This window comes from Guillardia theta (assembly GCF_000315625.1).
Source record: "Guillardia theta CCMP2712 unplaced genomic scaffold GUITHscaffold_88, whole genome shotgun sequence".
Classification (NCBI taxonomy): Eukaryota; class Cryptophyceae; order Pyrenomonadales; family Geminigeraceae; genus Guillardia; species Guillardia theta.
In genome coordinates this window covers 283,220-346,389 of record NW_005434586.1, presented here as the reverse complement: position 1 = coordinate 346,389, position 63,170 = coordinate 283,220, and the positions used below count along the sequence as shown (strand labels likewise).

General features: G+C 54.0%; 21 protein-coding genes across 21 annotated transcripts in view; 10 read left to right on the top strand and 11 right to left on the bottom strand.

Annotated features, from left to right (window-relative positions):
• Window positions 1–31: 31 nt before the first annotated feature.
• Window positions 32–219, bottom strand: GUITHDRAFT_154813 (hypothetical protein; the record flags this gene model as incomplete). Its single annotated transcript, XM_005825016.1, has 1 exon — window positions 32–219. A coding segment is annotated over one exon (187 nt), but the record flags the coding sequence as incomplete, so codon positions are not given.
• A 1,224-nt stretch (window positions 220–1,443) lies between these two features.
• On the top strand, window positions 1,444–2,668 carry GUITHDRAFT_154812 (hypothetical protein). The gene is made up of 4 exons (XM_005825015.1): window positions 1,444–1,541; window positions 1,882–2,002; window positions 2,052–2,299; window positions 2,352–2,668. The coding sequence occupies exons 1-4, from the start codon at window positions 1,477–1,479 to the stop codon at window positions 2,524–2,526; spliced, it is 609 nt and encodes a 202-aa protein (XP_005825072.1). The 5' UTR covers window positions 1,444–1,476; the 3' UTR covers window positions 2,527–2,668.
• Window positions 2,669–2,809: 141 nt separating this feature from the next.
• On the bottom strand, window positions 2,810–3,508 carry GUITHDRAFT_115853 (hypothetical protein; the record flags this gene model as incomplete). Its single annotated transcript, XM_005825014.1, has 1 exon — window positions 2,810–3,508. One exon carries the CDS (start codon window positions 3,506–3,508, stop codon window positions 2,810–2,812), a length of 699 nt encoding a protein of 232 aa, XP_005825071.1.
• Window positions 3,509–6,057: 2,549 nt separating this feature from the next.
• Window positions 6,058–8,738, bottom strand: GUITHDRAFT_165325 (hypothetical protein; the record flags this gene model as incomplete). Its single annotated transcript, XM_005825013.1, has 3 exons — window positions 7,293–8,738; window positions 7,067–7,241; window positions 6,058–6,923 (listed from the first exon to the last, which is right to left on the bottom strand). The coding sequence occupies exons 1-3, from the start codon at window positions 8,517–8,519 to the stop codon at window positions 6,058–6,060; spliced, it is 2,268 nt and encodes a 755-aa protein (XP_005825070.1). The 5' UTR covers window positions 8,520–8,738.
• A 2,083-nt stretch (window positions 8,739–10,821) lies between these two features.
• On the top strand, window positions 10,822–12,118 carry GUITHDRAFT_115851 (hypothetical protein; the record flags this gene model as incomplete). The annotated part of the gene is made up of 9 exons (XM_005825012.1): window positions 10,822–10,935; window positions 10,991–11,018; window positions 11,075–11,202; window positions 11,257–11,381; window positions 11,446–11,519; window positions 11,566–11,660; window positions 11,732–11,800; window positions 11,843–11,936; window positions 11,985–12,118. The coding sequence occupies 9 exons, from the start codon at window positions 10,822–10,824 to the stop codon at window positions 12,116–12,118; spliced, it is 861 nt and encodes a 286-aa protein (XP_005825069.1).
• Window positions 12,119–12,152: 34 nt separating this feature from the next.
• Window positions 12,153–12,563, bottom strand: GUITHDRAFT_115850 (hypothetical protein; the record flags this gene model as incomplete). The annotated part of the gene is made up of 1 exon (XM_005825011.1): window positions 12,153–12,563. One exon carries the CDS (start codon window positions 12,561–12,563, stop codon window positions 12,153–12,155), a length of 411 nt encoding a protein of 136 aa, XP_005825068.1.
• Window positions 12,564–15,127: 2,564 nt separating this feature from the next.
• Window positions 15,128–16,530, top strand: GUITHDRAFT_115849 (hypothetical protein; the record flags this gene model as incomplete). Its single annotated transcript, XM_005825010.1, has 7 exons — window positions 15,128–15,145; window positions 15,283–15,393; window positions 15,450–15,509; window positions 15,900–16,049; window positions 16,211–16,282; window positions 16,371–16,416; window positions 16,460–16,530. The coding sequence occupies 7 exons, from the start codon at window positions 15,128–15,130 to the stop codon at window positions 16,528–16,530; spliced, it is 528 nt and encodes a 175-aa protein (XP_005825067.1).
• A 2,417-nt stretch (window positions 16,531–18,947) lies between these two features.
• On the bottom strand, window positions 18,948–20,949 carry GUITHDRAFT_77568 (hypothetical protein; the record flags this gene model as incomplete). Its single annotated transcript, XM_005825009.1, has 4 exons — window positions 18,948–19,016; window positions 19,061–19,111; window positions 19,154–19,225; window positions 20,278–20,949. Coding segments are annotated over 4 exons (864 nt in total), but the record flags the coding sequence as incomplete, so codon positions are not given.
• Window positions 20,950–24,638: 3,689 nt separating this feature from the next.
• On the top strand, window positions 24,639–26,294 carry GUITHDRAFT_165324 (hypothetical protein; the record flags this gene model as incomplete). The annotated part of the gene is made up of 15 exons (XM_005825008.1): window positions 24,639–24,745; window positions 24,808–24,844; window positions 24,997–25,013; window positions 25,063–25,109; window positions 25,162–25,229; window positions 25,280–25,355; window positions 25,402–25,454; window positions 25,503–25,581; window positions 25,630–25,679; window positions 25,723–25,766; window positions 25,844–25,895; window positions 25,947–26,006; window positions 26,065–26,113; window positions 26,164–26,213; window positions 26,262–26,294. Coding segments are annotated over exons 1-15 (810 nt in total), but the record flags the coding sequence as incomplete, so codon positions are not given.
• A 739-nt stretch (window positions 26,295–27,033) lies between these two features.
• Window positions 27,034–28,422, bottom strand: GUITHDRAFT_144573 (hypothetical protein; the record flags this gene model as incomplete). The annotated part of the gene is made up of 1 exon (XM_005825007.1): window positions 27,034–28,422. The coding sequence occupies one exon, from the start codon at window positions 28,420–28,422 to the stop codon at window positions 27,034–27,036; it is 1,389 nt and encodes a 462-aa protein (XP_005825064.1).
• A 781-nt stretch (window positions 28,423–29,203) lies between these two features.
• GUITHDRAFT_165323 (hypothetical protein) lies at window positions 29,204–30,318 on the top strand. The gene is made up of 2 exons (XM_005825006.1): window positions 29,204–29,257; window positions 29,690–30,318. Exons 1-2 carry the CDS (start codon window positions 29,219–29,221, stop codon window positions 30,182–30,184), a joined length of 534 nt encoding a protein of 177 aa, XP_005825063.1. The 5' UTR covers window positions 29,204–29,218; the 3' UTR covers window positions 30,185–30,318.
• On the bottom strand, window positions 30,316–31,486 carry GUITHDRAFT_115844 (hypothetical protein; the record flags this gene model as incomplete). The annotated part of the gene is made up of 5 exons (XM_005825005.1): window positions 30,316–30,425; window positions 30,468–30,532; window positions 30,584–30,669; window positions 30,958–31,032; window positions 31,076–31,486. The coding sequence occupies 5 exons, from the start codon at window positions 31,484–31,486 to the stop codon at window positions 30,316–30,318; spliced, it is 747 nt and encodes a 248-aa protein (XP_005825062.1).
• Window positions 31,487–31,829: 343 nt separating this feature from the next.
• Window positions 31,830–32,850, top strand: GUITHDRAFT_165322 (hypothetical protein; the record flags this gene model as incomplete). The annotated part of the gene is made up of 6 exons (XM_005825004.1): window positions 31,830–31,907; window positions 32,022–32,222; window positions 32,274–32,444; window positions 32,487–32,553; window positions 32,603–32,705; window positions 32,767–32,850. 6 exons carry the CDS (start codon window positions 31,830–31,832, stop codon window positions 32,825–32,827), a joined length of 681 nt encoding a protein of 226 aa, XP_005825061.1. The 3' UTR covers window positions 32,828–32,850.
• A 324-nt stretch (window positions 32,851–33,174) lies between these two features.
• Window positions 33,175–33,714, bottom strand: GUITHDRAFT_115842 (hypothetical protein; the record flags this gene model as incomplete). Its single annotated transcript, XM_005825003.1, has 1 exon — window positions 33,175–33,714. One exon carries the CDS (start codon window positions 33,712–33,714, stop codon window positions 33,175–33,177), a length of 540 nt encoding a protein of 179 aa, XP_005825060.1.
• A 2,646-nt stretch (window positions 33,715–36,360) lies between these two features.
• On the bottom strand, window positions 36,361–38,427 carry GUITHDRAFT_154808 (hypothetical protein). Its single transcript, XM_005825002.1, has 12 exons — window positions 38,129–38,427; window positions 38,008–38,080; window positions 37,878–37,955; window positions 37,778–37,829; window positions 37,645–37,716; window positions 37,528–37,592; window positions 37,384–37,480; window positions 37,225–37,334; window positions 37,111–37,179; window positions 36,890–36,943; window positions 36,761–36,844; window positions 36,361–36,624 (listed from the first exon to the last, which is right to left on the bottom strand). Exons 1-12 carry the CDS (start codon window positions 38,179–38,181, stop codon window positions 36,604–36,606), a joined length of 828 nt encoding a protein of 275 aa, XP_005825059.1. The 5' UTR covers window positions 38,182–38,427; the 3' UTR covers window positions 36,361–36,603.
• Window positions 38,428–41,265: 2,838 nt separating this feature from the next.
• Window positions 41,266–42,097, top strand: GUITHDRAFT_154807 (hypothetical protein; the record flags this gene model as incomplete). Its single annotated transcript, XM_005825001.1, has 1 exon — window positions 41,266–42,097. A coding segment is annotated over exon 1 (383 nt), but the record flags the coding sequence as incomplete, so codon positions are not given.
• Window positions 42,098–42,794: 697 nt separating this feature from the next.
• GUITHDRAFT_115839 (hypothetical protein) lies at window positions 42,795–43,542 on the top strand (the record flags this gene model as incomplete). Its single annotated transcript, XM_005825000.1, has 2 exons — window positions 42,795–43,314; window positions 43,367–43,542. The coding sequence occupies 2 exons, from the start codon at window positions 42,795–42,797 to the stop codon at window positions 43,540–43,542; spliced, it is 696 nt and encodes a 231-aa protein (XP_005825057.1).
• An 84-nt stretch (window positions 43,543–43,626) lies between these two features.
• On the bottom strand, window positions 43,627–50,025 carry GUITHDRAFT_144566 (hypothetical protein; the record flags this gene model as incomplete). Its single annotated transcript, XM_005824999.1, has 24 exons — window positions 43,627–43,648; window positions 43,711–43,808; window positions 43,853–44,188; window positions 44,236–44,415; window positions 44,478–44,668; window positions 44,717–44,815; window positions 44,866–45,106; window positions 45,236–45,332; window positions 45,386–45,492; window positions 45,670–45,753; window positions 46,084–46,146; window positions 46,187–46,243; window positions 46,432–46,596; window positions 46,646–46,765; window positions 46,882–47,036; window positions 47,619–48,021; window positions 48,222–48,461; window positions 48,602–48,667; window positions 48,718–48,767; window positions 48,823–49,030; window positions 49,126–49,181; window positions 49,228–49,263; window positions 49,306–49,369; window positions 49,588–50,025. The coding sequence occupies 24 exons, from the start codon at window positions 50,023–50,025 to the stop codon at window positions 43,627–43,629; spliced, it is 3,576 nt and encodes a 1,191-aa protein (XP_005825056.1).
• A 1,747-nt stretch (window positions 50,026–51,772) lies between these two features.
• Window positions 51,773–53,767, top strand: GUITHDRAFT_144565 (hypothetical protein; the record flags this gene model as incomplete). Its single annotated transcript, XM_005824998.1, has 9 exons — window positions 51,773–51,808; window positions 51,877–51,903; window positions 51,955–51,977; window positions 52,046–52,116; window positions 52,169–52,338; window positions 52,465–52,509; window positions 52,583–52,690; window positions 52,744–53,082; window positions 53,384–53,767. 9 exons carry the CDS (start codon window positions 51,773–51,775, stop codon window positions 53,765–53,767), a joined length of 1,203 nt encoding a protein of 400 aa, XP_005825055.1.
• A 256-nt stretch (window positions 53,768–54,023) lies between these two features.
• Window positions 54,024–58,909, bottom strand: GUITHDRAFT_165320 (hypothetical protein; the record flags this gene model as incomplete). Its single annotated transcript, XM_005824997.1, has 7 exons — window positions 54,024–54,303; window positions 54,531–54,812; window positions 55,032–55,223; window positions 55,440–55,631; window positions 55,779–57,062; window positions 57,107–57,692; window positions 57,750–58,909. The coding sequence occupies 7 exons, from the start codon at window positions 58,907–58,909 to the stop codon at window positions 54,253–54,255; spliced, it is 3,747 nt and encodes a 1,248-aa protein (XP_005825054.1). The 3' UTR covers window positions 54,024–54,252.
• A 2,556-nt stretch (window positions 58,910–61,465) lies between these two features.
• Window positions 61,466–63,170, top strand: part of GUITHDRAFT_115833 (hypothetical protein) — a gene marked incomplete at both ends in the record, with an annotated part of 4,228 nt that continues 2,523 nt past the window's right edge. The window contains 10 exons of the mRNA XM_005824996.1: window positions 61,466–61,993; window positions 62,040–62,126; window positions 62,187–62,240; window positions 62,295–62,351; window positions 62,397–62,485; window positions 62,542–62,623; window positions 62,671–62,733; window positions 62,783–62,876; window positions 63,042–63,097; window positions 63,147–63,170. The exon at window positions 63,147–63,170 is cut by the window's right edge and continues 30 nt beyond it. Coding sequence (XP_005825053.1) covers window positions 61,466–61,993; window positions 62,040–62,126; window positions 62,187–62,240; window positions 62,295–62,351; window positions 62,397–62,485; window positions 62,542–62,623; window positions 62,671–62,733; window positions 62,783–62,876; window positions 63,042–63,097; window positions 63,147–63,170 — 1,134 coding nt within the window. The remainder of the gene's footprint in view (window positions 61,994–62,039; window positions 62,127–62,186; window positions 62,241–62,294; window positions 62,352–62,396; window positions 62,486–62,541; window positions 62,624–62,670; window positions 62,734–62,782; window positions 62,877–63,041; window positions 63,098–63,146) is intronic.

The following is a 63,170-nucleotide window of genomic DNA, read 5'->3' as shown; positions in this document are numbered from 1 at the left end:
AAATCTTATCCTCCTGCCCCCGCTCGAGCATCTTAATGACGGTTGTAGAAGTAGTCCCACTGGTGGCGAGCGCGGCGCCAGTCGTCGTAGGAGGCGGCATCGTTGGCGCGGTAGTAGGTATCCTCAGACTCCTGGTAGAGGGCGCGAGCCTGGGTGTTCTGAACGAACGCCTGGGTGTAGAGGTTGGCAGCCTTCTTTCCGTAGAGGATAGTGCGCATTGTACTGCAGGAATAACATCAGAATCAGTTGTGTGCAGACTAAACAAGATGGATCAACGCACGTTAAAAATACAAGACGTGAAGAAAAGGGAAAGCTTATAAACGATGATTACTACGGCATCGCGGCATATCGAGGGTTATCAATATACACAAACGATCACTTTCGGTCGGTGATCTCAAACAAAATCTTGTCTCATGCGACAAATCGTTTCTCAACATCTCAGTTCAACACTACTGGCTCTTTTGGGGAGGTGAAGAATTCAGATGAAAGGCTGGAGCAGAGGAAGAGGACCAAAAATCCAGTATGACATACGGAAGCCATCGAAAGGAATAGTTCGGTAATGCGAGAGATCACGAGGAGTAAAAAGTTTTCTGAGTGAGGGGAGCAATGGGAAGATGGAGCGGCAGAAGACCAACGAGGGAAAGCAGCAGAACAACGTCGAACGTCGAGGAGGAAGAGGGCAGAAAGAATCTCTCATCGCCGAGTGTAACAAACAGCGGATCACGATATGGGAGGTGAGAGGAAGGAAAACGATTGACGGATCGTGAACAAGCAGGGCGAGCGGGTGACGATGGATTCATGGAGCAGGAGTATGTACAGGGGAATGAGGTGAAGGTGAAGAGGAGAAAAAATTAGAACAGAAGAGCGGATAGCAGGAAGAGGAAGTGGAGGAGGGGGAAGAGAGCATGGCGGATGTCTCCCGCCGCTATCTGTGCATCGCCTCACCTTCAGTGACCGTCAGCCAAGGGGCGCGACCTTTCGAAGGCGGATGCGAGGGTGATTTGAAATATATTTCAAACTATGTTTTCTAGTTTGAAATTATATTGCAATAAACTTAAATATAAATTTTCATATAAGATTTCAAACTTAAGGCAAATGATTCAATATTCAGCATTTCAAATTTCTCTACCTGATGACCACATGTGTACCCCTGCTTAGAATGTTTTTTTTTGGTTCAGTACGGGTGTGTTTGAGTCCTTCAGAGTGATGATTGTAGGGGTGGGTCCATGTGAAAGTTCAGAAGGGGGTGCCTGTGAGCCACCCCACCCTCTGTTTTGATGTTACCACCGGTGTATTTGACTCTTTGATCACCGGTGGAATGTAATCTCGTACCCCACCCCTTAGTAGGACCCCCTGAACATGGCTGATAAGTCTCTATACCCTCAAGTTGACGTCCAAACCACCCCACCTCTGCCTAACGGGCTACATACCCCACCCACCCCGAGCCTGCGCACCTTGCCTCCGTCCTCTTCCACCATGTCCGCTTCGCTCGCGACTCTGGCACCCGCAGGGGCAGTGCTTGCCGCATTTTTTGCCCGTAGGTATGCGAACTTCATGCTCCGTGATACCGCCTCCTTCGTTCCCCGTTCTTCTCTCCTGATTCTGTGAAGTTCCCCCGCTCAAGGGTGAGATGGTCGATGTTTGTCTTGATATTCCGTCTGTGCTTGCTGCCCTGATCGCATTTGTTTTCCTAAGGAACAGATTGGTTGTTGTCCAATGTGTGTATTATCCTCATGATTAGAATCTTCCACTCTGATAAGCACTGAAACTCGTCCTGTGGTTCATCAATGGTTCGTTCTCACTGAGCTTGGAGTGTGTTGTTATAATGTAGATATGATTTTCTACTTGCACATGTACGTGGCTGATTTTTGGTTCATTCAGCTCCAAGTTCCCCTCGAGCCTCTTCTCGTGGCATCCCACATTGCTAGGCGTGGGTTGGCTGGCGCTGACCCCGTACGCCATCAAGTATCTGCGAGAGAGCAAGGAGACAACAGACGTGAAGGTTTGAAAACATTCATTCTCCAATCTTCCTGCCATGATTCTATCTGTAGGAGAAAGCGGCCAAGGTGCAGACCCACGGGATCTTGAATGGCTTGGCATACGCTGCGATCGCAGGAGGGTTGTGGGCCATCTGGCAGAACAAGGAGAACAATGCCGCAGCCAAGAAGCTTGTCGCAAAGCATCTTGTCTCCCTCCACGGAAAGCTCGGTGCTCTCACTACCGTGCTTGGTACGTCGTCGCTCCTGCTCGCTGCCTATCGCACTACCAGCCACAAGACTCAGTCCCTGTACTACCTTTGGTACATCCTGTTATCCTTTAGGTTTGAACAGCATGCGTGACTCTTCTTGCAGGAGAGATAAGGTACATCGCTACTTGGGCATCGCTGCTTACATCACCGCCGGTATGACGATTGTGAGCATCGTCAATGCGCCATGGGGCAAGCACAACTTGGGGCCCGCCGGGCAGAAGATCTTATCTGCCATTCTTGTGCTGTATCATGCTGCTGTCGTCCGTGTATGCCTCTAAGGAGACGTCTGGAGGGTTGCATTCGGAATGAAAATGAAGGGAGACTCTGATGTCATTCTTGACGGAAGGACGTGGTTGTAAGTGAAGTAATGCTTGACGTTCAGACAATCCTTCATTTCAAAAAATAAATTATAGTCTAGAGAAATTTGGTTATTGGGTCACTGTGAATGCTCGTCTGCACAAAATTAACAGCTCAAAAACTTCTTGCTTTCGGCAGTTCTGTGACAGCGGTTCTGTCTTGATAGAGTCCCCTGAACGAGATAGCCAGTGGGGTTCTGCCAGATCAGAAGAGAGAGTCTTTCCCCTTCGAGTAATAAAGTACGAGGTCTCCCCTGGATTCCGGCCAGAGGAACTGTCGGACGTATCTCAGCGAGTGGTCCTGCCCCAGCAACATTCCAGCCTTGGTTCGGACCTCAATCTTCGAAAGGTTCTCTCCCGGGTAAGCCTCGTCAATGATTAGCCGTTTGATGCTCATGACTGTGGAGTCTTCTTCTAGCCTCAGAGATTTGCTCTTGACTGCTGGCACTGCTTCATCAGATCCTGGCCAAGGCTCCAGACCAAATTGGACGAAGCCGTCATCCTGATGGCTGGAAGCAGTCTTCGACTTCTTCGAAGACGACCTTGCTTTGCTGGGCTGTGTCTTATTCGATGCTGACTTGGTTGCTGGTTTCGCTGCTTTCTTTCCTCCTGACGCTGTGCTCACCTTTTGCCGACTCTTTGCAGTGGTCTGCGGCTCGGGCTGTGAGGTCTTTGCCTTCTGAGTTGAGCCTGAAGAACTCTTCCGTGGACTACTAGATGGCTTCGATCTCTTCCTTGACGTCTGAAAGCCTCCTCTTGCAGCTCTGAGCTCTTGCTCCTGCAGTTGCAACGCAAGTCTAGCATCATCGGAGAGCAACCTGCTCCTACGGACTGGTCGTCCCGACGATTCTTCTGCATTGTTTGCGTCATGGTCGAAGGAATCGTTTGCCTTAGCGTCAGTCATTCTGGGTGTAGCAACCAGCAATTCTCAACAATCTCTTCTGAGTTTCAAGCCGATGTTCCTCCTGAAGCAAAAGTGCATACGACCCCCAAATGACAGTTGGTCAAGAAGTCGAGGGGTCTGTCGTTAATGCTGTTCACGATATTCAACCAATGCAGTCTCTAAATTTGTAATTCTCCTCTAATAATTTGGATAAGGAAAAAGGATCATTGCCCCATGATGGTAAACCAACCAGGAAACTGACCTGAAGAATTTCATCAGTGCTTGCACATGAATTTCACTCGGAATGTATGGATACGTGTTACGAGGGTGGCCCTCTCTGCTCTCATGAACATTACACTCTTCTAATTCTATTTCATCTGTTACGAGAATAGCAGCTGCAATTCATATTCAACGACATCACGGAGCAGCAGCCAAAAGGATCGAAGGGGCGGAAAGGATATGACTCAGCCAGAACCCTAATGCACGGCAACGAAGATTCAAACATCAACAACATCAATGTTAGAGGAAACAAGACAAAAATGGACAAGATCGTCTAGCTTGATACAGTGGAGAAGAGTCATGCGATCAAAAACCACATGCAAAAAGTCACAGCATATTGCCTTGACACGACAAGTATGCGGCCAGGAGAGATTCAAAAACATGGAGCAGGAGCACAGAGCCATGATGGAAACAACAACTAGAACTTGAATGGAGGATACTAGGTGTTGAGAAGAGATGGAGTGCGGAGGGAGGGGGGAGGGGAGGAGGCAGCGAAGATGTTGGCTGCATCAGAGGCGGGAAGGGAAGGGCAGTTGTAAAACTACTTTTTAGATAAGATTATAGACAAAAAGTTGTTGGTGTTTAAAACTGTTTTTGAGAGGCCCCTCGGTAGATGGATGGGGAGTTTTAGCAATTATAAAATAGTTATAATATTGGTTTACTAACATAATACCATCATATATGACTAATACTTTGTATGAATTATTGGAATACTACACAATGATTTGAGGAATGATGGTACACTCATTGTTTTTAAATTATTACACTTTGTACCGTACTTACCTCCTTTTACCGGTGATTTTTGATGTACAATGTTATATACCTCAAGTGGATACACCCGGGGAGCAGGAACATTTGCTCTGTCCTTGTCAAAAGAGGGGTGGGGGTACTGACAGACCCGTTTATATGCGGTGAGAAGAGGGGGTGAAAATAGACCCTTAGATCCCTTCCCCGGGGTGGTATATGTGGTAATCGTCCAGCTTTCTGACTGTCAGAACGCTATGAAGTTGCCTGAAACGGTGGCGGATCCGAGGCCCGCTCGGCCCATGATCCGGGCCCGGCCCCCGGGGGCGAACTTGGAACAGCGGCCGCCGGCCGCGGAGCCTCACTGAGTCAGGCTCTCGGAAACGGCAGCGCCGCTGATCCGACTTGCAAACGCGAGTCTCGGAAGTTCCGAAGTTCGCGGCGGCGCCGTGACAGCGGCGACCGTGATGACATCACTGAGTCACTCGGATCGCGGCTTCACTGAGTCAAGGTTTCCTACTGTCTTTTGAAGGCTCTTCTCGCCGCCGTATCAGATGATCTTGTCCGAGCCGCACCGGAGGGCCCGGCCGCACTGCCGCAGTGCGTCCGATCATTGGACTCCGGGATACCGTACGGTCAGGGGCAAGGGCTTCCGACGGTAGTCGCCCTCCTCTCTCTCGGTTGCTGCAGTGCCAGCCGGACTCCTTCTCGGAACCAGCCGCTCGCCCCCGGCCGCCCCGCCATTCAAGAGTCAAGCAAAGGACCCGGGCCCCCGGCATCAACTTTTTATTCGGAATCACAATGCGTGACAGGCTTTGAACTTAATGATCTCTTCGAGCCTCCTGCGCGGCCTGCCAGTGCCGCTGCCAGGAGTGCCGGGCCGCCGCCGCTAGTGACTCTGAGCGTGCTCAGTGCCGCAGGCCAGTGTCCGGTCCCCAATGCGGCCATCCGATCGCCTACAGTGCCGCGCTAAGCAGGGCGGCTGCAAGCCAAGTCACTGCCCTGCAGCCCGGCGATGCTCTGCCCCCGGACCCTCTAGTCACGGACTCCAACCGGTCGATTCGTCTGTCACACATGTGACACAGTGCAGTCACGAACTTCCAGCGACCCGGTCCGATCTGCAGCCTGTCAGTGCTACTGTGACATCCTGGTGAGTCACCGTGCAGCCTCCATGCTAGCCAGACAGGCTGAGACAACTTCAGGTGCCCTCGGACTCCCGGGAGAGGGGAGCTGAAATTTAGCCATGATGGGCGGCACCTGCGATAGGCGCCCAGGCTGCTCGGCAGACCATCCAGCTCATCTCCTAGCTGAGCTTCACCCCGTTGTTGATTGGCCTTGGACTCACGAATCTCTCCGAGCCCGCTATGACTCCATAGCCTGAGCATGACGTCGTTCGCAGCAGAGTCCACTGACTGCTTGCCAGGCGCCGGCAGCCAGCAAACTCCGAGTCGCACTCTACGGTCAAGTGACCGAGGGAGTCGCCGCGTCACTTGGCGCCTCTGCTCAGCGTCTCGCAAGGCATGCAGTGCCTGGCCGCCCAACGGGCCTTAGCGGGCGGGGCCGAGGGTCCTCTGGATGAAGCTGTGGATGCGCTGCTCCATGAAGACTCGGTCCTTGAGGCTCCTTGGGCTGTGACGCTCGTCAGGGAAGAGGAGCAGCTCGTAGTGCTTCTGAGCCCGGATCAGGGCGTTGATCAGCCTGGCTGTGTGACGGAAATGAACGTTCTCGTCGATGAGCCCGTGGACAAGGAGGAGGGAGCCTTCGATCTGATCAACGTGCGTCATGACGCTGCTCTGCGCGTAGCCCTCGGGGTTGTCTTGCGGCCTCCCCATGTAGCGCTCGGTGTAATGCGTGTCGTACCCATCCCAGTGCGTCACTGGAGCCCCGGCGATGCCAACATGGAAGGTCTCCGGGGCCCTAGCGAGCGCCATGGCGGACATGTATCCTCCGTAGCTCCATCCGTAGATGGCGACGCGATGCTTGTCTGCCAGCCCCCGTTCGACGAAGAAGTTCACCCCCGCCTTCTGGTCCTCTACCTCCAAGTACCCCATGTTCCACTTGACCTGCGACTCGAAGTGCAGCCCCCTCCTGCTGCTTCCCCTGTTGTCCACCTTGATGACCAGGTAGCCTTGGGAGCAGAGAAACTGCGAGCGCAGGTCTGCTGTGACGGTCCAGCTGTTGCTCACCGTCTGCACATGCGGGCCCCCGTAGACGGCCACCACGGTAGGATAAGGACCAGGACCGAACTTGTCTTGGTCGGGCCGGAGGTACGCGGCTTGCAGGGTGACTTTATCGTCGGAGGAAGGGAATTCAACGAAGGTAGGAGTGACGAGGGAGAGGCGATCGAGCCTCGGGTCCTTGTTCACGAAGATGGATCGAACAACGGTTCCATCCTTCAGGCTGCAAACATTGACTGCACGAAACAGGTGAGTCGAGGGCAGAACATGGAGGAGGTGAGCAATGTTTCATGACAGCAGGGGAGATGGAAATGGCGAATTACGGGGATAAGAAGGGGCAGGGAGACAGGAAGGGGCGGGAAGTCACAGCAAGAAATACCTCGGAATGGGAAGGTGCACGTGCTGTACTGGTCCACGAACAGTTGCTTGCTGTGATCCACGATGACATTGTGCATTCCGCCGTCCTGAGTTATCTTCACCACATCGCCGCCCTGGAGGGAGACAGAGTAGAGGTGGCGATCTTTCCATCCACTCTTGGTCCCAGTGAAGTAAACCTAACAGCCACAGGTCATCCCACTGGTATGAAGACAGGAGAAAGAAAGCACCAGTCCTCGAACTTCATCTACAGCCTTGATATCCTCCACCATCCAATCGCCGTCCGTCAGCTGTCTTAACATGTTCCCGTCATAGTCATAGAGGAACAAGTGTTGAAAGCCGCTCCGTTCTGACGCCCAAATAAACTTGTCGCTACCCCTCAGCGGAGTCAACATGTTGTGCAGGTTGATCCAGAATTCAGACTTCTCCACGAACACAGTCTTCATCTCCTTGCTGTCAGGGAAAATCCTCACAAGCTCCAGCTCTGTTTGATCTCGGTTTTGTATTTGTATGATAGCAGTGTTATCAGGAAGCCACTTCACACGGGCAAGGTAGATGTCTTCTCCGAACCTTGCCGTGAGGTCGTACCACTGCAAACTGCTCCCATCGCTGTTGACGACCCCAAACCTCACCCGCGGGTTGCTCGCACCAGCAAAGGGATAATGATGATCTTCCTGTGCAGCCTCCCCGACCTTGTCACTACCCTGGTGCATGATGCGATACTTGGGGATATGGCTCTCATCCACCTGTTGGAAGGCGACTTTAGTGCTGTCCTTGGAGATCCAGTACCCCTCGTAGCGATCCATCTCCTCCTGAGCGATGTAGTCTGCAAGCCCGTTGGTGTACTCAGTTCCTCTCGCGCCCGACGTGAGCTGCACGGGCTTCGATTTGCAGTCTGTAGATACGATGTAGAGTTCTCTGTCCCACACAAACCCTACAACTTTCCCATCGCTGCTGATTCTTGCATCTAGAATCGGAGGAATGTTGGCATCTTTGTCTGACAGACTGTGCTCCCCGTTCAACAACATAAGTGGATCAAACAATCGTTTCAATTCTCCATTCAACCCATCCTGAACAAACAGCTCATTGCCAATGGGAACGAGAATCTTCCCCGCTCCTTCTGCCCCTTCAGCCCATGCATATGAAGTTATGCCTGTGTGCAGCTGGCGAGCCCGTTCTCGCCTCAGCTTCTCTTCAAGGCTGAAGGATTCTTCCTCACCAGTACCTGAAGGAGGTTTGCACAGCTCACGGACTTGTCCCGTTGCAATGTCCATAGCATAGAGTTGACGGTTGAGCGATCCATCAGAGCTTGCCAGGTACGTTACCACTGAGTCATCAGGAGAGAAGGCGATGGAGTCAGGAGCAGAGCAGCCCGGCCTAGGAAAGATGGCGATGTCTTCATAGGTGATGGAGCTCTCGACGGGAACAGGAATGTATCTTGACTGCTTGTGCGACATGATGGAAACGTTCCGCCACGACTGCGGGGGGCGTCGAAGTTTCAGGCCTTCCTTGAGGATGGGGATGCAGTTCAGGAAGGAGAGGCCGGGGCGAGAGCAACTAGAACTCTGCAAACCAGCTGCCAACAAGATGCAGCGGAGCGCCAGGACCCAGGGAGACAGCGTGATTGACTCTTGAGAGGGATGCGAGGGGGCCGGTGGGTATGGAGGGAGAAATCACACCTGACAAAAGATCAGTGGGGTTACATGGGAGATACATCCAGGAGCAAAGGACTCCATCAGATTCCAGGGATCATCAGGGAGCTCGGTTGGACTCATCAATGCAAAGACGAAAGTATTCTGATTCCAACATCCCTGCAACACGCACATAATCGTCCCTGACCTCTTCATGCAGAGTGTCTCAGGGGACATGGATGGACTACATGTCCAAGAAACTTATACCATCGCTCTGAATGCCTCTTCATCGAACTTCCTGTCCTCTTCCAACCGGCTTCTACTCTACACCCCGTTGCCTCTGACTCGCTATCTCTGTTTCTAGCATCCATGCAGTTCAACAGCTCACTCATTCAACAAGCACGACATACGTCCGCACATCTTGATTCCGTAATTATGAAACCGGGTCTCATCACAATGCCCCATTCTCCCTCCTCCCTCCTCTCTCCTCCCTCCTCCCTTGCTGCAAGCCCCTGCATTGGATTGTGTGGCAACATGCCGCGTCAGTTGACTAATTATTTAGTTAACGCAGCCGGTTCTTTCAGGCGGCAGCCCGGGCCCGCCTGCCCTCCGAGCCGGGCTCCGACTCTGTGACTCAGTACTGGCAGTGAGAGGGGCAGCCGCTGAGCTCGGAGCCGGGCGAGGCCGCGGCTGAGTCACTCGGCGCCGGAGTCACTGAGCCCGGCCCTGTCAGCCTGTGTACCGCCGACCAAAAAGTTGCAGTGTGCCACGGTGAGTCGGCCCGGCCCGCCGCGGCCACTCCGGACCAGGCTGAGCGAGTGACGGGCCCGGCCCGGGGCCAAATCATTGTCTACTCTACCCGGCGTTAGTAGGCTGAGTCGCGGGGGCCCCCTGAGCAGCCTTCCCCCCGGGAGTCCGATCCGTTTCGGAACTTACTAACCGTAGTTCGGCCGCGGCCGCCCGGCCCGGCCCGGGGCGCAAGTAGGCTCACCGGTCGGACTCGCCGACCAGTGCGCCGCCGCCGCCGGCCGGGCCCGGGCCCCCGGGCGCCGCGCGGGCCGTCACCCCCCGGGCCCGGGCGGGGCCCGGACCGTGCGGGTGCCGCCGACCGTAACGGTGTGACGGCGGCCGCGCGGGCCCGGGCCGGGGCAGTCACCGGCCAGTGCACCGTCACGGTCCCGGCGGCGGCGGACGGTCGGGCCTACCGTCTTCCGACGCGAAGTGAAAGTTGAAAGTTGCCAGGCTCAGCATCAGTGCCATGATGATGGGCCCCCTGCCGGGCCGCGCCATGGCAGCGGCGGGCTTGACGACCGTCGCCGCGGCGAGGCTGAGCCGCTACGTGACCGGACTAGTGACAGAACCTTGTCAGAGAGACTCGTATGCGGCTACGCGTCTGTGACAGCACTGGCAAACTCAGTGGCATCATCATTATGACAACCACTGTAACACTGGCAGTAACTATCCTAGTAGTCTGTGCCGCACTCAGTCACCATGAGGCCCCCGTAACATCCGATTTGTCTTTCGAGTCAAGGAACATCCGCTTGAGGGATACTAAGTGGCATAAAATTATGAGGACAAGATGAGGAATGTCAGTGCAAGCTACAGCAGGTCAGGCAGGAAGGCTAGCCTCCGGAGGAAGGGAGGACCTGCAGAATTTTCACAGAGTCAGGTAGGAAGGGATGGGGGAGGATCAAAAAGAAAGTGAGAGCTGAGCTTGATAGGGAGGGGTCAATTTGAAGCAAACAGCTATTTCGAGCATCCAACATAGTGTTCGTATCAAGTGAAGGAACAATACTGTTAAATGGTTGATTGCGATCCACTGCAAGAGAAGTTTGGCATGTGGTAGGGTAACACTTCATAGCAGCAGCAGATGCATGATGCACATTATTTTGTTTTGCTGAACGCAATGATCCTTCATGGTATCATAGAGGTCATTCACAAGCGCAAGCTGATTGTGGCTTCTTGCCACATCTGTACGAATGTCCAACCTTTGAATGATGACAGACCTTGTTCGGCAGGACATTCCGCAACGGATCCGGGTTCTTGGAGCGGACACGAGCGCTCGAAGACTCGCTGCTGAGATGAATTCTCGTGAGCTGTAAAGACTCGGTCCAACCTCTGCCAAAGAATGTGGACGACTCCAAAGAAGTCTAGCCACTCGGAAGAAGATAATTTCCTGGAGAGCCCCATTCTGGGTGCCTTCAACTCTCCGGATAGTCAGATATCTATTGACCGGCAAATGGTATCGGGGATTCTTAAGAACTTTCTCTCTCTGACGAGAATGCTTTCATATGCAGGATGTGACCAACGTTTCGTTTCTTCTTGGTATGTACACGTCCGAACATTCTCTTCTACCTTGTTGACGTGGTTTCAAACATCAGATGAAGCACTCAACCTCGACTTCAGACTTGAAGCAGCTGAGACGGATAAAAGGGGCAATCAACATGTAGAATTGGACAAAGTGGCGGCCACAAAGAAAGTTGAAGAAATCCTGGATGTCAAATATCAAGTGGGAACAAGAATTCCAGTACAAATGAGACCTCGTCCTAATCCTATTGTGCAGGAGCTGCAGGCTGCCGAAGAAACGATGAGGCTCACGCTACAGTGCACCAAGTCCTCTCGGGACTGCGTGCGAATCCTGACGCAGAATTTTCAGTCGCAAGAATCCTTTGATGCCTTGATCACAAGGTCTCCTGCAGCTGCTCTCTGCTTGCCATTTGTCTGATTGTTGCAATGGATATGCGGTGACCAGGCTGGAGAAGCTCTACGATGACGAGTTGAAGCTTCAAGATGCAGTACAGAAAGAGGAGGATCTCATCAAACTCTGTGCTCCAGATGTTGAAGATGATGGCGGTTTCTCACTATGTGCCAGATAATGATAAGCTGAGGAAATTCCAACGACACTGGGATGAAGCCAGGGGCGATGCGACAAGCCCGGAGGCCTGCTACAACGATTGCGTGAAGCTCGTGCGGCAGATCTTCCATGTGCATTTGATGGATAGATCGTCGCAGTTGACTGATAGCGTGTCAATTGACAGGCGACTCGAGAAGAAGAGATCATCAAGCATAACCTCACCAAAGTCAAAAAAGTTCTACACGAGAATGAGGTAAATCGGATGGCCTCTGCGCACCTGGTTGATCTAGCGCAGGAACTCAAGAAACAACTGTTGGCGAGGAGGAACAGAATATCAAACGTTGTGAGTGGCCCAGGATCCGAGAATCTCCTCGACATTCAATCAAGATGTAAGGCCGAGCACTTCTGACTTGAACATGTGTTGACGTGTCTTTCAGACAACGAGCTGGTGCTCGAGCTCAACCGCTATCAGGTACAACTAAAAGACCTCGAAGCAGCCAACCAAGCTCTCGCTGGGACTGCAGAAGGAATGCAAGACAACTCGGATGGGATGCATAGGAAGTTCTTCTGATATCTTGATGATTTTTATTACACACACGTGCGAATTATATAGTTATCTCAGGGATATCATGGATGGGAGTGCTGTTCTTCACCATACTGGCACAGGAATCGCTGTTCTTCATGCATTTATCCACACAATTCTTGAGAACAGTGTTGGGGGTCTGTACAGGCCTTGGCTGGAGAGCAGGAGTGAGCTTGCAGTTAGAGGCGACATCGTTGGATTCATGCTCGGGTGTTCCAGGATGTGCTGGACTGTTGCTCTCACTTCCAGGGAAAGTAAGCGGATTTCTTTCAGCAATCTCCAATGAATGTTGCCTTTCCACCTGGTCTCGACGCTGAATTTCATGGATAGATTGCAACACCTCACTGCGCAACTGGCGAAAAAGTATGGAAGTCCTGGTGAAAGCGGAGAGCTTCATCTTCTTGGAGCGGTCTTCCTCTTCATTCAAGCCCATTTCCGGTCTCCAGGAGATCAGCTCATCTCTTTGACGTTTCGTATTGACAGGGTCGGACATGTTGGTTGCGGGATAAATCGATCAGAAATCGAGGATGCGAGAGGCTCGGCAAGGTGCAGTTGTTGTTCTGGCAGGGAGGGAGAGAGGGAGATAGAGAGAGTTTTTGCAGGAAAAGCTTGCGAGCGAGCAGGAAGAAGCGAGAACAAAGAGTCAGATGAACGACGGGGGAGCGCAGCAGAAGGGTTGACTGCGGGAGGCGGGAAGTTGCAGGAGGGAGGGACGGCAACGACTTTTAAACCCGGAAAGGGAAAGGATGAGCCCCTTGGTTGAAGGGCCTCGAGCACCCACCCCCACCCATGGGTCATCCATACACCCACCCTCCTTTCCATCTGTTTTTACAGGGGGTACTGTAATTTGACCCAATTCTGTTTCTAGAAGGTGGGACAGGAGTGGTCCAGTACGTTAGGGAGATGAAATATAGAGGGGGTGGGTACTCAAGAGGGTAATGGATGTCAGGAGGGGTAGGGTACTACCGGTAGACGGGCATAGAAGGAGATGTTGTGACGTATCTCATAAATGTGTCCGTCAACTAGGGGGGTGCTGAATGTGTATGGTGGGTTATGTTTCGGTTGAGTGGGGTGGGGGTCATCAGTGACCGTCAAACAGATTGAGAGTGTTGATAATGAAGAGTCAAGGTGAGGGGTGGTAAACATTACGACGGTACGTTTGGAGGTAGGGTTATTTTTTAAGGGGTAGGGGTTGTCGGAAGGGTGGAAGGGCGGATCTTTAAATTGGCTCATCTTCAGTTGGCGAGAACTTATCGAATAAAACATATCTAAAGCACGCCATTTCTGAGAAATGATCATGAGGTCCTTTACAACAGTCTTTCCTATTCCTGTCAGGAATTTATGGTGGTAAAGATTGACTTGGGAGACGAAAATAGAGGGTTTCGTCCACTTCCAGATATATGACGTCGTCATAGATCAAACAAGTGTCTTTTCGCAGTCGAATCGACTTAACTGATGTCCTCCGACAGCAATCGACGGATCGTGTCCCTACAGCTGGCAGTGGAGATCACGACCTTTCAGCACTAGTTTGGTACGAGACTGAATCTCTGGTACAAAAGACGTGGGGCGGGCCGGGCACTATATGCAAAAGGTGTTAAGGGTTTCCTAAATATAGCAAACTGCCATCGTCATTCGCCTTATAAAGCCGAGGAAAAGGGTACTTAATTAGGGTAGGGTATCAAAAGCTAAATATGGGGTGGGGTACAAGTCAGAAAGGTCGCAGGATTCCTTGTTTTACATAGACAAGCAATCGAACAAATCAACAAGTTCTGCATTTAAGATCCTTCCCTGGAAGTCAAACAGTATGGTGGGGTAGTCCGACCAATGATCATATATGGGTACTCATCCTAAGGTGGGGGTGGAGTCCGAGTCAAAGCGCTCGACGGGTTTGATTCTGTTTGGGGAGGACCGTCACAGATCTCAAGCTGAAACCCCAACGTTTCATCAGCAACCCGTCAGCAAAAAGTCCTTTTCCTCCATTTTACTTGGCTGACGTAGCTTCATCCACATCCCCCTACAGACACCCTTGTCGGGCTCTCACGCCGGGAACCCTGCCGGGAACCTGGCCGGGTCCGAGTCCCGCCGGGCTGCTCAGCCGGTCACGTGGTCCCGGATGTCGGGCCCGCCGGTTGGGCCCGGTCCCGGGTCACAGTTTCCTTTAGGGGAGACTAAAAAATAACGCTTTTATTATTACTCAAAGTAAAATCAGTTTACGCTCAGGACTGAGGCGAGCTTGATCCTAATTGGCCGCCATGCTGCTCAGCGCACTGCTGCTGTCCGCCGCTCTTCCGCATGCTCCCCCGCGTGAGGACCCCTCATACTAGCTTTTACAACCCCTTCCACTAGCTTATAGAACCCCTTCCACGAGCTTATAGAACCCCTTCCACGAGCTGTACAACCCCTTCCACTAGCTTATAGAACCTTTCCCACTAGCTGATAGAACCTCTCCCTGCGCGTAGAACCCCTTCTACTAGCGGATATAACCCCTCCTTGCTGATAGTGACACCTATGGACTCATTGGATTGAATGTGCTGCAACTCTCGTGAGGATAGAAACATCATCACACACCAAGGGGATTGAAGTGCTTTGTCTTTCCTACAGTAGTGAAGCAGTCAAGGAGGCTAGGCAACTTGCTGGCATGTGATATGAACCGCATGTGAGAATGTAAGGATATGAGACCACTGTTCGATGTAGTTACACAAGTCTAGACCAGTCACAACAGGTGCGGAGCTACATCAGACTTGAACAACCCAAATCACTTCGGATTTCAAGGAGGCGAGGGAGCAGAACAATTAGAAGGCTGAGATGCTTTAGGGGACCAAAACTGATGCTCCCACCGACAGCAGGAGCAGGAGCTGCGGCCACCGCAGGAGAAGGAGTCAGTTCCATGGCAGCGGTTCGACCCACAAGCGAGTGTCTTGCCATGCCAGCGCCTCTGAGTGCTGACTTTGGTCTCCAGGAATCCTTGCCCTTCCTGGATTCGGCCAATCATCGCAGATGTTTCGTTCAAAGACGGTGTGCGGAGAGGTTGGAGGTTGAGAGCGAGGCCGAGAAGAGGCAGAAAATGGAGCAGAACAGGGGCAGGGGCAGGTGCAGCTGCGGGAACGGGAGCAGGAGCGGGAGCAGCACAAGGCTTCTGATGTTTGATGCAGGGATCCTTGCGCAAACGGCTAAAGAACGTCCATTTCGAGTTTGTTGACCCTCCGTTCACAAGCAAGCATGAGAGCATCGGAGAGGGCCTGAGCTGGTACGAGTTCAGCACGGTGAGGACTAGACGAGCTGATCTGGCTGCCTCTGCTGTGAGGCTGACAGAAAGAAGGTAGGAGAAGATGAGGTGAAGTGGTCAAGGTTCGACGAATCCCTTCAATACATCAGCGAGGTATTTCCCTCCCTCCCTCATACCACCAACACCTCCCTCCCTCCCTCCCTCCCTCCTCCCTCCCTCCCTCCTCCCTCCCTTCCTCCTCCTTGCTCTGCTGTCCTCACCCGTTTCCATGTCTATCTCACTCCTCCCTGGCTTCATCTCCTCCCCCCATTCCTCAGGACTGTTCTGTGCTGCATGTCACTGCTTTGTTCCTCCTTTCACACCCTCCCTCCTCCATCACACTCAACCAGTCAACCATATTGCAACTGATTCACTGCTCCACTAGAGTTTGTCTTACAAGGAATTCAGGTCTTCACGTCTCGAGGTCCCTTCGACGGCGTCATGGGCTTCAGCCAGGCATCAGCCCCTCCTGTCCTTCTCCTGCTTACCCCCTTACGTTTCCAGGGTGCTTGCGTTGCTGCCCTCCTGTCTGTGCTCAGAGAGAGGGATAGTCTTCCTCCTCCCGTGCAGTTTCAGTTCGTCTGGCTGTTCAGCGGCTTCTGCCCGAAAGATCCAGAATGGAGAAAACTGTGCCTTGAGACGCAGGTAGCAAGGGTGTGGAGAATTGGAGGAGGAGGTCGTGATGGGGGAGGGAGAAGAGGGGAGGTCGTGATGGGGGAGGGAGGAGGAGAGGGGAGGGAGGAGGAGAGGGGAGGGAGGAGTAGAGAGGAGGGAGGAGGGGAGAGGGTGAGCAAGGCACTGAAAGAGGTTTACAGGTCCGCAAAATTTCCTCTGTGCATGTGATTGGCGAAACTGATCAGATCATTTCTCCTCAGCGAAGCACGGAGGTGCTTCTTCCTCCGTTCCAACTTGATGATTGACCAAACTCCTCCTCCTCCTCCTCCCTGTCTTGCATCTTCTGCTGCTGCTCCTCAGGCGGCAGGTATCTTTACAGACTCGGTCATCATCCGGCATGAGAAAGGTCCTCCTGGTCCCCCTGTCCTCGTGCTGATGATGTAACACAGGCCACCTCGTCCCTTCTGACAAGAAGATTTCTGACGGCCTCCTCTCTTTCCTCGAAGCGCACACAAGCTGATGCTCTAGATTCTCATCTCCACCTTCTTCTGCTTCTTGAGCTGCCGGGAAAAGCGGAAGCCTGGTCGGAGGAAGGAGGGCAGTGGGAGCTTGGACCCATCTGCGAGGACAAGCGCGCTCGGCTCTCCGTTGTCTCCTAGCTCCTCCTTGCACATGGCGAACTTTCTTGGGGCCCGAGGCTGAACCTCAACGAGCTGGGTGGAGGAAGAGGAGAAGGAGGTGTTGGAGAGGAGATGTGGGTAGGAGACCGCAGCCTCCTCCTCCTCCCCCGGTTCCATCACCCTGTCCATGTCGTCTGGATTGAATCCCATTACCACCCGCAGACCCTCGATCCTCATCTCTGTCCGACCGCTCTCGTTCATTCCCTGCCGCAAGAAGATCTCCAGCATCTCCCTGCTGCTCTCCAGCTGCTCCTGCCTGGAGGTGTTTGATAGTCGCAGAGGATTCTCAGCTCCTTCAGAGGAGAGCAGGCGCTCTACGGCCTTCGTCGCCTTCTTCTTCTCCCCCTGCAGCGTCAAGTCACACGGAAGTTGAGAGGTCGCAAGGACACACCATGATAGCATTGTGCGCCGCCAGGAGGGTCTTGAACTGGACTACCTTCTTCCGCTCCCTTGGGAGGAGGAACTCGGTGGGGCAGGAGGTTCTGCTCCGACAACCTTGGTGACCTCCTCGTCTCCGCCTCCCTCCCCTCTCACCTTCTCTCCATCAGCTTCACTCCCTTCTTCCTGAGTTCCTTGATGGTCCACCTGAGAGACCGTGCTCAGCTGTTAGCTGCCTCCTCCCCCTCCCCCCTCCCTCCCCTCCTCGATAGCGTTCTCATCATCATCATCTCTCTCCCCTCTCCTCTTTTCTCCCCCACTATCTTCTCTTCTCCTCTCCCCCCCTGTCTCCTGCTTGCCTGTAGCGGTTCAGCTCTGCGTCCATCATCATCGTCTCCCAGTCCAGCTCATGCTTCTCGAGCAGCAACGACATGACGCGGTCCCTCCTCTCCTGTTCAGGTCGAGTCGCCACCATCTTCCCAAACTTCGGATGTTTCGGATCGTCTGAGGAGATGATGAGCAACGAGGGAGAGAGCAGGGAGTGAGGAGAATGAGAAGCCGAACGAAGGAGAGGAGAGGAAAAAGACGGGGGGCAGAGGAGGGAGGGAGGGAGGTAGGTAGGGAGGAGTAGGAGGAGTAGAAAGAGGAGGAGGAGGAGGAGGAGGAGGAGGAGGAGGAGGAGGAGGAGGAGGAGGAGGAAAGGTGTGGAGAAGGAGGCAGTGAGGTGCATGAGCGAGAGGGTCATATGCGAGATACCAATGTAGACGAATCGGGGAAGTCTCTTGCCCTCTTGACGGATCACCAGACTGTCGGCCTTGCAGAAAAAGTTACAACGAAGCGATGGAAAAGCAGCGAGGATGGTGATTAGATGCCAGGGTGCGAGGAGGAGTAAGACAAAGAGGAGATGATGAACATGAAGGAGGAGGAGGAGGAGGACGAGGAGGAGGACGAGGAGGAGGAGGAGGAGGAAGGGTGTAGTTGGAGCAGGAAGTACCTTCTTCTGCACCACAGGCAGGGCATGCTTTTGGTTCCACTGGATCTTGAGGAACTCCGACAGCTTCATCATCTTCACCCACTGGGCCTTAGGCTTCCTGTTCAACCCCCTCGGATCGTCGATCATCCGCTGCGACATCTCCTCCTTGAGCGCATTTTTGCTGACCCCCTTCTTGACCTTGGCCACCTTCCCCAGCACGCCCTGTCCAGGTGCCATCAGGTGGAGTTCCAGTGGACGGTACACACCTGCTGGGCAGCCTGGGAGAACCAGTAGACGGCTGCGGTCGGGTCCTTGACGACCCCTGGCGGTGACGTCAGGCATCGAGCAAGCAGGAGCAGAAGGAGCGACCTATCCCGTCGAAGTATCTAAGAGCAAGGTTGTGCTGCGCCTTGCCATGGCCCTGCACGACGAGCAAGGAAGTGAAGAGAGGAAATGGGAAGAAGAAAGAGAGGATGAGCGAGGGAGGTCCATGAATAGGACGAGAAGAACGGGCTGCGAAGAGGTGGGTCGGTGGGAGGAGGATGAGAAAGACAAGGAGGAGGAACGAGCAGGGTGGAAAGGACATGTGCATAGAGGACACACCTGATGTGCTGCTGCGCTGTAAAACTTGGAGGCAAGCTCGTGATTCTTCTCAACTCCTACAGGGAGATGTGAAACGTCAGAGCGGGAGAGGAGAGAGAAGAGAATGAGAAGCAGAGGGAGGGAGAGACAAGAGGATGGGAGAGGGGAGGGATACGATGAAGTGGGGAAAAGGAGAGGAGGAGGAGGAGGAGGAGGGAGGGAGGGAGGGAGGCAGTACCATTCCCCTTTGAGAAGCACAGTCCAAGAGCGAACTGCTCGGAGAGTGAGTAGTCCATCCATCAAGACATTAGGAGGAACAAGGTTCTTGACCTGAGCGTCCGGATCCCCTTGTTCTGCCGCCTCCATGAACCACTCAGTCGCCATGAATTCATCCTGATCACCAGCTCAGCGAAGCATCCAGCTCGTCCCCACCTGACCTTGGGCATAGATCTTCCCTTGAGGTAGAAGAGGCCCAGCTTGAACTGAGCCTGCGCTGAGTTAGACCTCAGCTGATCCTCAGCTGTCGTTACCTTTGCGTGCCCCTCCTCGGACGCTCGCGCGTACCACTCGACAGCAGCGGAGTCGCTCTGATCCAGACCGTGCTTGCCACCACTGTAGGCCTGAAGGTACAGTGTTAGGAGGAGGGAGGAGTCTGAGCACTAGAGCTCTCTACCTCAGCAAGGAAGTACATGGCGTCAGCATGCCCTTCAGCAGCTGCTGCTTCAATCTCGTTGATCATCTGCATGCTGACCTCTGCCAACCTCTGCTCTTGTGCTCCCTTCCTCTTCAGGTTCCCGCTGACCTTAGGATCCCACTGCAGCAGCTTCGTCCCTTCGTTGGCCTCCTCGAGCTTCAGCCTCGCATACTTGAAACGGAACTCCGGGTCTCCCAGCTTCGCAAGTTCATGGCAGAGTCTCATCAGAGAGCTCAAGCTCTCGACCGTCGGGTCCTTCTCCAGCAGTTTCACAAGAGTGATCTTTGCCTGGATGCTTCCTCGTGCCGCTGCTCGCTCCAGCCATGTTGCCTGCACACTCGCTCCCTCATCTATCGCTCGTCCTATCCATATCGCAGCCTCATCTTCGTCCTTTTTCGTCCCAAGCCCATCCGCGTAGCACGAGGCCAACCACAGCATGCTCTCCGGGTCGGCCGCCTCTTCTGCTGTTCGGTTGAGGAGCGTAAACGCCTCGTGATCGTCGTACTCGGAGAGACCGTCTCGTCGCTCGAGGATCCACTGTGCAAGGATGAGGCTAGCTTCATGGTTACCCAAGGACGAGGCCTCACTAAGGTACTGCAGCGCCTCCTTCTTCCTGCTCCGTGCGCTCCCTCCGGGCATGTCCATAAGAAAATGGAAGAGCGACAAAGAAGCGTCTGCTGCTGTCTCGTTGTACGACTTCGCGTTTTGAAACCACTTCAGGGCTGACTCTCGGTTGATTTCGCCTCCCCATCCCTTTGCAAGGCACTCGGCATACCTCAACATGCTGCCCGGATCGTCATACAAGGTCCCCATCATGAAAGTCCTCCTCGCCCTGGCTTCATCCTGTTCGACCCCTACACCCTCCAGCAGCATCTTTCCGAACTCAGAAAATGCCTTCGAGTACCCCCGGTTGCAGCAAAACTCCAGCTGCCTCGCCCCGATCCTCTCGTCCCTGGGTACCCCGAGCCCCTTGATGTAGCACATTCCGAGCTCGTAGAAAGCTGGGGAGTAGCCTTTGATCGAGGCTCTCGAGTACCAATCGATCGCTTTCTCGTAATTCTGCTTCACTCCGCGGCCCTCAGCAAACCTCTGAGCCAGCTTGAACAGCGCCCGTGCCCCAGCTCGTATCTCCTTACCAACTTGAGATCCCTCCTTGTACTCTCGAGCAGAGCGCAGGAGGTACCACTCCGCCTTCTCGTCATCCTGCAGCATGCCATACCTCCCCTCCGCATACATCAACCCAACCCACGTCATGGCTCTCTTGCTGCCCCTATCGGCAGCCTTGATCAACAAGGGTACGGCAGCTGAGGCGTTCGGCTCCAGCCCTAATTTCCCCTTCAAGTGTGCCACGGCCAGGTCCTCTAACGCAGGGAGGCTCCCTTTGCGAGATGCCGACTGCAGCAGCCGACGGCACTTGGTGTAGCTCTTGGAAACTCCATCCCCGTACCTGTAGCACAGCGCTAGTTCGTACGTAGCCTTGACGTGGCCCTGCCTTGCCGACTTCGAAAACCATCCCGCAGCTCTCTTGTAGCTCTTCTCAACTCCCAGCCCCTCGGCGTAACAGATGCCAAGGTGGTACTGGGCCTTGTCGTTGCCTTTGAGCGCTCCTTCCAAAAACCACGAGGCGTCCATGCGCTTGCGGCCGGCGTAAGGCCGGGATCCTCCCCAGACTTCTCCGAACACAGGGTTCTGCACTCCCATGATTGCCTTATGTGGGCCCCATGCGCTGTTGGTCGCAAACGTCCCGTTCAAGACGCGCTCGACGGACTCTGGTGAGAAACCAAGCACGTACTGGTTCTTCCTTTGTGCCTTGGTCATCTTCTTCTTAGACTCCTTGAGGAGACGGAGGTGGTCTACAAGGGAAAGAGTCCTGTTTCCTTTACGAGCTACAACTCCTGTCTTCGTTCCTCCCTCCCCTCCCTCCCCTCCCACTCCACCTTGTGTGCCACCCTCGCCCTGCCCCATCCTGTCATGCATCAGACCGCGTTGCTCAGCAAAGATCCTATCGCGCTCCTCCATCAATCGTTTGAGCCTCGTGTTCTCGTACGGGTTTTCAACTGTCTCGGTGATGGGGTTGACGTACAGACCGTCTTCTGTCATCTCAGGCACTTCGATCGTCTTGTTTCCAAATTGCTGAAAGCGCAGGAATCACAACCATGCTAACAAGTGAGGGATGAAACTCTCCACCCACCTTCTCTATAAGTCGCCCCGTCGGCTTCAACCCCTTCTTTCGTCCTTCATGCAGAGTCAGTGCATACTCTGACATCTTTGGGACTCCAGAAAGCCCTTTGCGGGTCCCCTTCCAGATCCCTAGCTCCCCGAAGGGTAGCGAGTTGACATACACATTGTCCTCATCCATGGTTTTCTTGATAGCCATTTCCTGCCCATGGAGGTCTTTCAAGAGCTGAGAAAACATGTCAGAACATGTCAAACCGCCAAGAACATCGAGCTTGCCTTCTCTTCCATCTGCTTCTCCGTCATTTCACTCCAGTCCGATCGCACGGCCTTCCAAAATGCCTTCCTTCCCCTGTAGCCGTAAACCTTCTTGTAGATCTTCGGCCCTCCTAGCTCGTACGCCTCCAGGTGAGGATTCCTCAAATCATCAGAGGTGTTGCGAGGAGGGAAAGACAATCGTTTCTTCCTCCTCTTCTTCACAGGCTCCTTCGCACTGCTCCCTTTGTTACCAGCTTCTCTCTGCACCGTCTTTCTGCTAGTCCTTTCAGCCTTGTCGACGGCAGACTTGCGCTGACCACCACGAATATGCATGATTGGCTGCTCACAGTTTGCCCGAGCAACAAGAGCAGCGCAACTGAGCATCACGGGGTTGACACCTGGTAATACTCCTCGCGACCCCGCTGGGGGCAAATCGGCGGTTACTCCAGCCCATATGGCGAAGAGGACGAGATTCAAAAGGCGCCTGGACATGCTGTACCGTCGATCTGGATGTTTTGACCTGCTTCTCTTAGCATTCAAGGAACCACCGCTCATCTCTTGTCCTGCCAAGCGCTCGTCCCCGTGGCCTCGGAGCACAACCCATCTCTGCATCAACGCATGGCCCTCGGTCACAGACAAGCCTCTGACTTTCTCTCCGTCTTGAGCTCAACCAAGGGGATAGTTGTAGCAGGCAACTTGACCTCCTTCTCCTCTCCTCGCCCTTCCCTCCCCTCCCCTCCCCTCTTGCTTCACCGGCCGCATTGATATGATCCCTCGCTACCGACGTCAGGCCTGTCGCCCTCAGCCGGGCCCGGCGGCCATCATCGGCGCCCGGCCCCCGGCGCCTGCCACCGCCCCCCGGGCCCGCCGGGCGGCCGCGCGGGCGGCGGCCGCCGGGGCGCCGCCGAGTCACGTGACCGACACTGCGACTGAGATCTCAGCCGATGATCAGTGATGATCATCCTTTTACCGAGTCGAAGGTACGGCGGTCAATGGCGAGTCCGTGGCGGGGCAGCCTGCGCCACTCGAGTCACGGGTGCGCGCCGATCGGGAGTCATATGATCGGATGGGGGGGCTAGGCCGTGCCGGGCGCCGCCCGGCCGGACCCGCCGGTCATGGTGTTGCCTACTAGGCTCAGTCACAGCTGGTTCAAGGTTAATTTACTTACTGAATTAACTTGTGAGGCGTAAGAGGACCGGGACTCCGACTCCCGGCGGTGCCGGGCGCGGCGGCGGACCGCAGTGGTACCCGGGGCGCCGCCGGTGAGGAGTCCGGGCCGGGCGCGTACGGTATTATCCTGATCCGGCTGGCCGGGCATGGCGGGGCCGGGGGAATTGCCATTTGAGTAAAGAAGTCCTCAGGGGGCCTGCGAGGCGCGCAGCGGGCCAGTTTCACTGTCAAGTTTGAAGTTTGATTCAACGCCAATTGAACAGTCTAGAGGATCTGACCCCATCGAAAAGAGGTCTCATCATCGAGTTGACAGACATGGCGAGTGGACCCCATCGAAAAGAGATCTTATCGATACAATTATTTGCCAGATTCAATTGAAAAGAGCTTTCGGAGGGAGCCTTCATTCCCTGCCGTCTTCGTCCGGCACATCGCCGCCTCGCCGCCCCGCCGCCCCCTGCACGCAGTAATGAGCACTCCTGCAGTCGTTTTCGTCTCTCCCCGTCCTCGCGAGCATCTCGCTACAGCTGGACCCGCACCTCAAGTAGCTCTGAGCTCTTCAACCCTTGCGCCGCTATTTCACCTCCCGCAGGAGGCTGCTGCCAAGAATCTGGTAGGAGCTCTCGACCTGTTGTGCTCGTCGTCTCATCTTGTTGCAGGGGGTCTCTCTAACTACTCTGAAAGCTGCATGCCGAAAGATCGGAATCAATCGATGGCCGTACTCCCGATGGTCGCTGGAAGTACCGCCTTCGCCTGCAGCATCTCAGGAACCTTCCGACCGGGAAGTATTGCCCGAGAATGTGACAATGGCGATGGATACAGGAGTAGAAGATGAAAGAGATGGGTGGTTGATATCATTTAAGGAAGAGAAGGAATGGCTAGAATGGTATGGGAGGTGCGATCTTCATGATGAATGCTTGTGGAAGGGACCCCTGAAAGGTGCCTGCCCTTGAAAACCACACATTGCAATGTTGTTCAGAAGCTGGATACCTAATTTTAAGTCTCAGAAATTTGCTATACATTTTTTGTTTGATCATATCTTCAATGAAGCTTGACAAGTTACGGATGTTTGCTCACACTCGTTGAGTCCAGCAAAAACAAACCGGGTGAGTCATAAGACTACTTGAACTGAGTAGAAAGCTGAGCCAGAAAACAAAGTCTGAGTCATTTTCATCGATGGATTCATCCCTTTCACGGAACAAAGAAGCTAATTCCATCCATTTCTATCAGCAGGGTTTTCCATCAGCAGCCGCCCGTTGTCCATCAGCAGCCTGAGCGTTTTCAATCAGCAGGGGTTTCCACCGTGCTCATAGCAAAAATCTCAGTCTTTGGGTTGCCTTTAGTCAGGTGTTCAGGTGTTATATGAACGTGATAGACTGCGACCCGGCCGCTCGCAGACTGAGGCGAGTGCCGCCGCAGTGCGGCACCGTACAGACAGGGCCGGCGGCGAGCTCAACTTTCAGCAGTCCGATCTCTTTACACTGAGGCTCAAACCGTGACCGTACTGTTACTTGAAGCTCAGTGCAGTGGAAAAACGCCGGGCCCCCGCCGCTGGTGACGCCGCGGCCGGGCCCGGCGGGTGCCGTCGCCGGCGGCCTACTGCGGCCAAAGCCTTGAAGTTGGAAGACTGAGGGGCGGCGCGGCCCGCCACTGAGGCCCCGGGCCCCCGGGCCCGGCCCGGCTCAGCTGAGTCAGGGGCATCCCGTGTCCGCCTCAATTTCAACAGGTCGCTAATGCAGAGAGAGGCGCAACATGGAGAGGGAGGAAACCAACGGGAGGAGGGCGGGAAGGGGGAGAGACACTGCAACATTGTTACACAGGATCGAAGGTGCTCGCATCCTCTGCCACTAGTTCTGCTCCTGATGTTGTTCTTGTTGCTCCACACTCCAGAGAGGAGGATGCTCAGGGAGACGGTGACAACGATCAGGTATCTCATTCCGTATCATTGGTTCTGCATTTGTTTGCACTTGTCATTCGTGCTGGTCTAGTCTTTTATTTTGTCTTGGAGGATGTCAAATGTGACGACGCACGATCTGATTGTGCTGTGTTTCCCCTGGTGTCGTTGCTGTAACGACCTAGCCACAGAACAAGATCCGGTGTGGCCTTGCTTGCACTCAACGGGAAAGCCTTGTGAGATTTCTTCAGGTTTGGCGTGGCAGGAGAAGGAGAGGACGATATGCTGGACGAAGAATGTACTTTTGCTCCTCTTCTTCTCTTGGTCCATGCTGACGGGTCCTCGGAAAGGCTATCTTGACTTCACGTTCCACCCGCAAGGCGTGTTGACAGGACTACACGAGAGGCTGACGGATGTGGTGGGGAGCCATGATGGAGACGACATCTGCAGTCTGACATGCTGGGCAAGGATTTGACGGGAAACCGGCTGAAGGAGGTTCCGGACTTGTCGATCCTTTCTAGACTGAAGAAATTGGTCCTACGAGGTGAGTCGTTACCTGAGAGAGTGTCGATGATGTAACTCTTGCTCAGACAATGAGCTGTCGAGCCCTGGATGTGCGTCAATCTTGACGAGTCTTCAGCACGTAAGGCGCTTGTTTGAGGTGTTGCAGCTCTGTGATTGTGTGAAACAGCTCGATTTATACCAAAACAATCTCAAAGCCTCGACGTTTTTTGAATGTCTGACCAATCTCAAAGTGCTGGACTTGTCATGTAAGTCGAAAGTGTCTGAGAGGGAATGAGTCATGAGTTGTGGCGCAGTCAATGAGATTCGAAAGATTGAAAAGCTTGAGTCGCTTCAAAAGCTGGAGGCAAGGACACCTTCTCGCTCTCAGAAATTGACCTTGTGCTCAGGAGATTTACTTTGTGAACAACAAGATAGCGTCAATAGAAAATTTGTAAGTTCAATCGCTTTTTGATCCTTCTGCAATCAGGAAGCATATATTTCATTCTTGTCACAGTAACTGCTTATTAGGTCGACTTTAACAAACCTTACCAACTTGGAGCTGGGATCTAATCGCATTCGGGTGAAACCACCGATGTCTTACGTGAGTCCTGATGCAGTCGTATTCATCCAGGAAATTCAAGGGCTGGAGACTCTCGTGTCTCTGAAAACCTTGTGGCTGGGAAAAAACAAGGTAACGATGACGGAGGGATGATGAATGCAGAAGCAAAGTACTGAAACAGCCACTGTAGATTGCACAGCTGAGTGGATTAGACTCTCTGACAAGCTTGAATCTACTTGGTCTTGCAGCATGCAGGCTTCACACAGCTGCTCACTGACGTCGACTTCAGCTGTGTCCAGCAACAGGTTGACAGTCCTCGAAGGGCTTTCTACCCTCAAGGTCATAAACTCGAACCTGACATGAGCGATCCATGACGTGGGTGGCAAGGGGCTAAAAGAGCTTTACGTGAGCCACAATGGCGTCGAGCGCATCGAAGGTGTGGCAGCGGAGGGTACAGACAGCAGATTGATGATGAGCAGGATTGGACGAGCTAACACAGCTGGAGACATTCGATATCAGCTCAAATCGATTGTCAGTGACCTCTCCTCAGCTCATCTGCTATTTTCCTCTTCCTCCCTGCCCGACCCCGACCCCGACTCCCCTCCCATTCCCAACCCTTTGCTCTCAACAACCTCCCGAGCCCCCACCAGCTTCCCATCGATCATCCTATCGCATGTTTCCATCTCTCTCAACACCGGACAGGACTGAGATCAAGAACCTGAGTCACCTCGTTCACCTCGAGGAACTTTGGGTCTGCAGATTTCCTTGCAAGATGGCAAGTCCCTGACGTTGGTTTGTCATCAGTGTGGGGAGAATCTTATCGACGCGTTTGAGAAAGTGGAGGTGACCGTGTCTATTCTCTCCCTCCCCACCCCATCGTCTGTGCCCTTATCTCCACTCCAGGAGCTCAAAAGCTGCAAAAAGCTCAAGACGTTGTACCTCGAGCACAACCCGTATGGAACAGGCTGATCTGTGCGTAACGATGACTGGAGTATGGTGTAGGTTGCAGGAGAACCCCCTTTACACTGTCAAACTGCTCGAAGTGATCCCCAGCTTAACTCAGGTAACTTTACACGTGCTTTCCAACGGCTGACCTTCTTGACAGCTTGACGCTACGATTGTCACCAGGCAATAAAAGATTTTCGAGCGCCAAACGGTTTCAGGAGGTGTCCTCGACTGAACTTCCGCATCTTGCAAGTGCAAAGGTCATGTACAGAACATAATGTTTCCCATTGAACGATCTTGCTTGCTCGATGATGTCAAAGTCATTATCAAGTATGAGAGCTGATATGTCATCTCCTGATATCAGGCAGACGACCTGTTCTCCTGCTATCCTCCGGACCCCCCGCACAATCGCCCGCAACGCCTCCTCGTGTGTAACGAGGTTCTTTCCGAACGGAAGATCTGCTACGATTCCGATCGTGTTCCCCTTCTCATGCAAAATCTTACCAATCATGGCTTCCTTCTCCCCAAGGCCCTCAAGATCGCCGTGTATCAAGAATGCTTCTCCGCCATCTTTCACAGCTCGTACCCTCTCCTCGACGTTCTCCTGATCTAGCAGAGACGTTTGATACCCAAAGTACTCTAGGTTCTCTATTGCGCCCTCAACACATCTCAGATTCTTGTCAACGCCTAGAACCCAACTCGCGCCCCCTTTCAGCGCTGCAAACAACAATGTCCCCGACCCCGAGCAAGCATTCACAACCCCCCAGCCTCCTGCTGCTGCCTGCACTCTGCATCTTGACCTGAGCACGTTGATGACGGCGGTAGCTACGTCGGGCTCCAGCGCAGCGTTGAAGGTGAAGGGCTTGCTGCCGCGAAAGTCCAGGAAGCTCTCATCCTGCCGTGACCAGTACCCCAGCCCGAGGGAGAGGCCTGAAGCACACTCCAGCAGGATGAAGCGAAGGTGCACGTTGGAGTGAGGGAGAGCCTCTCCACCCTTGATCTTGCGAGCAAGCGAGCAGACGATCTCCGAGGTTCTTACCTTGGCTCCCGCATGCTGGCAGTCCGATATCCTCTCGTGGTGCATCGTCCAACTGGTCGTATCCCCGAGGCAGAGCGACGAGTCCCCAACTGCCTCGCAGATCTCATCAGCGTCTCTGCATGGTCCGACAAGCACACGCACAAGTGCTCGACTGCATGCAAGGGACCGAAGCTCATCTTGACCCGGCCTCGCTTTCAACGACCAGACTCCCCATTCCACCTCCACAGCGCCCAGGGTGCTTCTCAACTCGACATCGAAGATTTCTCTCAGAGTCGACCTCTTGTCTGTGAGCAGGACCCAGTCACTCGTACCTTGCTCTGTGTTCCCTGCAGAACATGTTCCCAATGGAACTCGTCGCTCAATCTCATTCCAGTCTTGCAGAGGAGTTATTGGGAACCCCCCTCCTCCCTGCACCCTTCGGGGAGGTTCCATGAGGAGGAGCATTGCCCTTCTGCAGGCAGACCCTGTCTTCCACATCATGCGAGCACTGAGGGGTGACATGAACGGCGATGATGTATGGAGCATCAGGAGGAGAAGCGACGCAAGGAGGGGGTTCCTCGCCATTTTCGCTGCCGCCTCTTAGTGCCTTCGGCCTCCTGTTTGAGGCGGACCCGACTTGTCCCGGGCCGGGTTCCCACCGGCGCCGGGTGACGGTTGGACTAGAGACTGAGGGCTAACGTCTACAACCTCCCCCAGGGGTTGTAGGCTCTAACATGTAGTACCCGTCATGTTCCCCAACAATTATGGACTTTGAGAGGTGGGGTACCTTTAGGCCCAGTCCCATTCGGTATGTCATATTTGGGGGTACATGGGTGACAAGACAGGGGTCATGGTAATACTCCGCATTAAAACGAGTAGGTGGGGTGGTGACATCATTGTAAATATGGGGTAGTTTTGATGGCGAATAGTGGGTAGTGGTTATCAAATACAGGGGTCATCTGACAGGGGTATGAGCAGATGGGGTCCTTATGACATACCGTTGATGGACAGGGTGGTACAAGAGACGGGCAGGGGGTGTAGGGGATGCAATTTGAGGGATGAGGTAGGGGTACTTTAGCGACCTGGGTGGAAGGAAAGTGGTAGGGTACTTCGGATCAAATGGTCACATTGGCAGGGTAGTGACACTTCAGGTGGTGGTTCTCAATACCAAATTGTCGTATTGTTGGAGTATAAGGTAGATAACTGAAGGTGGTGGGGGTCCAAGTCAAGGGGTAGGGGGTGAAACTTCATTTTCGCTCGTGATTGAGTCAAGGGTAGTGATATTAGAAGATAATTGGACCGGTCATTTGATCCGGTATGCAGGGGGTCACTGTACATATAGAGGGGTAGGCACGTGCTGTGACGTCAGGAGGCCAGAAATATGGCGGATTCGAAGAAGATGAAGGCGGCGGTAAAGGAGGTGAGACGATGAACGATGAACAATGAATGATGAGGCAGCATACCTTGCTGTCTAGCAGATATGTTGTCGACTGCCAAATGCCCTATTTGATGTGCAAATCCAAATCTTGTACAGTGAATGGGTGCAGCAAACTTTGCACTCGTATCATGCCATGGGGATGAGATTATGCAACCTCTGCGTGAAAGTGGAACGCATAATGTCCTGTGTTTTTTGACGATGGAAGTGATTTGGGTCGTGATATACCGAATGATATGTTTGTGAAGTTTGAACGATACACACCACCTGTTTGGTCCTGGATACTTTGTTTAATTTGTGATCGATATTTGTATTGATCTGGAGATCGAATCGGAAAACTTGGACGTGGATGCAATTTTTGATGCGTTGCAGCGACCATTTGTTTGCCTGCAAGCTCACTGAAACTTTCCCTCTCAGGGTGGCAAGAAGGGTGTTGAATTGGCTGGATGCGCCGACATGGGTGGATTGGAGTTCTTCACCACCCAGATCGAGTCTGCTGAGGGAGACTTGGAATTGCTCGTTGCTGCTATGGATGGAGCCAACAAGGAGCCCGATCCCAATGAGGAGGAGGCCAAGGGAGGTTCCGGAATGGTCGGCAAGATGTTCCTTTCCTCTGGCGACAAGCAGCTTGCCCTGCTTGCCTACGTCCCTGAGAGCAAGACCGACAAGTGCAACGCATCAGAGTGGATGAAGGCTGTGCTTGCCTCCTGTAACGGAGAGTTTGTGGAGGGAGATGCCAAGCTTGCCAAGGGCAAGATCGCTGGTGATGGCGAGACGCGCTTCCCCCTCAAGGACAAGGACACCTGCCAGGCGGCGTCCGTGAGCTGGCTCAAGGAGAAGGGTCTCTTCCCCCAGGCTGACGGTGATGACGATGACTGGGTTCCTGATGATGATGCTGGCATCGAGTGGTAAGCCACTGAAGAAAGCTCCCTGTATGACGAGAATGCCACTCGTCTGGTTATGTGAAGAGACTTTCTACGAAAGATATCTTTCTCTGTCCAAACATAAGAAGAGATATTTGCCATAAACACATCTATATTTTCCTACTCTGATCTTGACGATTTGAAAACAAAAAGGATGTTCTTGGACAGATTTGCTGTGCGTTGCATACGTAGAATTCGTTTGGACCATTTCAGGCGTGCTGTGACCAAACCTGCAGTAGATCAGCTGCAGTAAGGTATGAAACAAGTAACACCATGAGCAGAGGCAAGGTCCTCAATTGGCTCCCACAGTTTGAGACTGCTGTCAATGAAAACGAACCTTGCGAGTATTGTCAAGCTAATCGTTAAGATTCGTCTCACGGCAACTCACATGCAATCATCTGTCGCTCGTTCAAACATCTGAGGTAATATTCCAAAGTGGCCTGTCGTCAACTTGAGTGCATTTTCTACCAGAACCTTTGACGTTGTCAGAGCTCGTTCACTTGATCCTCGTTTCTACGTAGGAAAAAACGATGATGTCGACCTTCTGCCGACAGAATTGTTTGACTTCCCTATTCGCAACCTCCTTCGTCCGTCTCAGTCAACAACAACGGTTTAGAGACATGAGGTATCTACATCAAGGCCTTGGCAGACATCGCAAGTTGCGAACACAACTCGATCCGACTCATTCTGCTTCACACCAGCAACACTGAGAGAAGGTACAAGGCGATCCACAGCAGATTTCCATCCGGGCTGTTCGACTACCGTTAGACTCTTGACGTCCAAGAAGCAAGCCCTGACCTCGTAGTCCGATACCATCACATCCAAGATCATCTTGGACTGTAGCGACGTCAACACCGGCAACAGCATGCCATGGGAGCACCTTGAGATAGTCTCGCAGCAGATACATCGCCATGGCGTCTGACCCTCCGGCACCACCCAGCGAAATGACTCTGCAGACATCCTGTTCCATCTTTGCGCTTATCATTACACTTGTCTCGCGCTTCAAAAACAATGCAGCGAGGATCGAGCTCCGATGAATCATCCGCTTCAAGAGGTAGCCCGTCCTAGCTCCGGCATCGGAGAACGAAGGCATCACACCCACTTGAGTGACGAGGTTGAGTCGTGCGAGAAGTTCAGAGGCAACTGCGTGGTCTGAAGGGATCAGCGTCTCCGTGATGGCTTCCAGCGCTCGACTTGACTTCATGTCGTGGAACTCGAGAAACTCGAGGATTCTTTCCTTCTCCTCCTCATCCGAGCATGCACTACTATGCTCCACGTCCCCCTTGCTCATCACGGTCGTGAATCACGTCGACGTATCTTTGACCCTATCTTCATTGGGCGTCGAGGAGGCTGCGAGGGACTGTAGCAAAGACAAGAGGTAGCATCATCACTAGACAAGAATCAGTCAGGGATCATCACGTAGGATCAGTGGCACATCAGTCTCTAGAACAGTAGCTGGATCAGTAGCTGGATCAGCAGCTGGATCAGTAGCTGGATCAGTAGCTGGATCAGTAGCTGGATCAGTAGCTGGATCAGTAGCGGCAGGAGTAGCGGCCAACCATACTCGGCTCTTCCATCTTCACCGGTTCACGCCTCGCCTCAGCATGAGGGGGATGAGTTCTTGACCGGGCGAAATGGGCGCGGGGGGCTCAGTGCTGAGCGCCAATGTTCGCAGCCACATAGGACGAGAGTTCGAGCGACTGAAACAGCAGGTGCTATTGCCTGCTATGTTGAGCTTGTAGAACATGCACACCCTCCTGCTCGAGCTCCTCCTCCTTCCTCCTTGCCCTTGTCGTGTGAAGTGTGAACCTGGCTGGTGATGGCAGGGCAGGAACTATCTTGTGCTGGCAGAGCTGCGGAACATCCAGTCCATCGAGGATCTTCCCATTGACATGCAACATATCGGGACTGTGTTTGTTCTGGATAGCGATCGCAATGGCAGGGTTACCCTCTCAGAGCTCTACGAGTTTGCGGCCTTGTGTTCGCGAAAGCGCGAGGAATTCCGTCAGCACGACTATCCTATGCAGGTAAAGTATCATAATGGAGATGCACTCCAAAGTGAAGATGTCTGTTTGCAGCTGCAAGGATTCTGCACGCTGCGGATGTTGGATACGGTCCTGTCGGAAGGGATGGAACTGTTCGTGCGGTGGTTCCAAGCGCTGTTCACTGAGGGCTACGAGGAGTGCTTTCTCCCAGAGTATCCGAATGTCGCATTTGTGGGAAGAGACACTGCACATCTTATGCACGAGGTAGATGATGACGTGTTGCTCCTGGGCCATAACAAGCTCTAGGTTCTCCACGTTGACAATGTTTATGGGTATGACATGCAAAGTTTCTTTGATCTGTTGCAACGATCAGGTCACTGTCACTATCAGAGTCTCAACGCTGTGACGCAGACTGACTGTAGGAGAAGAGCTCGGAATTATGTCACTGGAAGACGAAAGACTGGATGAACTTGTGCCAAAACTGGTTGTAGAGAAATTCGCAAAATCATTCGGGGAAGGATTTATGTAATCGCAACTGTTCTTTGCCTCATTGAAACTAAGTTTGGACCTGCCCTGTTGTTGGCAGAAATCTTCTACACAACGAACTCAAGTTCAGATCACCAACAGAAGGCAGGTTGGGTTTGTAAATAGAATTATTGTTTCTGCTGTGCGCAATGTACAGATCGACGAGTGAGTGGAGAACTACCAATCATTGTCATAAATGAAAATCCATTGTAAATAAAGCGCAAGTTTATCAAGAACAAGGAATGAAAACCACGGATAAATCAACAAGGTCGAGATATGAACAGACAAGATGACGTGTGAAGTTAGAAAAGAAGGGAGTACCCTCAAGGGCATCATGATTGTATAATGCTCAGGATCGCAGATTGCAATGTACTCAAAACACTGCTATGCATGCTTGCACAAAATTAATAGATGAAAAACACAAGAGGGGAAAATACCACAGATGAAAGAAAAATAAACCAACTATCAATCAAAGAATGCCGCAATATGTATATCTCCCCTGCACGTGCTCGATCGCCTCGTCGAAAAGCTCATCCTGATACCCCGTAAACCTCTCCTCCACACCCTCGAGCTTGTTGCTGCTCGGACTGACCCCACATTGCTCCTCCTCGCAGATCCAGCGGCTGTGAGAATGGCTTGGGACGGAGAGGTTGGTTGGGCTTTGAGCTTGCAGTTTGGTCAGCGCGTCCACGCTGTAGTCGCTGCGGGTCTGCTTGCTGCGCGGCCATCGCTTGAGACCGATGCGGCGGCATGCGCACTTGAGGGCCGTGAGGGAGATGCCGAGGATGTCGGCGGCGTCGCTCTGGCGGAGGTCCATGAGGCGGGAGAGGGAGTCCATATCGAGGGAGACAGGACGGGGGAGGTGGGAGCTGTGTCCTTTTTTTCGTGGAAGGACAACGGACCTCTCGCTAGTAGCTATCTTTGAGTTCAAGTCCTGCATGTTGATGTCGCTGCTGGAACTTTCAGGAGCCCTTGGTGTTTGATCAGGTGCGCAATAAGAGCTGCACATGGATATCACAACAACAAGTGATGGAGAAGCTTTGGAAATCGTGCTCTTTGATGGTTGACGACGATGGAGTTGGTAGCAAAGGAAGACAAAGTAGGGTGGAGATGGGGGTAGTGAGGGGTCTGTACTTGGCTGTGCACGTAGCACGCAAAAACGGCCAGTCAGCTTCCAGTCAATCTGGCCAGGAGTCTGATGAAGAGATGTCTTTTCGAAAATCGACTCTTTTTCGAAATTTCATATCTCATCGCTCCGGTACAATTTGTTTAAAAGGCCAAAACCGCCGCAGGCGAGTTGGGCCGGCAGTGACGCACGGCACCGCCCGGCGCCGTCATCATGGCCGACTCTCAACTTCTGGCAATGACCTCCGATTCAAGTTCGGCCCGGGGCCGGCCGGGCCGGGCGGCCGGGCCGGCGGCCGCGTCCAATCACATGACCGTACCGGGTACTGATCGGGCCGGGCCGACTCGCCGAGATTTAGCCTCCGAGGCTCCTACCGTACCGCAGCACGGTCGAGTCGCCGGATCATCGGATGCCCGGCCGGGGCGGGGCGGCCCGGCCCCAGGCGGCAACCGTTCACGGTTTGAACCGTCACTGTGAAAGCGGCTGTGGCCCGGGCCGGTGTCAGTGACTGGCGGCGGCCGCGCCGGCCGCGGCGGTTCAATTCACGGTTAGCCACTGCCTGCCAGCAGCCGCCAGGCCCCCGTTGACTGAGTACGGTCCACGCCCCCGAGTCCGGGAGTCCCCCGGCCCGCGGGCCGGGCCGCCGGGGCCGCCGGGGCCCGGTAACTAGTAAGGTACTACGGTAAGCCGGGACTCGGGATGCGGCGTCACAGGCTAATGGCAGCACAGCACCCCGTGACCGTCGACGGTCACGTGGCTCTCAGCGGCGGCCCGCGCGGCGCCGGGGGCCCGGCGGCCTGGCAATGCATTATGGCCGCAGCCAGTGCCGCCGCCGAGTCACGGTCACGGTGGTACCATCCTGAGCCTGGCAGGCCCTACCGCCCCGGCCCGGGCCCGCGGCCGACCGTACGGTACAACTGAGTCATACCCGGTCGCAGCGCGGCGCACGGAGTCCTTCAAGTCAACTTCGTTCTCTTCTCACTGAGTCAGAGCCTCCCGGAGTCCGGCATCGTATCAGTGGCCCGGCCCGGGTGTGAGCGGGTGACAGTGACTGTCACGGTGTCACGGCTGAGTGACGGTCACTCAGCCGGTGACCCCGGCGGTCACCGTCGGGGCCCGGTCCCGGGTCCCGGGCCGGGCCGCCCGGCGATCGGACTCGACTCCGCCGGGCTCCGGCTCGGCGGCGCCCGGCCTGCCCGCCGGGCCGCCGGCGCGTGCAGTGCGGTGCGACGGCCCACGACCTCGACACGGCACAGCGGCACCTCCGACAGTCTTGCCACGGTCCGACTGGTATCAAGGTGTATCAAGGAGGAGTTAAAAAGGTGCGACTAGACATAGATGGTGAATGCATGGTTTCAACGGGAGAAAAGCTCTGCCCCCCATCGAAACCACGTGTTTTCAAAAACAAGTTGGGTAGCAGCCCATACGGGAAGCTTGCTTCTGTGCGATGGGACAGGTGAGAGAGGGAGAGAATCGACGCCAGCATTTGTGACGAGTTTTCCAGGTTCCCGCAAGCGCGGACACAGCTCCCACCTCCCCCGCCCTGTCTACGAGCTCGAACTAGATTCGACGTGAAGCCCTTCCCCGCTCTCGTGCCCTCTTACGTTACCATCAGCCCCAAGCCAAGGACGCTGATCCTTGGCCGTGATTGCTTCCCCCAGGTGCTGAGGAGGAGGAGGAGGAGGAGTTGGAGGTAGGTGGTGGTAGTGGTGCTGGTGATGGTGGTGAAGTTTTCTGATTCTGATTCTGATTCTGATTCTGATTCTGATTCATTACGCAGGTGGGTCACAGGGTTGAGATGCTGGATCCAAGCCAAGAGACAGGTAGGGCAGCACTGGACGCTCCTTGACGAGAGGTTGAGACAAAAATGCTTCAGATTTCGCTGCTAAGATACATACGCCATCGAAATCAGCCTTCAAGGATTCCGTCGGAGTCGTCAAGAAGGTTGTCAACCTTTTCTTCCACACCCGGCATGATTGTACTCGAGATCCTGAAATCGTCGGACAAATTATTCCCTGACGTCTTCGTCGTTTGGCTTCCAAGCTTAGAGACCGGCGTACGAGTTTTAGCACGCACTTCTGCCTTGCTGTCTCTGATCGGACATGCAGACGTACCTCTGCGGCAGGCATGACCTCTTCTTTCTCAAACTCTGTTCAGATCCCGCAAGAGATCCTTTCCATGTGCAACTCCCCTGAGGTCGCCGGACTGAAGTCGCTGACGAATGTCAGGAATATCTCACCCCCGCAGCTCTCCTTGACCGCAAGTTGCTGCACGTCCGCGACCCCCACAAGACGCAAGGGAACATGACGGCCAGCGACGTCGACTTCTTCATCCGCATCTACCTCGACGACCTCAAGACTTCTTTCCTGTATCCTGACAAGGTCCTCGAACCCTCACCACTGCGATCAACCTCACTTGACAGCACGAGCAGGAGGAGCAGGAGGAGCAGGAGGGCAGATCCCAGCAAGTGTCCAGGTGAGCATGCCATGGTCGCCACTCAGCTCACGCAGCACAGCCCCACCAGTCCTTCTCTTCCTCCTCTTCATTCCAGACCTCGCAACAATCTCGCCGCCTCTCAGGTGAAGCTTGGCCTCTTGCTCTCTCCTGACTCTCCGACAGCCGACGGGCGTTCGCTCCTGCATTGCTCTAGCGCGACAGCAGCTGAGACAGGCCAAGACCCAGCACAAGGAGAGCAAGGTGACGGGCAGCGCGCCATGCTGCAGGCATGACAAGCATCGCAGTTCGCCGCCTGGTCGACCAAGTGAAGGGCCTTCACATCTTTTGCAGCGCCGCCTTGAGGGCATCAAACTCAGGCAAGAGCAATGAGGTATACAGGAGAAAAGGAATCAGCAAGAAAGAAGGGTGTAGGCGAGCGGGAAGAGGAGGAGGAGGAGGAGGATAAGAGGAAGAAGAATGTCAGGTTTAGTACATGTATGTCAGCGAGCATGATGAAAGTTCGTTTCTCTTCGTCGAGCTTCTTGCGGATCTCGCAAGCTCCAATCGAAGATTCCGCCTTCATTTGTTGCATCAGACAATCACCATCCACCACCAGCCCCACCAGCGCCTTGAAGAAAGCTCGTCTGTCCGGGTACTTGTTCACACTCCCTTGGTACTGGGATCAAGTCAGATCTTCTTCCTCGTTCCTCCTCGATCCCCAGCCCTCTTGCCGTCTCTTCCTTCCCCTCCTTTCTCCTCCTGCCCATATCCTGCTTTCCTCTCCTCTCTCGTTCTTCCCTCCCTCCTCCCTCTCCTCCATGTCAACAACACTCGTTCGACCACCTTGTTCAGCAGAGCTACGAGGTCTTGAGAAGCTTCAGTTCCCGTAGCGACCTCAGCATGAAGTTTGTACTGATAGAACGTGTCACGGGCAGCATCATCACTTGCAACAAACACCTTTGAGCCTCTCACTGCGCATAGAAACCCTCCCTGAAGGCTCCCATCATCCTCTGCGCAGAAAGCTGCTCTTCTCTTCTCCTCGCTACTGAACTTTCCAACGGTGATCCCTGCCCGCCCTCCGTCACAGGAGGCGACAGGCACGGCAGAGAACGTTGCCTGCTGCTCTTATGGTAGTCGGCAGCACCCGCCACAGCAGGTGAAGCTTCCGATCGTTCTCGAGGTACATAGCTCCTCGTCGCTCCCCGATCCTCTGCTGCGAGGGAAGAGGTCAGCCCCAGTGAGGAGGACGAGTAAGGTTACCTCGCCGTTGCTCTTCGTCTTGCTGCGGAGCTTGCTCACGAACCCCTTCCTCGTCTTCCGAGCGGCTGAAACAAACCATTACACCGCATGAGCGACATCTGTCTGTCATGACGCTACCAGCAGTACGAGGCTTGTCGGCATGTTGACTCGGCAGAAACTCTTCGACGTACATCTCTGCTCTTGCGCTGGCTGTGGTTCCATGCAAACTCGGTGGTGAGGAGTGGCGGGCACAGAGCAAGAGACGATTCACTTAGTTTCTCCGTTAGATCCTGAACAAAGTGCGTCCTTTTTGGCACTGGAATCTTCAGCACACAAGGTCAATCACGTCGCACGCTCTCAAGAAGAGCTACATGCTTCTCCAAGATTCGATCGAGATAATCGTCGTGGATGCAAAGGAATGAGAACAGAGATCCTACCGTATCCTGAACCTACAGCACTATCACCTCTCCCCCACTTCCTCATCATACTCTGCCGCTGTACCCCGAGATCATGTTGGAGGGTTCGCGAGACGCTGGCCGACACTCCTTGCAGCTTGTCGAGTTTCTGATCGAAGCTGGGAGATCAAAGATCAGCTCCTGACGTCAGGGACGCTGCGACTCACGAGAAGGCATGCAGCGACTCGAAGCTCTCGAAGCTCTCTTCCTGCAGCTCCATGTCCCCTGCTGAGTCCCGCTAGCCCTCTGTCAGGTTTTCACGCAGATCAATGAAACCGATGAAGCTCTGTGTCCCTGAGGTCCTCCAGTCAACTGGCAACGGCTGGCAGCACGCACACATCAACCACGCATGCCAGTGAGCATGCAGCCCGGGCTAGGGTTCAAGGGAGACTGTGAGATGCTAGCAGAGGCTCGGAGGACGCGAGTTGGCAGCAAGCCAAGGGAGCGCCATGACCAGATCAGGAACTCGGAAGAGGGCAGGTGGAGCCGTTGGGACGTCTTCGGCTAGGCGGGCCTACTGTACCAGTACCGTACGGACACAGGATTAGGTTTGGTTCTCGCTGTCTTTCTCTTCTCGCCGGTTGGCCTGTGCGACAGTGTCAGGGTCAAGCCTCCTCGACTCTCATTATTGTCCTCGTACTGATTTTTAATTTAACTTTGAGTAAAGGTCACGCATGAACTTGACTCTAGTCGGACTCGCTGCTCAGTCCGAGACTCGGAGGCCGGGCCCGCGGCCGCATCGACCCGGCGGCGGCCCGCACTGAGTGGCGGAGTCCGAGGCTCGGGGGCCGCGGGCCGGCCGCTGAGCATTCGGAAGTTCCATGCCTCTGAATTCCGACGGCGCCCGGTGAGCGAAAATTCGAATTTTAAAATTTTCCCGCGCACCATCATGGCAGAGGGCGATGGTGCGGGGGCGGACACTTTATCTCACGCACCACAGGTTGCACAAGTGAGTAATCAGGCATCTGCCGCCTGTAATGCCACCCGGTTGAGTTTCAAAGGGTTGCCTGGACAAGACGGATACCAGAGACGTGTTTTGCGCAACAGGGACGGAGAATCATTTGAGGTTGGCTCAAAATGGAGGGAATGAGTTGACCAGAATGGACGAATTGTATCTGACATTGGCGGATATGAAGGCAAAGTACAACCAGCAGTGTGATAAACACAGAGCTACCATCGCCGCCGAGGAACAATCTGATATGCTGGATTATTCTGAAATGCTGGATTATTTCAAGAGAAGTGATGATAGATTTTATTCTTTGGTTCAGCAGGATGCTTCTATGCGCAATGAGACCAAAAGGATCAAGTTTGAGGCTCAAAGAGCAGAATCACTACATAAAGTCATTCAATCATTTATGGAATGCAAATCCAAAGGCATCGAACTTCCCGCCAGCCTTCTGGCAAGTATTACAGGAGCAGATGTCAACTCATGCTGAGAAGTAATTCTTCTGTCTCCAGATATGCACTGGTCTGATTGCCATAAAATATTCCGCGAATGTTGTAGAACAAAGTTGCCAATGGAGAAAGATTCCCAACCTGTTGCGACCCCAATCGCAAGTTCTGGGGATGCTTCAGTATAGCAAAATAGTTGGATATCTCCCCATACATGTTCTCGATTACAATACGAAACCTAGACATCAGTGCGTTGTACCTGCGTTCAAATTGCGTAAGTTGTCCACCATGTTCAGGCTTCTCAACCCGCTGCATGTAGGGTCCACATGGATACGCACCATCTGCAAAGGCAGAATAGACCAAACCGGTTTCGTCATGTACACGATCCAAATCCTGTACGATTCTTGTCTCGTGAAACTTTCATAGTTGCGTCATGATTGGTGCCTCTCCATGGTCCCCAACATAACCCTATGCCATTGGGCAAAATTGCCCCCTGGAATTTGAGTGCATGTTTGCGTTCTTTGCCAGCGAAAATTTGACAATCGAAAGTAACTGACTTAGAGCGGCTGCCGCAGTCCGCACTGATTCAACCAAGCATGAATCTTCCAGGATTTTCTTGTGAATGTTGAAATCGCATGCAGTTACCAAGGTTTTCTTGTAAATGATGATTTTGCATGCAACTGCTGCGGATTGCTTACAATAGGGCAAGGAATAGATAGGTTTGTGATAGTAGCCAACATCATGTTTAGAGTTTCCAGATCTCTCTCCAATGATTGCGATACCTTTGCATGGACTGAGTTGGTACGAAGCGAAGTACTAGGACATTTCTTTGTGAAGGGGGTACAAAAAGATAATTGAACGGTAGAGATGAAGGCAGTGCTAGGAAGTTTATTTTACTTTATCAAGCCATGCATGAAGATGAAATAAATTTGCAATCCAGCTATACTCATTTAACTTTCCTCCGATCGTTCGTTCATCCTACGGATCCACACAAACTGCTGTTTGACGAAGTTGAAGGAACTAAAGTGATGCATCCACCCCATTTCAGACAACGCAGGCAAAAATCCAAACTAGAGTAGTTAGGAATAGTTCTTCTAGTCATCGTTGACCGAAGTCTTGCCGGTGTCTCTGATAATTTATCCTCTGCATCTCTAGTCTCCGCCGATAGCAAACTTGTAATATCATGGATGACGCACGCAAAGACAAGAAAATCTCCTCAATCACATGACAACCATCAAACGGCAGTAGTCTTGTCACGTCATCTCCTAGTGTTACCTAGCCTTTAAGTTGCCGCGCACTCCCTTCACCGATCCCCATTCCACAGGCGCCGCGCCATCTTCGCACACTTGTTTGCCGCCTGTGTCACCCACTCCCTAAAGGAATATCATTGTGAACGGGTGGTCGAACAGAAGTCTGTACCCCCTTTACAATCCTCTCTGTACACCACAAACAGGGGGTAGTCACCACCCCTTGATGGTCGAGACAGATTTCACCCCTGTATATCTTATCAATTCGATGGGTGGGGTGCAGGTTGGTTTTTTTTTGGGAGTACCCCTACCCCCTCCTTTGACCCATCCAGCAGAAACGCTCCAAGGACACCGGTGATGGGAAAGCTCTTCATTGCAGGGGTAGAAGATGGAGAGAAGGGGGTACACTCTGAGGGGGTAAGGTGGCATGAGTTTATAACTCCCTTTTTTAACTTCACACGAACGCATCGTTTCGTCGGGCCGGTGTTTTAGACCTGTTGATACACCCCATCGGGAGGTGGGGGGTACCCACCCCACCCCCTGAGAGATGTGAATTCGCAAACAGGAGCAAATCTTAAAATATTATATATGTAGTAAACTGAGCCTTTGCACGTGTTACCACCCCTCCGAGGGCTATAAAAGGAAAAGAGGAGCTCCAAACCATCACCTCCGCCCACTCCCATGCCACCCCCCTAAAACCCTTAGTTTTTTCAAGTCTAGCCCTGCACATACCCTTGACCCCACGACCTCGTGCTCCAATCCACATACCAACTCCTCCACGTCCTCGTTCTCTATCGCCCTTGAACCCACCACCCCACGACATCGTACCTGCGCAGTGCAGTGATTTCGTGATTTGATCTCGTGGTTCTGCTGATTTCGTGGTGCTCACTTCATTTCTGTACCACCCCCTTCCCCATCCGCGGGTGTTGATCGCAAAGGCTGCGCTGCCTCTCGGGTATTGACCGGTGGTCTCTCGGGTATTGACCGGTGGTACCCAGTAGAATCGAACAAGCACTTGAAAGGTATCGAGATGCCGGAGAAGCGTCGCAGGCAATCCAAGAAGGGAGGCAACAAGAGGAGGAGGGGTACCGTCAACGGCAACGGTAACCAGAGGGGCGATACGAGTGAGGGGGTGGTGGTGGTACCCCAGCAAACGACTCCGGTCGAGACGGAGCCGACGGCGCCGGCGGTAGGGACCCTGAGGGTGGGTGCGAGGAGCAACGAGGTGAGACGAACCCTAGAGGAGGTGGAGACGGCTGAGCAGATCATCAACGACCACCTGGACTATCTTATGGACCTAGCCTGGGGGGTGATCGATGCCTCAACGAGGGCAGAAGACCGGTGGGTAGATGAGATGCTCGCATCCATGGACAGCAAGGGGTTCCTCCATTGGTACACCCAAGAAGGGAATGACTAGGAGGGTGGGGGTACTACTACCTCGAATGGAAAAAACTTCAACCGACAAAAAAACGGTTTTTGGCTTCTTTTGGACCCTGGTCGTACAAAGCATTTTCAAGGGCCCAGGGTGGGTACAAGGGCAGACCGGTGGTGGTCAGGAAGAACCCCAGTTCAACGATTGGGGGTCTCCATTTGTGTTTTAATTTGTGGTGTGTTAGTTGAAACATCTCGATGTAATTTGAAACGTTCGCTACTAACAAGAATCAATTTGAACGGCTATCATGAACCTGTCTTCAAGTTCTCCTCCTCCCACCACCCAGCACCTCAACCATCCAAGTTCGAATACCCTACTACCCTCTCAGAGATGCCCATGGCCGTAGCCTCGGTAGGAATGTGATACATATCACGTCCCTCAATTGAAAACTCGATACCTCGTACCATCGAGTCAAAATGCAAGAGAAAAGTATGGTAGGGGCAAGAAAAGGCAGCGAGTACCTCCTACATGAATGAGGTCGTGCTAAGTGATCAGAGGCGGGCTTACAAGGGACCCCTCCGATGCTCAAGATCTGCCTCAGATCCAGCCTCTCAGATCTGATCAGAACCTGCCTCAGAGCCTGCCTCAGATCCAGCAGTCTCTCCAACTGGGTCTGTGCGGAGACGTGGGCTCCCCATGGAGAGGGTTCAAACATGGCGGGAAGGCGCTTGAGCCTGTCGGGGGAAGCAACGACAGGTGGCGGGGTGGCAGGGAAGGGATAGAGCACGGCCAAGTGGCGGAGGAATGAGACGAGAGACAGACATGGCTAAGAAGTGGACGACACGGCCAAACAGACGATATGGACTGCAGGTGATTAACAGCTCGATGGAGAGGACGCGAGAATCTGGGCAAGAGGACCCATGTGTCAAGGGAACTTCGCTGTCATCTAGAGCTGACAATGAATCAAACAACAGATTGTGCAGAGAAGACCATTCAGAGAACCTTCATCCCTTTTCTAAACCAGACAAGACCGAGCGCGATCTCTCTGAGGAAGAGATAGTCATTCAGCAGCAAGAGCAGCAGCTGCAGCAGGACCTGACCGCATTGAGAAGAAGACGTGAGCAGCTGAGAATAGAGAAGCTGAAACGAGAACTGCAAGCCGAGGCACAGGAGACCATCTCGAGGATAGAAGACCAGCTGCAAGAGAAGCTTCAGTCCCAGATTCTAGAGTTACTCAAATGCAAGGAGGAGAAGCTTGAGAGCTTTGCTTGCTACCAACGAGAGGTCGACAGACAGATCAAGCAGCTTCAAACTCTACGCGAACAAGCAGCCGTACAAGCAGGTGTTTTGACAGTTGCAACCATGTTCGCGATGTAGCTGATTTGCTTGTGCAGAGGGATTGGAGCTCGATTACATAGAGGCGGTTGAGAAGTTGAGAAGGCAGCATCACCAGGCTCTGTGCGCCAAGAAGGAGGAGGTCCAAGAGCTCGTGAAGCTCCGACTGGAGGGCGAAACTCTCAAGCCCCAGGAGACCAGCGCTAGTGCAGAAACCAGCGCCGTGACCACTTGAGGAGAGGAGGGGCTATGTGAGATTGAGATTCATGTATAAGTATTCCACAAGGTGTCTAAAGGCTGCATGAAACGAGGCTCTCGTTCAGGTTACATCTGACATGTACCTGAACAGAGTAAGATCAGCACAAAGATCGTTGTCCTCCATCGTCCTCCATCGTCAACTCACTTGTCCACCACGTTGATCATCGCGTCTTGCAAGGATACCCTGTTAACCTGGTCTACTGATATGAGGGCCAACCCTATCCAGAACTCATCGGGCACCAACTGCCAGACTGTGAGTGTCTACTGAGACTAGGAGCACGATTAACCTCGGCATCAGTGTCAATGGCTGTCTTCCCGGCTGTTTCCTCCAGCTCCTCTAGTTGTCGGCACAAGAAGAAACACTTGCACTTGCGGAAGACCTTGGACGCAAGGTCTGCACACAGAGTCATCAAGAGGAGGTACAAGTAGAGGGTGCCTGAAGGGACGGGCCCCTTGACGTTGAGCACCTGCACCGAACCGTCGGTCACCACCACCACCACAGCAGTGCTCTGCTCAACCTTGACAGCCTCGGCAAACTCTTGGACCTGCAGGCCCCTCGTCGGGTCCTTGCAGAACCTCCCAAACGACCGCATGACCATCCGCTCCTGGTGCGGCGGCATCCCCTTGATTGAGGAGGCGTCAGGCTCTCTCACACAGCTCCTCCCTCTACCTGCTCCAGCTGGCCAAGACCTGTCCCCTCGTACAAGGACGTCACCTCCGCCAGAGCGTGTGGTTGGATGCGCTTTTCGATCAGCCGGCGGAGCCTGGCGGCCAAGTCTCGCTGCTTCGAGTACTTGACGTTGGCGAGGCGGACGAGGCCTTGCAGCAGGTCGTTGGCCGTCAACTTGCTCTGGGGATCGTGAAGGTTCTGGGAGGGATGAGCTGGGAGTACGCGAGTCTCTTTGTTCGCACCTTAAGTCGATGGACGCGGGGGAGGGGATAGAGCTGCCGGATGCGAGGGAGCCACATGGTCCGGTCCATGTCTGCGAGTGATCTGTGCGGTTTGACGAGCTTGCAGCGGTGGAGGAGGAGCCAAAGATCTCTTAGCCTCAGGTAGGTGCACTCCACGTCGCTATACTTGATCATGATCTTGTCGAACATCTCTAGAGCTCAAGGTCAGTTGTTAGCCTGACAAACATGAAAAGTCGAACCAGTGTGGTCAAAGATGATCTTGTGAACGTCATTGACCTGATCCCACACGTTCTCCTTCCCCTCTAGGATATCTACTAGAGCATACATGAGCTGCCTTGCTGTCATAGCCGTCAGTAGCTGAGGAGGAAGGAGACTAAGTCAACAGCACCATCAGTGAAACTGGTTTGCTCTGATGTCTCATCCTTCTCCTCGATGGTCGGGACTATCCGCGCGTTCATCTCCTGCAGATTCTCGTCGCTTCCATGCCGTAGGAAGGAGAAATCCACAGCGTCGTGCTCAGGAGCTTCTGCGATCTGCCTGCTCAAGTCCTTTGCTGTCTCTATGCTCACCCCATTTACTCCCGTGATCACATCCCCTATCTTGATCCCGGAGAACTCACACGCGGACCCCTGCTGATCCTTCAGCACTTCTCATCCTCCTCTTCCTCTTCCTCTTCCTCTTCCTCTTCCCCGTCACGTCCTCCTTCTCCTCCTCAATTCTTCCTCCTCATTCCCTCTTCCTCAGCATCTTCTCCTCACCGGGAAGATCTCTGCCACAGCAGGAGGGTGCATGTCGTCACCGAGCCGGAGGCCGATACCCGGGTGGATGAAGCTCGAGCCTAACCCCCCCATCTTCCTGCATCCAGAGGTGACGAGAGGGGCGCGGGGGGGGAGAGCAGCTGCAACTACCACTCGTGCCCTTCCTCAAGGGAGGGCACTCGCTCCAGCTGGCTGCTGGGCAAGAGCTGCTGGAGGTGACTCGGCAGCTTCTCGAGCCTCGTGCTCTCGTCGAATGACTGACCCACCGTCAGTGAGCGAGGAGGAGGCAAGGGAGGAAAAAGAGATGGTGGACGAAAACGAGGAAGAGGAGAGGCAGGAGGAGGGGCAGGAGGAGGGGCAGGAGGAGGGGCAGGAGGAGGGGCAGGAAGAGGGGCAGGAGGAGGGGCAGGAAGAGGGGCAGGTCAGTCAGTCACCCGTGCATCCCAGATGCGAATGGTTTGGTCGTGACTCCCGCTGTACAGCAAGCCGTCTCGATACGCCAGGCTCAGCACCCCATCCTAGCTCGACCGTCAGCCGCTGGCTCGCATGCTGCGCCGCATGCCGTGTGGCCTGAGAAAGAGGCAAGGCGGTTTGCGGAGGTCAGCAGAGGCTTCGAGGGCTTCGCTTCCCACAGTGAGACCGTCTGGTCGTCACTGGCAGCATAGAGCCGATCCCCTTGCAGCAGGAGGGCGGAGACTCCGTTGTCGTGCCCTAGGATGGTGCTGACTAGCTCCATCTTAGAGCGCGACCAGATTTGTACCCTGAGGTCCCGTCAGTCTCATCGTAGAGCCCGACGCTGCTCGCCTCCCGTCTCGTATGGCAGCGTAGAGGTAGGTATCCGAGCTCACAAGGTCTACCACGGGGCTGGCGGGCCGTCTGACGTCCATGAGCCGTTTGTGCTCCCCCTCCTCCTGAGCGCCAAGTGAGGACAGTCGGAGAGGAAGAGACGACCTTGAAGTAGGAGATGTACCCGTCCCATGACGCTGAGATCACAGCGTGATCGTCGACCTGCCTGCGAATCACCGGCAACTCTTCTCATTCCTTTTCCCCTCGTCCCCCTCCCCCTCCCCTCCCCTCCCCTCCTCTCCTCTCCTCTCGTCCTCTCCTCTCCTCTCCTCTCCTCTCCTCTCCTCTCCTCTCCTCTCCTCTCCTCTCCTCTCCTCTCCTCTCCTCCTCTTCACCGATACGCTGCTGACGGGCAAGTTGTGGAATCTGAACTTGCGGATACACTTGTTCATCCGCAGGTCGTGCATTCGGAGAGCACAGTCGTGTCCTCCCGAGTACAGGAAGTCTTGGTGCTTGTCAAGACAGTACACTGCTCCTCGATGACCAGCCAGTTGCCTCCTGGACTCTTGCTTCATCTGCGACGCAACTTCAGCATACGGACCTCCCCTCGAGAGGCTGGCACACCCTCAGATCTTGAAGCAAGATGCTCCCTCGCTCGTTGCCGACGTAGACGACATGGTCATCAACATGCAGCGAGTGAATGGGACTGTCACTGCTCTTGTACGTCTCCTCGCACACCCCCTCCTGCCTCCAATATGAATATTCTATCCTTTCCCTCCTCCCTCCTCCCTCCTCCCTCCTCCCTCCTCCCTCCTCCCTCCTCCCTCCTCCCTCCTCCCTCCTCCCTCCTCCTCTCTCACCTCCAAGTCGATCACGCAGAACCGGCAGTCATAGGAGCCGGAGATCAACTTCCCTTCTCCTCCTTCCCCATGCACCCTCAGCGCACTGACCCCCTCCTTGTGCACCGAGTCCCAGCAGTACAAGCTTGCCATTCCCCTCCTCACTCCTAACGGCCCTACCACAAAACGACAGGCAGGGGAGGAGGCGCATCGGAGGGAAAGGAAGCGAGAAGACGGAAAGATGGTGGGAGCGGCAGAGGCAAGAGGAGGAAGAGTGAGAGGAGAGGAAACTACGTAGACAAGCTCGCCGGCAGCATGTCGAACAAGTAAGGAAGCAGCTTGAAATGCCCGACACCCATCATGTTCAGTGGGGATCAAGTATTCAGACATTTATGATATCATATTCGTTATACATATCAGCTAGTATGACATACATCACAGCATCGTATTGATTGCCAAGGCTCGCAAACAAATCGTGCACTCGATCACTGCCATATCAACACGTCTAAGGTTTCAGCGATCACTGCCATATCAACACGTCTAAGGTTTCAGCGATCACTGCCATATCAACACGTCTAAGGTTTCAGCGATCACTCAACGTGTTGTCTATGGTCCTCAGCCTGCGAGCAAGTCAGTCAGTGATCCAGCTGCTTCCTCGAGCTGGGAGTACAGAGTCCTGGTGCTGGGAGCTCGACCGAACGAGGGAATGGTCGCATGCTGCTGCTGCTGCTGCTGCTGCTGCTGCTGCTGCTGCTGACGGAACTGCTCAAGTTCACTCCCAAGGTCAACCTGCCTGCTGAACCGCCGCATGGCGAGTTTGCTGTCAGAGTGCGACTGGTGGCTAGAGGAAGGGAGGGGAAAGACTTGTTCATCCTCCTCATCCTCCTCCTCCTCCAAGGTCTCTCTTTTCCTCCAGCTGGGCGATAGCAGGGAGGCTAGCGGACTGTTTGCTTCCTGTTCCCCCGAGAGATCAACGATGCGCACAACAGGAGGCTCCCATGTTCTGCTGAGACGTCGCACTAGAAGTCTCTCCTGACGAGGCGGAGGCTTCTCCTCCTCCTCCTCCTCCTCCTCCTGCTCAGACCCCTTGAGTTGCTCCTTCTTCCTCATCTTTGCTCGCAGGCTGGCGCTCTCGAGGTCCTGTCTCGCCCCTGCCTTCACCTGGCGAGCATCGACACGAGGACGGAGAGGAGGGTAGAGAGCTACGAGGAAGAGGCGATACAAGCGAGATGTCAGTAGGAGGAGCAAGAGGCGAGTGGTGAGCTGACCAACGTCTAAGAAGCTAGTGTCAAGCCCTCTCGTTCGAGGAGGTTCGCTGGAGCTCTTGGGAAGAGGAGGAAACTTGCCTCTGACTATGACACCTGGAACAAGTCAGCAGCCTCTTTGACTTGACGTCTGCGATTACTCCGAGTAGTCGCCGCATGCTTTAGAGCCGGGGGGGGGACGTCCTCCTCGCCCGCGGCCTCGAGGGAAATCGACTGGATGTAACCGCTGATGTCAAACCTGTCGGCGTCCCATGACCTGCCATGGCGCGTGAGAGAAGATCGATCAAAGAATCGTGACAACGTCTTGTGATGCTTGAGATGGGAATGGTTTGGATCCTGTTCATGCATTCACGTCGACGGAGAAAGCAAACAAGATCAAGATCACGCACAGTGATTGGCCTGACTTGTTGTGCTTTGCGTTGCTCAATAATGTCTTCTAGTGCTAGCCGCTTTTTATTCCTCCGATCCTGTCTCACTGCATCACAATCAATCTCCTCAACTCCTTCAACTACCATAGCTCTGAGAACTTTCTCTTCCCTGGCCTGCAGACGAAGGTACCCGGATCAGAACATGGCCGACGTTGATCCCTTACCTTTTCCTTCTCGGCCTCTGTGTACGAAGGAGCATCTCTACTCCTCTGATCTATCAAATGGCTCATAAAACAACATCGAACGCAACATTCACTGCACAAGATCACCTTGAAACTTTGCTTCTTCAATTGACCTCTGCTTGTTCAAAGCTTTCATCATCTCCCGGTCCCTTTCCTCCTTGTCTTTATCCTCCTCTTTGTTCTTGTCATATATGAAGCCACTTCTTGCCATCGATTTGAAGTTTTCTCCCACAATCGCTTCCGGGATCTCTCGTACAATATTCCTCTTCCTGGAGATCAAAGACAACATCAACGCCTGCATGAATGACGACGTCCATCATTCCTTATCCTCAAAAAGTTTCTGCTGAACCCGATCGACATCTGCCGCTTATCGCTGTTCAATGAGCTCACAGATTTCTGCGAGATGTCAGCAATGCGCTGTTCTTTCATCATCCTGTCTTCTTCCACTGCGCAGCGATCAGCATGCTGTCAGATCCCTTCACACCTGCTCACTTCTCTTCCTCTGCAGTATTCCCTTGCGAAGAACTCCTGTGCTGACTTAAGATCTAGTTACAAGCATCTCAGGCAAACCTGGGGTTCCTTTAGCTCCCATACGCCGCCATGGCTGCACGACCGGGATGTCTTCGTGGTTGTGCTGCAAAGTGCGTGAAGAAGGCAAGAAAGAGAAAGAGAAAGCGGGAGAGGAAGAGGGAGAGGGAGAGGGAGAGGGAGAGGGAGAGGGAGAGGGAGAGGGAAAGAAAAGGTGGGGGGGGGGGGGGGGGGTGTGTGGCGGGAGACAGAGACAGAGACCCAAGGGATGGAGGATAAAGACAAGCATCCACAACAACCAAGGACAAGGAATCGGCTCCTCACCGGCTCACGAGTTGCGATGTTGAGCGTGAAGTTCTTGAGGACGTGGGTCTCGCTGCTCCGGCTGTTGTCCACCTCGTCTGCAACGTCTCCTTCCTGCACGCTGAGGAAACTCCCCTGCTCCCTGACCGATCCGTGCATGCTTGGGCTGGCCTTCTCCTCCTCCGCCTTTCGCGCTTGTTGATCGCCCGACTGCGCTCGCTCAGCAGCATCCTGTATCGATTGCCATGAGAGCCCTGTATCCTGCTCCATGACTATCCTCTCTTTCCTGCCCTTGGTGGGTCGGAGATCAGGGCTGGTGTTGCGTCTGACCAGCTCTTGTTTCTTCTTTCTCTTGGGCTTGTCCTGCTTGACTGACCTGATAGCGCCTTCTCCTTCGAAGTGGTGCCTCAAGGCTCTCACATCTACGACCGTCTCGTCTTCTCCCCAGGGAGAGAACATGGCGAAGCTCAGCGGCGGAGGAGCTTAAGACTCAGATGAGGCTGGAGGTCGGCAAAGTGAACACAGGGTCGCCGGGGGGACTCGGGGAAGTGAGGGACTCGGGTGGCCCGGAGGGAGGGAGGGAGGGAGGGAGGGAGGGAGGGAGGGAGGGAGGCACTGCAGCAAAGCGGGGGCTCGGAGCAGGGGATCCTTGAAAGGTTCCAGCAGCCGCCGGGCTCGGGAGGTTCCTAGCCTGGCAAGTGCAGTGAGGAAGGCCTGAGTGAGAATCGGAAGACGGGAAGGTGGGGGCCGCCCGGAGGGGGGGGGGGGGGGGGGGGGATGATCAGCGCTGCGCTGTGACTGCACTACGGCAGATGTCAGGAGGGAGGGGAGTATCTGAACCTGTCAAAGGTTGATGTTTTTTTTATGGCCGCCGGAGTCTCCCGGGCCCGGGCCGAATCTCCGAAGGAACTTTGACTGAGTTATTCTGGTTTTCATAGCTGAACCCATTCCTACGTAATCTTTACTCAAAGTTAAGTTAACTTTAGAATCAGTACGGAAAACATTTTGTGTCGCAGATGAACAAGTTTAGCTAAACAAACAGAAAATGTCGAACAAGTTTAGCTAAACAAACTTAACATGTTCAACAACTTCAGATCTTGAATCATCTTCTTGATCAGGCAACGTGACACAGGCTACTGCCGCGATGCAGGGCGGGAACGGGAGCGGCGGGCGGGAGACCTTGACGTTCGAATCTAAGTTGAAGGATCTCAGATGGCAGATGGGCGTCCCAACGCACTACACAGTCGACGAAGCTATACAACATACTTGCTCCATGCTGTCCATACCTCTCTCGGAACTGCAGTCAAAACAAGGCCTTCTTGCTCAAGTGAATTTTCTGTATGCAGCCCTGTATGGGCCCATGCCCTCATCTACCCTCGACAAGGTGAGCAAGACCATCCTACACAAGTTGTTACCGCTGACTCTGCTGCTCTATCTCCTTCACCTTCAGCTCTGCCTTCAGCTCGAGTCTCCGCAGTCTAGCTCCAGACTGCGCAAGGATGATACGAGTACAAGCTTGTCGAGCTCGAGCAATGTTTGCGGATCTTCGCGCCATCTTGACAGCAGGAAGATCAAGGATGAACACGAACAAGCGATCCAACCTGTGTTCGAACCTGTAATCGATCACACCGCTGACCTTGATGGGAAGATATGGAATATAGAAAGTGCTCGATTCTCGATTGACAACAAAATATTCACCACCGATATGTTTCTTGCTGTGTTTCCTGTCAATGACAATCCTATACCTGAAGGACAAGTCAGACGAGCATTGAGATAAAGAATGTCTTTGAGTTACGGGCATGTAAAGCAAGTACAGCTCATTACATATCCACGAGTCCCGTAAATGGTAGGGCATGGCGTGCATTGAACTTCTTTCTCAGAATCTCGCATGTTGATGTGTTGAATGTATTCCGTACATTCAGGACGAGTCATGAAGATTGCACGTCACATGCTGATGTCTCGGTCCAATATCTGGCTACACTGCCGTCATTTCGTTGTCTCGTGTCTTGTTGCTCACAGAACAATGGAGAATGTTGCCTGACAGCCATTCAACTCTCTCGCCTCCTCAAAATGCAGATAGGCGTGTCGGCCAATGAAGTTACAGTCCAGCGAGCTCTACAAGAAATTGAGTTGGAAAACAAGAAAAAGGACGAACGTTCTTTCAAGATATTAAACGAATGGATGTCTAAGTATTCCAAATTGAACCATGACAGTCGGGCTGTCTGCCAGCCTCCTTACCAAGGTGAGAAGCATGCGGGTAGTTTCCAGGGAGCCTTCCTGTGCAACGAGGGCATCCTTCGTTTGATTCAGCACTGTGGTTTGCGCTTCCTCGGCCAGGTCCCTCCATCTCCTCTGGTTGTTGTTTCCCATTGACAACGGCAACGTCAGGGCTTCTATCGTTTCAATCGCAGGTCTCTTTCCCTATCCCCTGCTGCGCAGTATGCTCGGGGGGGGAGATAGGTACTGACTTTGTAGTCAGCCCCTTCCAAGGAAAGTTCATGATCATAACTGGTCGGTTGGGGGATGGGACGGTCCTCCCAGTTGCAGCTGGTAGCGCACAACTGAAACTTTCGTCTGCGTCCTGTCTCATCGTGCGATTCAGGCGTGTTTGCCCAGTGGAAGGAGGCCAACGATTCTGTTGTTGCTGAAACAGCAGAAAACACCGAATGGGTATGGAACCAGCTCAAACGCACATCCCTGGGACCTTGGCTATGTCCATCCAGCGGATCGCTGACTATCATGACTGGTCGATCAACTGCCATTCTCAAAGGGGTACAGCAAGCACTACCTCACGCAGATGTGCTTGTCTGCTGTACCCGCCTCATTGCCGGCATCAATCATTTCTGTTCACGTATTCTCCTGATTGTATTTCGTCTGCCAGTCATACATGTACCACAGGTAACCGCGGGCAATGTTTGTATCCCAAAGGCTCTGGCGGGTCTGGTGCGTTGGAAATTTTCTGGCAAGCACAGGTTGGTTGTAGGGTTCCTGTATGAGCTCTGATGCTTTCGGATAGCAAGCTCATACCCACGTGGAGTTTGACATGAGAATGAACCAACTACAAAAGGCCAACCCACTGGCGTTTGACCATCTCAAATCCTCTGGCATCGCAGACGCGCAATGGGTAAGTGATGTAGTTATACCTGTGAGCAACAGCTCAAGACATGTGCTCTGCAGGCAACGTATGCTCAACTGCTTCCTAAGACCAGTACAGATGTCTCAACACAAGGAGCTCAACTGCTTCCTAAGACCAGTACAGATGTCTCAACACAAGGATGCGTCCGCACTTACGGAATCAAATCGAACATACAGGCTGAGACTGGAGATAAAAAACTGAGCTCTTCCCTGGCTACAAAACGTAATCCTCTCGAATTCTTCGAATCATTGGGAGACTTTTGGATGGAATGTTTGGGAAAGGCACTTTCTAGGAAAATATTGTTACAAGAGCAAGACAAATTTATCGTTAGCGATCAAGTGCGCAAGGAGTTCTTTCAGGATTGGGAAGCTTGCAAGCTGGTAAGTATCACCAACGCTGTTGGCAACGACTTGTTCACTGTTGAGGGTCGGTCACCAACGGGAGGAGTGGAAGTGAACAGTGTTTCCTTGAGTCAGAGATCTTGCTTTCCTTGCGGTCAATGGCAGACAACAGGTCGCCCTTGCAAACATGTGATCGCAGTCTGGCTTCACTTGAACCCCCAACAAGGAAGTCGGCAAGCGATTGAGAGTTTGTTCGATGCGTGCTGGCTTAACTCAATCTCTTGTTGATGCATTTCAAGGTTCTCTGTGCGTGCCTGGTTTGGTTCCTTCTGCCTGCCAGTTCGGGTTGAACCCTTCAGATCCCTTGACTCCTCCTCCATGTGCGGTCAAGACCTCTGCGGCGAGAAGAGCTTCTTGCTACAGCGATGAAGAGGAGCATGCAACCTCGGCGCCTCGTGTGCGTCGAAGGACTCGGACACACTCGCCACCTGGCCGCGAAGACACTGCGAGGAGCGATCATGACGGGGAGCAGGTGGAGCAGGCGACGTTGTATAACACCCACGGGAATCGCAAGAAAACTTGTCAGATATGCGGCAAGGTTGGGCACAACAAGAGGACGTGTACGACACTGACAAGAAGCGGGAGGGGAGGGGAAGAAAGAGAAGAAGGCGCAACAGGAGCAGCAGAACGCGCTGAAGGTTGCGAAGACAAGCACCAAGACTGAGGAAGGCAGTAATGATAAGCCTTGTTCGAGTTGTTGCCGAAACTTTCTGCCCCTCACTGTCTGTACGACAAGGGCCAGGAGTGAAAGATAAGTCGATGGTTGAAGGTTTTCAATTTGTTCATCAGCTCTTCCAGCCGAGCCCCCCGTTCTGTAGTGACGGTCTGGACTCGCCTTGCCCGACGAAAACTCAATCCCTTCGCCTTCCCTTCGCTCCTCTCCTCCTCTCGGACATCGATGCTCTCGAACTATACGGATTCATCGATTTCTATCATTTCACGTTAAATTAATCATGGCGTGACAGCGAAAAAAGCCACTTGACATTGAAAGAATAACTCACAGCAACTAAAAACACAAGGAAAAACAACCTCTCATCTTACATCAGACCCTCGTCGCCAGTCCTGCATGAAAACTGCTCTATGACGAGCAAGCGGCCAACAACGGGGCCACTTTTCGCAGCATTTTGCTCCCCAGATTTAACGTACGGCTCAAGATTTCTCCCAGAGGAAGCAGAGCTCCCATCTTCCACTGCCGAACTCCTGCATCATGTGTCATACTCTGATCACACTCCTCCGCTCTTTCTGCCCTCCTCCACAACCACATGCTCCTCATCTTCCTCCTCACCCTCTTCCTCCTCCTGCCCTCTTCTTCCACAACCACATGCGCTTCATCTCCCTCTTCCTCCTCCTGCCCTTCTCCTCCACAAACAGCTCCTCAACTTCCTCCCCCCCCTCCCGTTCCTCCCTTCCTCATCGTCTTCACTCACCGATGACATCTCCGGCAGCTCCACCGTCAGCTCGCCATCCTTGTATTCAAAGTCCCACTCCTCCCACGCGCGATCCCCCCGTATCCCCGCGATCTCTGACACCGTCGCCAGCGGCTTCTTCCCTTCCGCACTGGCCTCGCAGGCCGCGCTGCTCGCCTGCAGGGGCTTCGCGCAGAGTTTCCTGGGCCTGGCGGAGGAGTAGAAGAGGAGAGAACCCTGGCCCTTGACCGTGAGATGAGCTCGCATCGTGTTCTCCTTCTCTGACAAGGATGGAAGAGGCGACTGCAGGACACAGTGAGAGGGGAACACTGGGAGAAGAGGAGGGAGAAGAGGGAGAAATGATAGGGAAGGAGAGATGGAGGAACAGGAAGAGAGTGGTGAACTTTTGGGGGTGAGAGGTAGAATTGAGGAGGAGCAAGGGAGGAGGAGGAAGGGAAGAGGAGGAGGAGGAGGAGGAGGAGGAGGAGGAGGAGGAGGAGGAGGAGGAGAGGGAGATTTTACCGCGGTGAGCTGGTTCAGGTGCCACAGCCATTCCTCGTCCGGGTCAGCGACGAACCTCTCGACCTCGTCGTCCACCTCGATGTTGGACTGGAACTTGGAGCTGAAGGGAGCTGAGGCGAGCTTCCACCGTCGGTTCACATTCCACATGCCCCCGCTCATCGCAGCAGGATCAATCACGCTGTTGAGAAAGTCCTGAACAAGGGTGTCAGGCTAAGTGGCGGGAGCAAAGGCAGGAAGGGAGGAGAGAGAAGGGAGGATAGCAGTAGTCGAGAGAGAGGGAGCAGAAGGAAACGCGGGAGGGGGAGGGGGGAGGCAGGAGGAACAGAGCATACGCAATCAACAACCATGAGAGGAGAAAGGAAGGAGAGAGAGGAAGGGGAGGAAGGACGGGGTGGTCAGGATTTTCACCTGCAAGATAGGGTGGTCTTCCCTACCACAAACCCTATGAGAAAGCAACGCGCCTCCTCCGTTGAACATCTTCTTGAGCCCCACTGGAGCCCAGAGAGCATCATCCCCCTTGTCGTCCTTCACCCCTTGCAGCTTCTGGATCGGAGCGACGGTAAGGACGTCCGACTCCTGAGGCTTCAACTTGATATCCATCTGCCAGCCTGTCAGCCTTCTCCACCCCGACTTCTACTCCTCCTTTTAACTCTTTCCTCTGCCTTCTCCTCCTCCTCCTCTTCTCCCTCCTCCTTCCTCTGCCTCTTCTTCCTCCTGCCTCTGCCTTGTCCTCTTCCTCCATGTTACCTTGGATTTGTAGTCCATCAGGAAGAGCTTCTCTCGCTTGTGGCTCCACACAGCGTACCTTCCCACCTCCGACGGGAGCCTCTCGACATCCTGTGGGCTGACATGCGCAACCACGTCGGGAGGCCGATGATCCGGCATGACGAAGTTCCGGACTGTCCTGTCCCAGTACGCCCCCTGCAGGTTGAAGATGCCCAGCACTCCCCCGACCTGGTTGTGGTTCCAGACTTTCAGCGCTGACACCCCGTCCTTGCACACGTCGGTGAAGAGGCAGTCGCGTGTTGGGCGCCCAGGTAGCTGAGCACGCAGGACGCTGCCGTCAGGCAGGACCAGCTGCCGGAGGAGGTCGAAGTTGTGGACGGTCGGGCGATCGGAAGTGTACACGGCGCATCCTCCGACCGATCGCGCGGCCGCGTGCAGCTCAGCAGCGGGATGTTCACTCTGGAACATGTCCCAGTCCGGGTGTACGATCTCTCCAAGGAAGAGAGTGTTGTAGACCACGTTGTAGACGTGGACAGTGTGTGAGGCTGGTTCACGGGGATAGAAGTCGTCCGAGGCGCGGGCGATCGCCGTGTCCTTGAAGGAGTAGAGGTTCTCCGTCGGGTGACACATGCAGTTGATGCAGTTTCCGGACAGATGCTCCTTCACGCTCTGCTCCATCGCATGCACGTAGGCTCGAGTGATCTTCGGGCCTCCCCCGTACCCGGCTCCCAGCATGGTGATGGCGGCCTGAGCGTCGCACTTGACCCCGTCCACTCCGGCGTCATGCAAGCTCTTATGCAGCTCCCCGTAGAAGTCGCGGATGTGCATGGGCGGTACGATGCCGACACCTACGAAGGACGAAGGATTCCAGGCCATGGTCGGCTCGGTACTGAGCATGCCAGGGGTGTAGTCAAAGTGCGGGTCAATGCAGGGGTACTGGATGGTGGGCTGAAACCTCTCCATGCCGGGGGCGTTAGGGTCGACGCCTAGCCAGTAGCCAGTGAGGGCATGCCAGCAAAAGGTGTACTGAAGTCCGAAGTCGCTCTTGAGCTCGCGGACCAGATGCCCCAGCTGCACGAACTTGGAGTTGGGGTTGATGCTCGTCAGCCTCTTGGACCAGTCGGTCGCCTCCGCAAAATACTTGAGCAGATCGTTGCGGATGACGTTGAACGTCAGCCACTTCCAGATCTTGACCGGCATCGAGTTGTAAGGTGACTTCTCGACGACCGACGTGTACCACCAGGTGAGCAGTCGGGCAGGAATGTCCTTGAAGGATGTAAGCTGTTGGGAGGCCCAGTCCTCTCCCTGTCAACAACGTCAGTCCCCTCCTTCACAGCTTGTCAAACTACCTCAATCACTCCTCCGCCGGCCAACTCGGCTGCAGAAACATCCTCCCTAGCGTCGCCTTCGGCGATCCTGTACCCCTCATCGTTGTCTGTGCTCTGCCAGCCGTCATCGAGGATCAAGAGCCTTGACGGCGTCCCTCCCTTGGCAAGCTCCCGCAGCCCGTGCTTCACGCCTTCGGGCTCTACTTGGCTGTAGAACGCATCCCACGTGCACCATCCAAACACGTCCAGTGTAGATGGAGTAGTCTTCTCCTTGCGAATTCGAAACGTTCCCAGCCGATCCGCTGCAGCAGCGAAGGCTCGTTCGAGCAGGAGGAACGGGTCTGTTCCAGCTGCGACAAGGACGGAGGTCGGGCAGATCTTGGTTCGCACGTCTGGGTCCCCACTCTCTATCCTCACTTGCAGCGTGCTCCCCTCCGTCCCCCAGATGGACGAACGGAACGAGTTGCCAACCATCGGCAGCATCACCGCGTACATCCCAAGGCCCAGCTCGAGGAGCAGGAACTGTGTCTCAGCAGGGACCGGCATGCTCCTGTCTCCCACGTCGGGAGACATCCACCACAGCTTCTGCCTCGCGCAAGACAACCACCTGGAGTTCAGCAGGTCAGCGCAAAAGGTACCTAACCTTTCACCTTCCTCCACTCACCTGGTAGCGCTTGCTGGAATACTTCCTAGTGTTGCCACGTGCTGACTCTCCTCCGCCTCTCCTTGTATGCCCATGAAGATGTGATTCTCGTCCTTATCATCGATGAAGGCCTGCACACCCATGTTCTCCAGGATAGGAACCTCTACGATCCCTCCCAGTGCCGACGCATACATCGTGCCATCGCGCACGTGTATGGCGGCGGCTCCCTTCTCAACCTCCCGCCTCTTTGTCTTCCGAGATATGTGATACCTCACACGCTCGATCCCTGCGCGCAGCTGCTCCTCGGCTTCATGCATGCCGTACTTCCACTTCTCGTCCAAGTCCATAAGCCTTGCGTCTACCTCCTCTGACGTCAGAGGCTTCATAGTATCGCTCACAAACATCAGGTTGTCTTCGATGTCCTTGATCGCCTTCTTTCCCAGCGCCTTCTCAAAACCGTCTTTGATCTCTTCCTCTGTCAGCGGGACCGCCACACTGGTCAACCGCCGCACACCCTTGTCGTACCTCCTCCTCAACCTCTCGATAGCAAAGAGCAGGTTCTTCGTGGAAGGGTCTGTTTTCTTCCTCAACGCCCTCCAAGTTCCCCGTCTCTCCATCGGGCTTGCAGGTTTCGTCCATTGCAATGCGCTGCCCAGGCTCAGGACCTCGTAAAGGGCGTCAAGGCTACTGCGCAGCTCCGCAATGTTGTGCTCCTCCATTCCCTGCATCTGCTTCACCCACCCTCGAACTTCGTCTTCAACCTGCCTCAAGAACGTTTCAACCTGCTCCCTTGTCTCTGCTTGACTCTTTAGCTGATCCTCCTCCTTCTCTTCAGGTTTGATCCCCAGCGCTGAACGAGCGGCGTTGAGCAGGCGGCAGCCATTGCTAAGCACCGCCTGCCGTGCCTCTTCGAAGGCATTAGCACTCGCTCCATTCATGACGCATCGTATCCTCTTTATTCCCTCCACTCGATGACGCTCAAGGACCCTCTCGGAAAGCACCGAGGGCAGGGGCCTCAGACGCTGCCTATCCACAAACGAGGATCGTTGTATCCCATGCTTCGGAACCTTGAGGAGCATGGTATTGAAGGCAGGCAGTGTCGACATTCGATGTTCATAGCCATAGGTAACAACTAGTCCAATGGGAAGGATACTCAACAACAAGCGGGCAAACCCAACCATGTCTGGTGTCGCCAAACTACAGAAATCGGGGCCCTGCTGAAACCTCTACGATGGTACTTTCAGTTGAATGCTCGAGCTCCTCCTCCAACAATGGCCTGTCAGTCTTTTCAAGGCCTGACCTTACTTCTATCTGCTCGGTGTCCTCCTCTCCCTCTGTCCTCCTACCGCATCCCCTCCGCTTGTCTTCGCCTTCGTTCCATAGCTCTCTCCAGCATTGCAACTACCCCACCCTACCCCCGCCCCCTTCCACGGCCACCCACTGTCAAGGCTACCCACCCTATTAAAAATCACCCCATCTCAAATCTGATACACCCCTCCCATTGACTTGATCATACCTACTAAAAGAGAGGGTGAATATTACACCCTACCATCTTCCTAGAAAATCCTCTCATGACACCGGTAAAGGATTACCCCTCCCTGCAAAGACACCTTCTGAATAGTACCCCTACGTCTTTTCTGACCCATCGAATTTATGTAACCACCCCCACCCTACCCACCCCTATTCGTTACCCTATCGTACCCTACTATTTTGATCTACAGGGCTATCCTGGACATACCCTACCCACCCATGGAATAGCTCTTATCTGCTACCCTACCATCATGCTGACCGCACCCCACCATTCCTATTGTTTTTCAATGTCATCACCCCACCTTCTTACTGACCCCACCCTCCTTTTTTCAGCCTACCCTACGGTACAGAAGTTCTACACCGTAAAAAGTGGGGATCACCACCCACCCTGGGTATTCCACGAATACTACCCCACCTCTGACAATTAACAACTATTTTTATATCTCAAAACGATCTCCCAATGCCACACACAAGGGACCAAAAAAAAATTTACTACCCCACGTACTACAACAATCCATTTTGAGTACCCTACCCATGAATTTGTGTTGAGTACCCCCTCTCACTTTTGTGTGCTTTGGAGGATCATGTAAGGGGTACCTCGGCTGCACTTGTCAGTAACCACCCCACTCGGGATCTTCAGTGCGACCTAACCCACCCCTTGAATCCCTTTTCGTCACCCCCGTTCTCAAATTTTAAAAATTGCATCGCTTCCTGTAAAAGATTTTAGACTCCCGGATCGGCCCCCCACCACCCCCATCTGTGTGCTCTCAGTCGTTGCACTTTGAGAGTACCCCATATTTTCTCCATTATTTAACCGGTACTTAGCACCAACTATCCTGAAACACCCCATCATCCCATCAGCCCCCATTGGAATTAATTTCTAATATTTTAAAAGTGTATGGGAGTTTTACTTTATAAAATCTATGGGGTATTTATAGAAAATTACGTAGGAAATTGATAGCGAAACGTACGGGAAAGAGGTCTCTTCGTTAAATGTATTTTACTTCTCCCGGCAAGCATGCACCACTAGCAAGGCCTGAAACTCCAGTGCTCCATTGAGTAAGGGAGGGTATCATAGCTCGTATTTTTATTAATTGGTCTTCTAAGTTCAGACTCTCAAGTGGTCAGGTGCAAGTGAATTCTTGCAACGGGGGCCTTTCCATGGGAATCCATTGCGGGTTTACTGGGCTCCCGTAAAACGTTTTACCGCGTTGACTTGAAACGGAGGCTTGCCTTGCCGGCAAACTTGAAACTTGGAACTTCAGTGCCGCAGCAAGTGACTTGAACCCGCCGACGCCGATCGGACGGTGACCTGGCAGTGGTCAGGGCCCGGCCCGGGCGGCGCGGCGGCGGGGTGACTCTCCGACCCGACGAGTCGACGGTCGGCAAGGCGCGGGGGGGCGGCGCCGGCGGCCGGGTAGTGACCGGCGGGCCGGGGGGCGGGCCGCGCCGGGGTGAGGCTCGGTCACCGGCCGGCTCAGCAGCTGACTCCCGGCTCCTGATCGGACGCGGCCCCGGGTCCGGCCCGGGGGCGGACGCGGCCCGGGCGGCGCCGCCTCATCGGTACGGTACGGCGGAAGATGAGGCCCGGGGCGTCACCCGGGCTGTCGTCACACTGTACTGAGGCAAAGTTTCACTCACTGAGTCATAGTAGTATATAAAACTTATTGAGTAAACTATCTAATCAAAGCGTTCATTGCTATTTCAAGACTGGTATGGGTAGGGGTAGGTACCCACCCTTATTTTAGGGATACTTGTGTTTAATTTAATATGATGATACCGGGGGTACAAATTAGCAGACCCCCCCACAAGCAGTGGAAAACCTTGTTTTTTCGATGACCTGGTTTGTGGCTCTTCACAATGGCATTGTACGGGTCGGCGATGGAGAGAGGGAGCGGGTGAGTGGTGAAGACCGGCGCTATGGCATATGATCATCATAATGAAGACCATATCGTGCTGCGATGTGTGATGTTTATGATTTGATTTGATTCCTTGGTGTATGCTTTCATGACTTCTGTTTGACGTTGATTGCTCGCGTTTTGCTGGTGTGCTGGGAAGTTTCTTACTAGGAACGCCAGGTTGCTGCCGAGCTGGCACTCTCCCCGTCGCCATGGAGCTCTTGCTGCTCTAGCCATTCCAGCACTCCTTGCTGCCTTCGCCTTGGTCGCAATGGTAGTGGTTAGCTGGGGTCGCCGAGCAAGAGCGTCATGCTGAATCCCTACACGATGTCAGCGAGTGAAGCAGGCCTGCTAGGAGATATCGGAGCTAAGGACCACGAGAACGTTGTTGGCGCTCTTGCCTCCCTCTCTGCTGCTCCTTCACATGCCCGTCAGAGACGAGGCGCCGCGAGCTCATCGCCTGCCAAGGCGTCGCACCAGCATCAGGGGGACGGAAAGGCTCGAGACGAGGTGCTGGAGAGAGCGGCGAAGCTGAAGGAGAGCGCAGAGACTCTGCTCAGTGATGAGAAGCAGCTGCGCAACAAGGAGAAGTCCATGGCGAGAGCGGCTCAAGCTGACCTGCTCAAGTACCAGCATCTCATATCCAGCGCCCGTCGCTCCCACGTGGCAAGGAGGCATCGCGCCACACCGAAGAAGGAGTCCATGGCCAAGGACATTGCAAGGATGGTGATTCAGGATCTTGAGCCGAAGATCGAGAAGGAGGACGCCAAGATCTCGAACCTGCAGATGAAGATGCAAAGTCTGGGACAACATGTCGACACCACTGCGAAAGCCGCTGTGAAAGACTCGCTGTCCTCCTGAACTGCCTCTGACTTTGCTCAAGGATGCTCCGGACGCCAAGAACAAGTTCCCTCCCGCATTCCCCGATCACTGGCACCATAGTGCGGTGGCCAAGAGAACGACTCTGAAGGTGACGCTCCGTCTAGCCCTCGAGGGACCTTCTGATCCCCTGACGCCGACTGGCTTACAGCAGCCGGCAACCTCGTTCGATAGGGAGCTCAAGGACTTTCTCCGTCCTTCCAAGGTTCCTGCTGTTCTCTCTCGATGTGGCTAGAGGTGCTGAGGGCCCTGGGAGCAGGCAGCTGCCCTGGAGCCCCGGGTTCACGGGCACAGGAAGTCCATGGCAGACTACCTGGTAGTCTCGTGTGCGAGTTGATCTCTGCTCTGACCTGGGTTGCAGCTGGTGAATGCTACCAAGGAAGAGATCGGGCAGGGAGCTCCGGGGGACGGAGAGGAGACCACGTGGTTCCATCCCGAGCACAAGGGCAGGTATGCGGCCTGGCTGGTTGGTCCTTGAAGGGAGGAGGATGATGATGGTGCTACAGCCCATGTTCAGTCTCTGGGAACTGCAACCACAACCTTCCATTCAAGTTGCAGGATCATGAGTACTGGCGGGAGAAGTATCTGGTTGGGAAATCTTGCTTCCTCCATGGGTGCCAGTGACGCTGAAACAGGCCAAGTACCGGGACCAGCCAGAAGGCGAGGAGGGGAAGGGCGAGAAAGTAGGCGAGGAAGCGGTATGGCTGCTTGCAACAGGACCATGTCGGTCGTGACGGAGTTGATCAGGAGAAGAGAGCGCTCGGCAACGAAGTCGTCATGCGCTCACTCGACGACTTCGTCACTCCCAACGACGCGTATGTGCACAACCTTCTAACCTCAGGTGGGCTGTGAAGCAGAGATGCTCGTCTTGACGTGATCGTGTGCCCTGTGCATCGGGATGATTCACATTCTACTCGTCAGCATTTTCTGCTGTCGATGTGTTGACATGATCTCGATGCTCTGGCGCGCGTGTCTTGTAGCTCTGTCTCTGACAGGAGCCGTGCAGGAGCCTACGGTGTCGATCACTTCGGTCATATGCCGCCCAAATCCGAGAAGAACGAGGTTGATCGTTGTAGATGGGATGCGATGAAGATGGTTGAGACCTGCACAGGACTTGATGTACGGCAGAGGATTC

Bases quoted from the DNA above. Each gene is read 5' to 3' on its own strand.
- GUITHDRAFT_154812 (XM_005825015.1), top strand. From the start codon at position 1,477: ATGTCCGCTTCGCTCGCGACTCTGGCACCCGCAGGGGCAGTGCTTGCC. The intron at 1,542-1,881 runs GTATGCGAACTT...TGGTTCATTCAG, and splicing joins GCCGCATTTTTTGCCCGTAG to CTCCAAGTTCCCCTCGAGCC. The intron at 2,003-2,051 runs GTTTGAAAACAT...TTCTATCTGTAG, and splicing joins AGGAGACAACAGACGTGAAG to GAGAAAGCGGCCAAGGTGCA.
- GUITHDRAFT_165323 (XM_005825006.1), top strand. From the start codon at position 29,219: ATGGCGGATTCGAAGAAGATGAAGGCGGCGGTAAAGGAG. The intron at 29,258-29,689 runs GTGAGACGATGA...TTTCCCTCTCAG, and splicing joins TGAAGGCGGCGGTAAAGGAG to GGTGGCAAGAAGGGTGTTGA.
- GUITHDRAFT_154808 (XM_005825002.1), bottom strand. From the start codon at position 38,181: ATGGAGCTGCAGGAAGAGAGCTTCGAGAGCTTCGAGTCGCTGCATGCC. The intron at 37,830-37,877 runs GTAGCTCTTCTT...TGTGTGCTGAAG, and splicing joins ATCGAATCTTGGAGAAGCAT to ATTCCAGTGCCAAAAAGGAC. The intron at 37,180-37,224 runs GTGTTTGTTGCA...ACGTTCTATCAG, and splicing joins GCGCAGTGAGAGGCTCAAAG to TACAAACTTCATGCTGAGGT.